At 44.2% G+C, this 72,089-nt stretch overlaps 1 protein-coding gene and 2 pseudogenes across 1 annotated transcript; 2 read left to right on the top strand and 1 right to left on the bottom strand.

The window, feature by feature from the left end:
* The first annotated feature begins 36,187 nt into the window (after positions 1–36,187).
* Positions 36,188–49,995, top strand: LOC147087597 (putative G protein-coupled receptor 139). Its single transcript, XM_085977806.1, has 2 exons — positions 36,188–36,441; positions 48,753–49,995. The coding sequence occupies exons 1-2, from the start codon at positions 36,231–36,233 to the stop codon at positions 49,652–49,654; spliced, it is 1,113 nt and encodes a 370-aa protein (XP_085833932.1). The 5' UTR covers positions 36,188–36,230; the 3' UTR covers positions 49,655–49,995.
* On the top strand, positions 42,162–43,231 carry LOC147087598 (uncharacterized; annotated as a pseudogene).
* Positions 49,996–69,909: 19,914 nt separating the features above from the next.
* LOC147087596 (uncharacterized) lies at positions 69,910–70,947 on the bottom strand (annotated as a pseudogene).
* Between the last annotated feature and the right edge of the window lie 1,142 nt (positions 70,948–72,089).

The following is a 72,089-nucleotide window of genomic DNA, read 5'->3' as shown; positions in this document are numbered from 1 at the left end:
GGTACCGATTTTGCAACAAATGAGACGCTGTGTGGGTCTAATCGACTGTCGTGGCCGCGCAGTTAAGGTGATGGACTTGAAAATTATTGGGGTTTTCCAGCGTAGGTTCGAATCCTGCCAGCTACATAAATGAAGACGTCGTCCCAAGTGATCCGTTTTTACTTCATTTTACCTGCTGCCTTTCGGTTCCTGTGGCGAGACATATTCAAAGCTACAATCAAACAACGATTCAAGCAGAAAGTTAAACCAGCACTTCACCCCATTATTACATCACGTCTTTACGAGAGGCGTCGGCCACAGGAGAAATAATACATTGTTTAATGCTCTTGAAACCGTGAAAGCAATTTTAACCGTCGAAAATATTTATTTTGCAACCCAATGAAGAATATGCACGTCGTCCGCGCAGCCATCTTCCAGTTTATGCTACTTCCTACTGCTATGCTCATTTAATGAACTAAGCCAGACCAGCCACAGTTCTCTACTCCACCGGCCAAGATCGGTACTTGAGAAAATGAGACATAGGAGCAGGATTTGGCCATGCCCCCCTCGATCCTGCTCCGCCATTCAATAATGGCATGACTGATCCTCTACCTCAACTGAAAATTACCGACCTAGCCCCATATACCTTGATTTCCGTAATGTACAAATGCATCTCGGTCAGGAATGTATTCAACGACTGATCAACCACAGCCCTCTGAGGCGGAGAATTACAAAGATACCCAAGCATGAGAATGAAGCAATTTCTCCTCATCTCAATCTTAAATGGCCGGCCCCTTATTTTGAATCTTTGACCACTAGTTCGGGGCTCCACAGCCAGGGTAAACAGCCTCTCAGCATCCGGCCAGTAAAGTCCCAAAAAATTTATATGTTCTTCCTTCGTACAGTCTGCTGATTTCATTTCACCACAGAAAACACCGGATGGACAAGCAGCAGGTAATACAATGCAGACGCTAATTCATTCTCCAACCACATTCTCTGAAACACGCGCCGTATAAAAGGACAAAAGCAGCACAGGAGAGTAAAGTCGATTTGAATCCCGTTGGTAGTGTCAAATTGCCTCAACGTGAGCAAACGCCATATGAACCAACAATTTGAATCAGACATTGCACTTCATTTCAGTCTCAAAACGTTAAGCGCCAAACACTGAAAACCGCACGCAAAAAGAAAAGCACAAGGCCCGTGCGAGTCACTAAACCGCATTTAAAAACAGCAATCAAATCAGCTTGCGTCAAAGAAATTCTGATTAGAAATTCATAACTCTAGCATTTGGCTGAAAACAAGAGATTGCAGGGGCTGGTCGCTTCTCGGCCACCGCGCCAGCGACAGGAACAAGTCAGCCGCTCACAGCCGAGTCCTCCAAAGTATTGGAGCTGATTGTGATGGAGCATTTCAATCTTCAGGCCCTAATTGGACACATTCAATGGGGGCGTTCTCGCGCTGTTCTATTTGATTGGTTGGTTGTTGTCACGTGACTAGGGTGCAGGGCGATGCATGGAAGCTGAAGTTGTCTGGCAATTGTAATTGTTTCAAGCATTCCGTTCTAATCCATGCAAGTGTAAAACTGAGGAAAGTGTGGAAAAGGGTTTTCAGAATGGATTATCTGCTGTGGCCGATTTCCCTGCTGGATTTTCGTGGCAACAACGCTGCACTTGGAATATTGGTATAAGGGAAATAGATAATCCAGGCTGCCTGGCAGAAGACTGATCGATGAAGCGACTGTTCCCATTGGAAGCAGGAAGGCAGCAGCAGTATGCTCACCACTGTTCATTTCACGGAATCAAATACTCCATTTTATACAATAGATAAATTTGCAAAAATTAAAAGGTACGCACCACTTTCGGTGGGCTCGAACCATCAACTTTTCAATTAACAAGCGAACGCGCTGGCCCATTGTGCCACAGAGACAGATGCCAAAAACTTTGCAATTGGAATTATTCCACAGGAACCCAAGTGATTATGTACCAGAGCGTTCACAGCAGAGGCACCGATTTCGCAGCAAATGATAGTTGCGTGGGTCCAACCCACGGTCGGGGTAGTCGTGGCCGGGTGGTTAAGGCGATGGAATAGTAATCTATTGGGGTTTGCCTGCGCAAGTTCGAATTATGTCAACGAAGACATCGTCCCAAATTAGCCGCTTTTACTTAATTTTAACTGCTGCCTTTCGGTTCCTGTGCCGAGATTCAAAGCTACAATCAAACAACGATTCAAGCAGACAGTATAACAAGGAGGTCACCCCATTATTACATCACGTCATTACGAGAGGCCTAGGCGACAGGAGAAATACTACATTGTTTAATGCTCTTGAAAACGTGAATGCAATTTTAACCGTCGAAAATATTTATTTTGATACCCATTGAAGAAAATGCACGTCGTCCGCGCAGCCATCTTCCAGCTGATACTGCTTCTTACTGTGATGCTTATTTAATGAACTAAGCCAGACGAGCCACAGTTCTCAATCCCTCCGGCCAAGATCGGTACATGAGAACATAAGAAATAGGAGCAGGATTTGGCCATGCGGCCCTCGATCCTGCTCCGCCATTCAGTAAGATCATTGCTGATCCTTTACCTCAACTGAAAATTACCGACCTAGCCCCATATAGAATGATTTCTGTAATGTACAATCCATCTCGGTTAGGGATGTACTCAACGACTGAACAGCCACAGCCTTCTGCCGCGGAGAATTACAAAGATACCCAACCATGAGAATGAAGCAATTTCTCCTCATCCCAATCCTAAATGGCCGGCCCCTTATTCTGAATCTTTGACCCCTAGATCGGGGCTCCACAGCCAGGGTAAACAGCCTCTCAGCATCCGCCCAGTCAAGCCCTGAAAGAATGTATATATTCTTCCTTCGTAAAGTCTGCTGATTTCATTTCACCACAGAAAACAATGTTTAACTGGATGGACAAGCAGTAGGTAATAAAATGCAGCCGCAGATTTATTCGCCAACCACATTCTCTGACACACACACGCCTTATAAAAGGACAAAAGCAGCACAGGAGAGTAAAGTCGATTTGAATCCCGTTGGTAGTGTCGAATTGCCTCAACGTGACCAAACGCCATATGAACCAACAATTTGAATCAGACATTGCACTTCATTTCAGTCTCAAAACGTTAAGCGATCAAACACTGCAAACCGCACGCAAAAAGAAAAGCACAAGGCCCGTGCGAGTCACTAAACCGCATTCAAAAACAGCAATCAAATCAGCTTGCGTCAAAGAATTTCTGATTAGAAATTCATACCTCTAGCATTTGGCTGAAAACAAGAGATTTCAGGGGCTGGTCGCTTCTCGGCCACCGCGCCAGCGACAGGAACAAGTCAGCCGCTCACAGCCGAGTCCTCCAAAGTATTGCAGCTGATTGTGATGGAGCAGTTCAATCCTCAGGCCCTAATTGGACACATTCAATGGGGGCGTTCTCGCGCCGTTCTATTTGATTGGTTGGTTGTTGTCACGTGAATAGGGTGCAGGGCGATGCATGGAAGCTGAAGTTGTCTGGCAATTGTAATTGTTTCAAGCATTCCGTTCTAATCCATGCAAGTGTAAAACTGAGGAAAGTGTGGAAAAGTGTTTTCAGAATGGATTATCTGCTGTGGCCGATTTCCCTGCTGGATTTTCGTGGCAACAACGCTGCACTTGGAATATTGGTATAAGGGAAGTAGAATATCCAGGCTGCCTGGCAGAAGACTGATCGATGATGCGATTGTTCCCATTGGAAGCAGGAAGGCAGCAGCAGTATGCTCACCACTGTTCATTTCACGGAATCAAAGACTCCATTTTATACAATAGATAAATTTGCAAAAATTAAGAGCTGCTTTTCTCTTTCGGTGGGCTCGAACCACCAACCTTTCAATTAACAGGCGAATGCGCTGGCCCATTGTGCCACAGAGACAGATAAGAAAAGCTTTGCAACTGGAGTTATTCCACAGGAACCCAAGTGTTTATGTACCAGAGCGTTCACAGCAGAGGGACCGATTTCGCAGCAAATGATAGTTGCGTGGGTCCAACCCACGGTCGGGGTAGTCGTGGCCGGGTGGTTAAAGCAATGGAATAGTAATCTATTTGGGGTTTGCCTGCGCAGGTTCGAATTATGTTAACGAAGACGTCGTCCCAAATGATCCGTTTTCACTTAATTTTAACTGCTGCCTTTCGGTTCCTGTGCCGAGATTCAAAGCCACAATCAGACAACGATTCAAGCAGACAGTATAACAAGCAGGTCACCCCATTATGACATCACGTCATTAAGAGGGGCCTAGGCGACAGGAGAAATACTACATTGTTTAATGCTCTTGAAAACGTGAAAGCAATTTTAACCGTCGAAAATATTTATTTTGCAACCCATTGAAGAAAATGCACGTCGTCCGCGCAGCCATCTTCCAGCTGAAACTGCTTCCTACTGTGATGCTTATTTAATGAACTAAGCCAGACGAGGCACAGTTTTCAATCCCGCCGGCCAAGATCGGTACATGAGAACATAAGAAATAGGAGCAGGATTTGGCCATGCGGCCCTCGATCATGCTCCGCCATTGAGTAAGATCATTGCTGATCCTCTACCTCAACTGAAAATTGCCGACCTAGCACCATATAGAATGATTTCTGTAATGTACCATCCATCTCGGTTAGGAATGTACTCAACGACTGAACAGCCACAGCCTTCTGCGGCGGAGAATTACAATGATACCCAACCATGAGAATGAAGCAATTTCTCCTCATCTCAATCCTAAATGGCCGGCCCCTTATTCTGAATCTTTGACCCCTAGTTCGGGGCTCCACAGCCAGGGTAAACAGCCTCTCAGCATCCGCCCAGTCAAGCCCTGAAAGAATGTATATATTCTTCCTTCGTAAAGTCTGCTGATTTCATTTCACCACAGAAAACAATGTTTAACTGGATGGACAAGCAGTAGGTAATAAAATGCAGCCGCAGATTTATCCGCCAACCACATTCTCTGACACACACACGCCTTATAAAAGGAATAAAGCAGCACACGAGAGAAAAGGCGATTTGAATCCCGATCGTAGTGTCGAATTGCCTCAATATGACCGAACGCCATATGAAGCAACAATTTGAATCAGACATTGCACTTCATTTCGGTCTCAATACGTTAAGCGTTCACACACTGCAAACCGCACGCAACAAGAAAAGATCAAGGCCCGTGCGAGGCACTAAACCGCATTCAAAAACAGCAGCCAAATCAGCTCGCGTCAAAGAATTTCTGATTAGAAATTCATACCTCTATCATTTGGCTGAAAACAAGAGATTGCAGGGGCTGCTCGCTTCTCGGCCGCGGCGGCAGCGACAGGAAGAAGCTATCCGCTCACAGCCGAGTCCTCTAACCTACTGGAGCTGCTTGTGACGGATCAGATAAATCCTCAGGCCCTGGTTGGGCATATTCAATGGTGGAGTTCTCGCGCCGCTCTATGTGATTGGTTGGTTCTTGTCACGCGTTCCGGGTGCGGGGGCGATGCAAGGAAGCTGAAGTTGTCTGGCAATTGTAATTGTTTCAAGCTTTCCGTTCTAATCCATTTAAGTGTAAAACTGAGGAAAGAGTAGAAAATGGTTTTCAGAATGGAATAACTACTGTGGCCGATTTCCCTGCTGGATTTTCATGCAAGAACGATGCACTTGGAATATTGGAATAAGGGAAATAGAATATCCAGGCAGAAGACTGATCGATGAACCGATTGCTCCCATTGGAAGCAGGAAGGCAGCAGCATTATGCACACCACTGTTCCTTTCATGGAATCTAAGACTCCATTTTTATACAATAGATATGCTTGCAAAAATTATAAGCTACTCACGTCCCTGGGTGGTCTCGATTTCGCAGCAAATGAGAAGCTGCGTGGGCCCAGTGCACCGTCGGGGAACTCGTGGCATAATGTTTAAGACGATGGAATAGTAATCCATTGGGTATTTCCCGCGAAGGTTCCAATCCTGCCGACTACGGCAACGAGGACGTCGTCCTAGATGATCTGTTATTATTAATTTGAACTGCTGCCTTTCGGTTCCTGTGCGGAGACGCATTCAAGCAGAAAGTAAAACAAGCATTTTATCCCATTATTACGTCACGGCATCACGAGAGGCCTGGGCGACAGGACAAATAATACATTGTTTAAAGCTCTTGAAACCGTAAAAGCAATTTTAACCGTCGAAAATGTTTATTTAGCAACCCATTGAAAAAAATGCACAACGTCCGCGCAGCCATCTTCCAGTTGATGCTGCTTCCTACTGCGATGCTTATTTAACGAACTAAGCCAGACCGGCCACAGTTCGCAACCCTGCTGGCCAAGATCGGTACATGAGTACATCTGAAATAGCAGCAGGATTTGGCCATGCGGCCCTCGAGCCTGCTCCGCCATTCAATATGATCACGACTGATCCGCTACCTGAACTGAAAATTACCGACCCAGCCCCATATACATTGATTTCAGTAATGTCCAAATCCTTCTCGGTTAGGAATGCACTCAACGACTGAACAGCCACAACCCTCTGCGGTAGAGAATTATAAAGTTTCAGAACCCTTAGAATGAAGCAATTTCTCGTCATCTCAGTCCTAAATGTCCGGCCCCTTATTCCGAAACTTTGACCCCCAGTTCTGGACTCCAAAGCCAGGGTAAACAGCCTCACAGCGCCCGCCAAGTCAAGCCCTGAACTAATTTATATGTTCTTCCTTTGTACAATCTGCTGATTTCATTTCACCACGGAAAATAACGTTTAACTGGGTGGACACTGTTGGATTGCAAAATTACGCCTGTGAGCCGAAGCTTGAATCCTCCAGTCTCTAACACATAAACCATTAGGCTGTAATATTAGAAATCATATTTAAAGGATGATTAGCTTTACATTATTGAGAGATATAGGTAGTAAAAGCGTACATGTAGCATTTAGATAGCTGCAATGCATGATGGGATGCTTGACCGTTATATATTAACGCTTTTTATCTAGTACTGTAGAATAGCTGACCAAAGCAGCTTCGCCAGACTGCTTGATGCCACCCCACGTATCTCCAAACATTCTGGAACGTTGTTACCAGCTTTACAGAAGCAGTGTTCAACATAGCTTTCCCTTCAAAGAGGTAAGGAGAACTAGCCACAGAGTATATGGCTTTTTGATTTGTTTGCTCCATGGTTAGGGGAGACACATGTCACTTTTGGAGCTACAATCCTTCAGGCCCTAGCTCCTACTGTAGAATTGGGTTTTACAACATTTATAAGAGAAGTCCCTAAAATCCCACAACAAGTTGTGGCCACCAAGTTAACACAAAATGGAATCAGCCTTTTCTGAGTCAATCCTTGCTTCAAACATCTTATCTCGCTTTGGAATGTTTGCTCGAAGCTCGAGCTGACATTGATTATCACAACAAGCTTTTCTCGAGAGATTAAAGAAGTAACTGCACATCTCCAGGATTAGCACAATTACACCAGGGGTGATAAGCATGGTTGCGGCCTTGCTGAAAGCTACTTTGTGGAGTCTCAATGTCTGGAAACTATGCTCTTACTGCTAAAAAGTAACTACAACTAGTGTGAGATGTTTAGTGTCACACGACACCTCAAGGCGGGCCCTGACAGTTGAGTGACAACCGCATCATCCAATAAGAGAGTAACTGTAGTGACACTGATTGTATGTGTACGCCCACATTTTGTAACCGGTGGGTGTTGCCCATTTAAAGGTATAAATATGCTTGTATTGCAGCTTTTCTTTTTCGAGTGAGCTGCGAGCTTGAGGAAGCTCGTCTCCCTCCCTTTGTGCACATGGCCTCCCGGTCGTTTTCTAGTAAACTTTAATTTTATCAGCAGTTCCGTCTCCCCGTCTGGTTTTGCTCCAAAAATTAGTGTCTAACAGTTGGTTTCAGAAGTGGGATACTGTGCTTCGGGTAGGACGCTCAAACGGGTCCTGTATTGAAGGGTGGAGTTTGATGTAGTGCGTTCGGCCCTGTGCTCGGGACAGGGAGGTTTTCTGTATAAAGCCCTTGTGGGCAACGTCTGTAGCCTATGGAATTGAGATGCGTGTCTCGGCAGAAAGGGGATAGGCTCGCCATTAGAGACAAGGTTTGGCGGAAGCACCTGCCACAGTATTAAAATTATTCACATAGTTAAATTATTCCTCACGGAGACCACGGGTTGACGGAATAGACTAGACCTGAATGTGTATTCCTGATTTAGAGTCTAAGGTAATACGTTTGTGCCGATTAAAGTATAAGATTAGTGTGAAGTAAGCAAGTTAAAGTATAAGATAGAGCATAAGGATATACGTAACGATTGACATGGGTGATGAGGGGGAAACCTTTTCACCGGACGTTCCAGCTATGGCCACCAGTGTCACTGTTGTTAAACGGGTCCAAGAGGCTAATTTAAAATACCAAAGTGAAATGATCAGGAATGGCTGGAAAGAATCGAGTCCGGTAGCTGATCACATAACCGACTCAGAATTTCCCACTATAGTTCGAAACATCCAAATAAGTGGGGCTAGTGGAGAAAGCGCGATCCTCCAACAGATTTTTCCGATTCCTCTGCAATTATCCCCAGGAAGCCGTAGCTGGTGGGTCAGTCTTTGGGTAGGTCCCAACAGCGAGTGCCTGACTTTAGGTATAGATGTCCTGCACCAGATAGAGGCAAAGTTGCTGCTAAGTGTCCACCTATTGGATGTGCGGGGGCCGGGTGGGGGATGTCCCTTCCAGGAATATAAAGCCCGAAAATGCAGAGTACAAGCCCCCCGCCCGGTTAAATGCGCGTGATCTGAGGAAGGACCATGGGGGAGGGTTTGTGAGACTTACCCTCTCACATGGGCGGAGGAAGGACCATGGGAGAGAGTTTGTAAGACTTACCCTCTCACATGGGCGGAAGAAGGACCATGGGGGAGAGTTTGTGAGACTTGCCCTCTCACATGGGTGGAGGAAGGACCATGGGGGAGAGTTTGTAATACTTACCCTCTCACATGGGCGGAGGAAGGACCATGGGGGAGAGTTTGTAAGGCTTACCCTCTCACATGGGCGGAGGAAGGACCATGGGGGAGAGTTTGTGAGACTTACCGTCTCACATGGGTGGAAGAAGGACCATGGGGGAGAGTTTGTGAGACTTACCCTCTCACATGGGCGGAGGAAGGACCATGGGGGAGAGTTTGTAAGACTTACCCTCTCACATGGGCGGAGGAAGGACCATGGGTGAGAGTTAGTGAGATATACCCTCTCACATTGGCGGAGGCAGGACCATGGGAGAGAGTTTGTGAGACTTACCCTCTCACATGGGCGAAGGAAGGGCCATGGGGGATAGGTGTGAGACTTACCCTCTCACATGGGCGGAGGAAGGAACATGGGGGAGAGTTTGTGAGACTTACCCTCTCACATGGGCGAAGGAAGGACCATCGGGGAGAGTTTGTGAGACTTACCCTCTCACTTGGGCGGAGGAAGGAACACGGGGGAGAATTTGTGATACATACCCTTTCACATGGGCGGAGGAAGGACCATGGGGGTGAGTTTCTGAGACTTACCCTCTCACATGGGCAGAGGAAGGACCATGGGGGAGAGTTTGTGAGACTTACCCTCTCACATGGGCAGAGGAAGGACCACGGGGGAGAGTTTGTGAGACTTACCCTCTCACATGGGCGGAGGAAGGACCATGGGTGAGAGATTCTGAGACTTAACCTCTCACATGAGCGGTGGAAGGACCACGTGGGAGTGTTTTTGAGACTTACCCTCTCACATGGGCGGAGGAAGGACCATGGGGGAGAGTTTTTGAGACTTAGCTTCTCACATGGGCGAAGGAAGGACCATGGGGGAGAGTTTGAGATGCTTACCCTCTCACATGGGCGGTGGAAGGACTATGGGGGAGATTTTGTGAGACGTACTCTCACACATTGGCCACCCACAAATTAAACTGTGGCAGAGCGGAGATGGACCCAGTTAGCGTCCACAGTCCCTACCTCGAGTCCCACCGACAATACCCCCTCCGATCAGAAGCTCAATAGGCTGTTGAGTCTATAGTAGTAGACTTATTAGAAACCGGTGTAGTGACTTAAGACCTGCTCCCAGACTAAGTCCCTGCTATGGCCAGTGCAGAAACCGGATGGATCCTGGAGAATGACCGTTGATTAAAAGGCACTGAATCGGGAACCTCCTAAGCTCCATGCCTTAGTGGCAAAACCCACCACTATTTTAAACGGCCTCCTACCCAACCCTGTCCATATTCACGGCACTGGACATCCAAAAAGGATTTAGGACATGTCCTTTGGATCCCGAATCCCAAGAGCGCTTTTCTTTCACTGTCTGATCCACCCAGTATATTTGGACACGGTTGCCTCAGGGATTTCACAATGCCTCTGCTATTTTTCACGAGAGACCGGAGAAGGCTCTACAGCCAGCATAAACAGATAGCCGAATGCAAGCTTCCGCCTGTCTTCAATATGTTGATGACATTCTCATAGGTAGTCCCTCGGCCTCAGCTCATCTGGACGCCCTGACGTGTGTCCTGGAGACTTTAGTTCCTGGGGTGTTCAAACTGAATCAGATCAAAGCTCAGATTGGGCTTCCTAGGATTACCTACCTTGGTCAGATCATCTCCCCAGAGGGTAGGACTCTGACCCCCAAAAGGATTCAAGCACTCATTGGGCAGTCTGTCCTGATGGGCAGTAGTAGGCCCATCAGGACAGAACCTCGCCCAACGGGCTTGGGGATGGGTGGCGCCCAGCTGGCGGAAATCACCACCCTCACTGGAGCCCTTCAGTTGGCAGGAGGAACAACTACAAATATCAAACAGACAGCCAATATGCCTGCTCTGCCGTCCACGATTACTCCCGCCAGTGACAGCAGCGGGGATATTTGACTACTTTAAGCAACACTATTAAACATGCTTCGCGATCATGGAACTCCTTCGGGCAGCAGATGGCCCCACGCAGGGGGTGATAGTAAAGAGTCAGGCCCCCCAGGCAGGGGAGTCGCCGGAAATCCAGGGTAATCGAGCAGCCGATTTGACCGCCCGACTGGCCGGGTTGGCTCTCCCTGTGATGGCCCTTAGTCCTAAGGAAGTAGTATGAACTGAAGAGACTTCTCTGGCCGGCGATTTACCGAACGATATGCTCCTAACCACGTAACTTTCCGAGTCCCCTGAGAATATACAGTTCTGCTTGCGTGAGGGAGCGTACAAAGACCCTAGTGGGTTTTGGCGTCACGAGACCCAGTACGTCGTTCCTACATTGATTCGACATGCCCTGATACAATCTTAGCACGAGCCCGCGTATTTGTGGGTGTATAAGTTATATTACATTATAGCTGACACCTGGTGGTGGCCCAGCATGGCCAGAGAGATCCACGAGTATGGGCGCCTAAGTCTATCTTGCCTCCAAACGGGAATCAAGGGTCACATATGTTTACGTATGGGGCACGCCCGGCGGCCCAGCGGACCTTGGACGCACTTACAAATGGATTTCGCAGGACCGCGACCACCCAGCGGCGGGTATAACCATGTATTTTTAGTCATCGACCTTTTTACCCGTTGTGTCGAGGCCTTCCACACTAGGAGGAATACAGCCGAAGCAGCTGCGAAAATCCTAGTGATGGAAGTCCTTCCCTGATGCGGGGTGCCTTACCAGAGAGTGTGCGATCAGGGAACCTATTTGAGCGGCAAGGCCATGAAACATGCTTTAGCCCTCCTGGGGGTTCGACAACGGTTGCACATCCCTTACCATCCGCCATCCACAGGAATGGTGGAACGGATGAACCGTACTTTAAAACAGTCTGTGACTAAGGCCATGTTACAGACCGGAAAAGGGCGGCACGCAATCCTCCACGCCATTCTTTGCGGCACACGAGCCACGCCTGCCAAAGGCACTGGCTTAACCCCGTTAGATCTAATGACTGGACGAGCTATGGTGTTACCCCAAGACGCACTCCCTCAGGGTACGGGGGACACTTCCTAATTCGAGACAACTTTCCTGACATATCAACGCCTGATCAGTGAGGCCAATGAGGCCAACCACTTTTGGGTTCAACACTTACAGGAGGCACATGATGCCAAAAGACAAAGGGGAATTTGGGAAGCGCCCCCTCGGGTAGGACAGTGGGTGATGTTAAAGCAATCGGTTCGAGGTACCTTGGAGCTACGGTGGGATGGGACCTTCCATATCCTCCTAAGTACAGGAACCTCCGTTTGCCTACAGGAAAAATTGGATGTAAGATGGAGACACTGGGGCCAGATCAAGCCGTTGATGGAGCCCGGGAGAATATTTCCCCATCTCTTGGGGACCCTATGATTCAAAGGAAATAATAACGTGTATAACCTGTCTTTTCTCTCCTATATTTGATCAGGACCGCATTTTGAAGGAGTAATTCAATTCTTCGGGTTGCTATTTTACCTGACTCTTTCTTACAGATGTGTAGACCCGCCCTCATTACTGCCACCACTTCCGGGGCTGTCGACCTTTCTACAGTCCAGTTATTTGACTTAACCAGAGATCCTGCGATCTCTCACTACTATACGACTCTAACCTTCCTCGGAACTCATCCCTTGACTCTAGAGTTCCGATTATCTCCCTTTTCTGGTAAGACTACCGGACCCCTCGTTCTACATCCCAACAGAACTCTGAATCTTTTATTTACCCTACCCCGTGCAGAGGAGATAGACCGGTTGCGAGACACAGCTGCTCTTTGGGAACTGCTGGTGTCGGGACTGGAGGACTTTCCCGAGGGGATACCCGCCCCATTTTATAGGCCCTCCTGCCTCTGAAGGAGGACAGTGCAAACTGTCTTCACACATTCCCGTCCGACAGCTGCTAACCCTCACCGAATTTCGATAAGTCAGGTAAGTTACATTGAGCCACTGTCACAAGGCCACCTCCTCCGCCTCAACGGCACGTATGAAATAGCCTTAACCCCGCTCCGAGCCTTGTGCCCACGGCTAATAACAGGACAGACCGAAAGGGGGCTGGAGACAGACAGAGGGTCAGAGGGAGAGAGAGATAGAGGCTGCTATTTACAACAAGCTAGTGCCGAGATAGCTAAACGGACTGGACTCCTTATTCCTGGCGGTGGTATAGGATAACGATGGGATGGCTTATCTTGGGAATGATAGGGTTACTGATAAGCGAACAAACGACACCTACCACGGCGCTGTGGTTCTGCGTTGTCTGGCTGGGAGCCCCCTTTTTCTGTGAGATGGCCACTGGTCCACAGAAAACACACAAGGTGGTCTGTACCAGTAAAGTCACAGGAAGGAAGGACAGGATATGCTGCCAGAATTATATGGGGCGTTCGGACCCCTTATGTATGCCTACCCTAGAGAGATGTCAAACTTTCGGGATTACAGAACAATATGAGGAGCCCGGGCTACCACTTGTGATTGACTGCTACTGGAGTGTCCCCACCCACACCCCCACCCCCAGTGGGTTCCATGACACCATTCTCCATGGAGCGCGAGCCACTGACCTGCCCCCACATGAAGGAGGGACCTGCTAGTGGGCTGGTGTCCACCCGTACTGGGGATATATTGTAAGATAACGTGCATCATGAATTAGTGTCAGTCGTGCTGAACCTGGCCAGCACCACACTGCCTGCTTTGTGTTCACCAGAAACTCAACTTATACCAGTGCCTTCTAACACAGGTATTGAAACAAGGCTTGGATCGTACTAGAGGCAGACTCAGACAGAAAAGCCGGCGGGTATGGCGACGTAAGTGATCTTTAGTTAATGATGCAGCGACGGTCTTTAACACCGGCACATCGGTTGTTAACACCATTGATCCGGCTACCTTAGATCAGAACGTCCAGGATCAGGGTCCCCGCATTAAAGCCATCTTACAAAAGCAGAATATGAATGAGGACCAAGAGTTAAAGGAGGACCAGATATTAATCGTACACCTCCAGGATATAGCTAATGTATTAGAAAAACACGCGCAGACTATACATAAGTTAATTAAAGAGGAATACAATGCCTCACAGCAGGCAGCAGCAAACGGCGCTTGCAGCACATATGGGAATTGGAAGGTGGAGCAAAGCCGAGATAACTTGAAACAGATACAGGCGGGGGAGGCACCCCTGTGGATTACCAACAAACAGTTAAAAGGGACCCTGACTCATGGACGTGGGCCAGTACGGCCAAACGTCTCTTAAGTAGCCTCAATATGACAGTTTGTCAATTCCAAGCCATGGTACGGGTATACCCCACGCAGGTCGAAAGCAAACCAGACAGGGGGTGGCGGGTTCCTGGGTTTAGTTTTGGTCTTCCCGGTGATGACGCCGGAGACACAAGGGCGGGAGGCATATCAGGTGCATAATATTGGTGTACTAAAAGATGGCATACATATATCTTTCCACAATATGTCACCTTACGCAGTGATGGTTAAGGGAAACCGGGTGGGTACCAAGCTGGAAGGATGTGTCACCAGACATGCCATCATCATGTGCCCGCATGCAATCAGCCAAAGCCCACTGTGGTTTCAATAACACAGGCATGGAGATTAACTGCACCATGGAGGCATTGGACGCAGGCTCAAAGCCCACCCAGGTGGTAAATGCCGGTAAAGGCGAATACTGTGTAACGAACAGCTTGGAGACGTTTGAATATGTCAATCTAACTTCCGACATCCCCAGTCCAGAGTTCTGCATCACACCAGCAGTTCCGGTACGGAATGGACACGAGTAGTTGCTGGACATACACCAGTTTAATATTACCTCTCTTCAAGTGTCTGAAGACATCAAGTATGGATTATGGAACTACATCAACACATTTGAGTATCCTATACCTCTAAGGTCCGAACACCATTGGCAGTTACGAAAGGAGATACGGCTCTCCCAAAAGTTCGACTACACTCTGCAACAACGGAACACGGATTTGAAGAAAGACATTGACGCGATCAAGGTGTCCACATGAGTGGATGACATTTGGAACTAAATATACAGATCCAGCCATGGATCCGACTGATTTCACATGAATTGTCGTGGTGTAGTTAGTAATTGTCCTGGCCTTGTTAGGTATGACATGCAGGAAATGTAAACGGCCTCGGGCGAAACAAATTGCAAAACAAATGGTTAAAAATGTTAATGCTTGTACTGCTCCTACTCCAAGCGTTTCAGATGATGACTTTAACAAGTTGTTGGAAAAATCATGTGTATGAATAATGAAGCAATCGTATAATGAATCAGGGAATGCATAAGTATTAACTTTACTGATCTGATGCATATCTTGTTCCTCGACGGGTGGACACCCCGACAGATTCACACCAGACCATATGCAACAAATGTGCGGCCTACCTGGAATTGCCAAAGTCCTTGGGGGTAGGGGGGAGTAAAGAACAAATTGGGGGGGTTACAGGAAAACCGTCATCATTCGTGCTATTTGAACTGGGAAAACGTATATGCGTTTCTGACATACTATAAACCCACCAGCTTATCACACTATCGTAGCGTAGAGAGCACAACCTCCAATCCCGCTTTAAGGGTCCTTTACTGGGGTTGGAAGGGGGGACTGAAAGGTCCAGCTTCGTCCTAATGAATTCTGGGATACTTGACTATGTTAATCCCCTATTTACCCATAGTGTAGGTTTAGCTGACTGAAGCACATTGGCAGACTGCAAGACACCATTTACTTATCAAAGTTCGGAATGTTTTTGTTCACAGCCTCAGTAGAGCCATTGTCTAAACACGGCCTGTCCTCCCAGGAGAGAAGGGTACAATTACCAACGAACATTGTTCCAATCACAGGGTACATGAATCACTGCGGCCTGTTAGCCATTCTGCTTGTTCGACAGTTCAGGATAAAATATATTTTCTCAAATTATACTCCATGCCGACAACGGGATGTGTGGAGTAGGATGAAACAACTAACATCTGTGACTGGCATGGTCAGAGGGTACCCGAGTTCAAGGGGTGGGCCCGACTGTTGAGTGACTAACCACACAAACCAATAAAGAGTAACTGCTGTGAAACTGTTTGTACGTGTACGCACCCATTCTGTAGTAGGTGGGCATTGCTTATAGAATTGTATAACATGAATGAACTGCTACTTGTCCCTCGAGAGTGCACCCGTACCTTGAGGAAGCTGGATGGCTCTCCCTTTTGAACTTGCCCTCAATTCTGTCTTAGTCTGGGGTTTCGCCAAATTCGAATCTAACACCACTGCAGTGTGCTATTGCACTACAACTGTCGATAATATTGCACTGAATTTCCATTGCAATGCTCTATTGCATTGCAAATTCCTATTATATTGCAAGTGAAATTACATTGCAATGTTTTCTTCATTGCAAATGACGATCGTATTGCAAGGCGATATTCCATTTCAATGTTCTATTATATTGCAAATGTTATTGTATTGTAAAGTCATGTTCCATTTCAATGTCCGATTGAATTGCAAATGACATTCATATTGCAATCTGATATTCCATTGCAATGTTCCATTTCACAGCAACGACTATTCTGTTACAAAGAAATATTCTATTGCAATGTTCTATTGCATTGCAAATGACGATTGTTTTGCAGTGAAATTCCATTGCAATATTCTGTTGCAGTGCGAATGACTACTATGATGCCAACTGCAATTCCATTGCAAGGTGCTATTGCATTGCAAATGAATATAATATTGCAAGTTAATATTCCATTGCAATATCTATTGCATTGCATATAAATATTATATTGGAAAGTGATATTTCATTGCCATGTTCTATTGCATTGCAAATGACGACCATATTACAAAGTGATATTACATTGCAATGTTCTGTTGCATTGCAAATGACTATTATATTGCAAAGCGATATTCCATTGCAATGTCCTACTGCATTGCAACTGACGATCATATTGCAGAGCGATATTCCATTGCAATGCGCAATTGCATTGCAAATGACTATTTATTGCAAAGTGATATTCCACTGCATCATTCCATTGCATTGCAAATGACTATTATATTGCAGTGATATTCCATTGTAATCTGCAATTGCATTGCAAATGAGATCTATATTGCAAAGTGAAGTGCCATTGCAATATTCTATGGCATTGCTAATGACTATTATATTGCAAACTGATATTCCATTGCAATGTTCCATTGCATTGCAATACCTATTATATTGCAAATTGATATGCCATTGCATTGTTCTATTGCACTGCAACTTATGAAAGTATTGTAATGAAATGCCATTGCAATGTTTATTGCATTGTAAATTTCTATTATATTGCAAAGTGATATTCCACTGCAAAGTCCTATTGCATTGCAAATGATGATCATATTACAAAGCGACATTCCATTACAATGTTCTATATGCATTGCAAATGACGATCTTATTGGCAGTCGATTATCCATTTCAACGTGCTATTGCATTTCAAATGTGTATCCTATTTCGAGGTAATATTCCACTGCAATGTTCTATTACATTGCAAATGACTATTGTATTGCAAACTGATATTCGATTGCAATGCACTAGTACATTGCACATGACTGTTATATTGTAAACTGATATTCCATTGCAATACTCCATTGCATTGCAATGACTATTATATTGCAAAGTCATATTCCATGGCAATTTTTGTTTGCATTGCAAATTACGATTATATTTCAAAGTGATATTCCATTGCAATGTTCTATTGCATTGCAAATGACGATTATATTGCAGTGTTAATCCATTACAATGTTCTGTTGCATTGCAAATGACTTCTATGTTGCAAAATGCTATTCCATTGCTAAGTCCTATTGCATTGCAAATGGATATAATATTTCAAGTTAAAATTCCATTACAATGTTCTATTGCAATTCAAATGACAATTATAGTGTAAAGTTATTCTCCATTGCAATGTGCTATTGCATTTCAAATTACTCTTATTTTGCAACGCGCTAATCCATCTCAATGTTCTACTGCATTGCCATGGACGATCATATTGAAATGCGATATTATATTGCAATGTGATATTGTTCTGCAAATAACTATTATATTGTAAGTTAATAGTCCATTGCAATGTCATATTGCATTGCAAATGACTATTATATTGCAAAGTGATATTCCATTGCAATGTGCTATTGCATTGCAAATGACAATTATATTGCAAAGTGATATTCCATTGCAATGTTCTACTGCATAGCAAATGATGATCTTATTCCACAATCGATATTCCACTGCAAAGTTCTATTGCATTGCAAATTACGATCTTATTACAAAGCGATATTCCATTGCAATGTTATATTGCATTGCAAATGACTATTATAACTCAAACTGAAATTGCAGTGCAATGTTCCATTGCATTGCAATGACTATTTTATTACATAGTAATATTCCATTGCAATGTTACATTGCATTGCCATGAGTATTATATCGCAAAGTGATATTCTATTGCAATGTGCTATTGCATTGCAAACGACAATTATTTTGCAAAGTGATATTCCATTGCAATGTTCTACTGCATTGCAAATGACGATCATATTGCAAAATCGATATTACACTGCAATGTTATATTGCATTGCAAATGACGATCTTATTACAAAGCGATATTCCATTGCAATGTTATATTGCATTGCAAATGACTATTATAACGCCAACTGAAATTGCAGCACAATGTTCCATTGCATTGCGATGACTATTATATTATAAAAGTAACATTCCATTGCAATGTTCCATTGCATTGCCAAGAGCATTATATTACAAAGTCATATTCCATGGCAATAATTTATTGCATTGCAAATGTCAATTATATTGCAAAGTGATATTACATTGCAATGTAGTATGGCATTGCAAATGGCGATGATATTGCAGTGATATTGCACTGCAATGTGCAATTGCATTGCAAATGGCTGCTACAATGCAAAGTGTGGTTCAGCTGTAAAGTCCTATTGCATTGCAAATGATGATCAGAAGGCAAAGCGATATTCCATTGTAATTTTCTATTACATTGCAAATTACCATTATATTGCAAAGTGAAGTTCCATTGCAATGTTCCATTGCATTGCAACGACTATTATATTGCAAAATTATATTCCATTGCATTGTTTGATGGCATTGCAAATGTATGTTAATTGCAAAGTGATATTCCATTGATATGTTCTTTTGCATTGCAAATGACGATTATATTGCAGTGATAAACCATTACAAATGTATGTTAATTGCAAAGTGATATTCCATTGAAATAGCTTCATCAACTCTTGGACACCAACGCCCCTCCGGTACCTTCTTACCCTTCACTTTCCTCTGACCCCCCTTCTCCCAATCTCACCCCTGCCACTTTTTCACTATCCACTCTGACTTTCCACACTCTGACCCCGTACGATCAGTCCTGAGCAAAGGCCTGAGCTTCATTCCCTTATGCCCCCACCTCAAAGAATTTCGAGCTCGGCACGATGTTGAGATCTTTTTATGCCGCCTTCGTCTCCATGCCCACTTCTCTGGCCAGGAGTCTTCCCCCGCATGACTGACCCTTTCTCCCACTTGCAGAATTCCCATTCTCCCTGGACCCCTCCCCCTGGCCTCTTACCCTCTCTAGATCTTTTCATCGCTAACTGCTGCCGTGACATCGGCCATCTCCATTTCTCTGCTCCCCTCACTCACTCCAACCTACCTCCCTCTGAACTTGCAGCACTTCATTCTCTTAGATCCAACCCTGGCATTGTCATTAAACCCACTGACAAGGGTGGTGCTGTTGCTTTTTGGTGAACTGACCTCTACCTACCGGAAGCTGAACGCCAACTCTCCGAAACCTCTTCCAACCTTCACCTGGACCATGACCTCACTACCGAACACCAAACTACCGTTTCCAAGACTGTCACTGACCTCATCTCCTCTGGAAATCTTCCCCCCGCGGCCACCAACCTCATAGTTTCCCAACACCGCACAGCCCACTTCTACCTCCTTCCCAAGATCCACAAACAGGACTGCCCTGGTAGACCCATCATTTCAGCCTGTTCTTGCCCCACGGAACATATCCCTTCCTATCTCGAATGTATCTTTTCTCCCCTTGTCCAGTCTCTTCCCACTTACATCCGCAACTCTTTGGACACCCTCCACCACTTTAACAGTTTCCAGTTTCCTGGCCCCAACCGCTTCCTTTTCACCATGGACATACTGTCCCTCTACACCTCCATCCCCCACCAGAATGGCCTGAGGGCACTCAGCTTCTTCCTTGAACAGAGTCCCGACCAGTCCCCATCCACCACCACCCTCCTCCGCCTGGCTGAAATTGTACTCACATTCAACAACTTCTCCTTTAACTCCACTCATTTCCTCCAAATCAAAGGTTTTGCTATGGGTACCTGCTTGTGGCCTAGCTATGCCTGCCTTTTCATGGGATATGTGGAACACACTTTCTTCCAGTTCTACTCAGGTCCCCTCCCTCACCTCTTTTTCTGATACATTGATGACTGTATCAGCGTCGCTTCCTGCTCTCGCCCCGAACGAGACAATTTCATTCACTTTGCCTCCAATTTCCACACTTCCCTCACCTTCACATGGTCCATCTCTGACTCTTCCCTTCCCTTCCTTGACTTCCCCGTCTCCATTTCTTGGGATAGGTTATCGACCAATATTCACTACAAGCCCACTGACTCCCACAACTACCTGGACTACATATCCTCCCACCTGCCTCCTGTCAGGACTCTATTCCATTCTCCCAGTTTCTCCATCTCCGTCGTATCTGCGCCGACGATGCCACCTTCAACACCAGTGCTTCTGACATGTCTTCCTTTTTCCTCAACCGAGGATTCCCCCCTACCTGGTTGACACGGCCATCGACCGTGTCTGTTCTATCTCCCGCACTTCGGCCCTCACCCCTGCCCCTCCCTCCTGGAACCACGATAGTGTTCCCCTTGTCCTCACCTGTCACCCCACCTGCCTCCACATTTAGCGGATCATCCTCCGCCATTTCCGTTACCTCCAAAGTGATCACACCACCAAATGCAACTTTCCCTGCCCTCCCCTTTCAGCATTCCGTAGGGACCACTCCCTCTGAGACAACCTAGTCCACTCCTCTATCACCCCCAACAGCCCTTCCCCTTCGCCTGGCACCTTCCCGTGCAAGCACAGGAGAAGTAACACCTGCCCCTATACCTCCCCCCTTCCCACTGTCCAGGGCCCCAAACACCCCTTCCAGGTGAAACAGAGATTTACTTGTACTTCTTGCAAACTAGTATACTGTATTCGCTGCTAACGATGCAGTCTCCTCTACATAGAAGATAGGAGCAGGAGTAGGCCATTCAGCCCTTTGATCCTGGGGAGACCAAACGCAGATTGGGTGACCGCTATGCGGAACACCTCCATTTAGACCATAAGGGTGCCCCCGAGCTTCCGGTCACCTGTTATTTTAAATCACCACTCCATTCCCACTCAGACCTCACCGTCCTTGGCCTCTTGCATTGTTCCATGGAAGCTCAATGTAAACTCAAAGAACAGCACCTCATCTTCCGATTGGGCACTTTGCAGCTTTCCGGACTCAATATCGAGTTCAACAATTTCAGATCATAACCTCTGCCTCAATTACATTTTTACTTATATTTTTATTCCACCCCTTTGTTTTGGGTTTTCCGTCCCCCCACTTTCGTTTTTTTTCTCTATTTCATTGCAAATTACTATTATATTGCAAACTTATATTCCATATCAATGTTCTATTGCATTGCAAATGAGAAATATATTGCAGTGATAATCCATTACAACGTTCTATTGCACTGCAAATGATGATCTTATTAAAGAGTGATGTTACATTCCAATGTTCTATTGCATTGCAAATGACGATTATATTGCAAATTGATACTCCATTGCAATGTTCTATTGCATTGCAAATGTCAATTATATTGCAACGTGGTATTCCATTGCAATGTGCTATTCCATTGCAAATGACTATCATATTGCAAAGTGATATTCCATTGAAATGTGCTATTTCATTGCAAATTACTATTATATTGGGGAGGAGGGGACCTGTACCAAGGGGACGGTCTACACCTGAACTGTGAGGGAGCCGATGTCCTCGGGGTAATATTTTCTAGGGCGGTTCGGGAGGATTTAAACTAATTTGGCAGGGGGATGGGAACCTAGGTAGTGGAAAAGAAGGAAGTCATATGAAGTCAGAAATAGATGGTAGAAAGGTGAGAAGCAATAACCAAAGGAGAGAAACACAAAGGGCCAAACTAACTCATAATGAGAGTGTGAAAAAAGCAAGCCTGAAGGCTTTGTATCTTAATGCTAGAAGCATTAGGAACAAGGTGGATGAATTAGTTGTGGAAATAGAGGTAAACAAGTATGATTTGATTGGGATTACAGAAACGTGGCTGCAGGGTGGGCAAGGCTGGGAACTTAACATCCAGGGATATACAATATTTAGGAAGGATCGGCAAAAAGGTAGGGGAGGTGGGGTAGCTTTGCTGGTAAAGGAGGGGATTAATGCAATGGAAAGGAAGGATATTAACTCGGATGAAACGGAATCTGTATGGGTAGAAATGAGAAATAGCAAGGGGAGGAAAACGTTAGTGGGTGTGATATATAGGCCTCCAAATAGTAATATGGAGGTGAGGGAAGGCATAAAAAGGGAAATTAGAGAAGCGTGCGATAAGAGCACAGCTGTCATCATGGGTGACTTTAATTTACATATTGATTGGGCTACCCAAATTAGTAAAAATTCTGAGGAGGAGGAATTCCTGGAATGTTTTCGGGACGGTTATCTGGACCAATATGTCGAGGAGCCGACTCGAGATCAGGCCATTTTAGACTGGGTATTGTGCAATGAGAAGGGACTTATCAGCAATCTTCTTGTACGAGGCCCCTTGGGTCAGAGCGATCATAATATGATCGAGCTCTCAGTCGAGATGGAGAGTGAGGAAATTGAATCAGAGACTAAGGTCCAGAACTTAAATAAAGGGAATTACGAGGGTCTGAGACGGGAATTGGGTAAGATTGATTGGGTGGTGTTTCTGGGGGGATTGACAGTAGAGAGACAATGGCAAGCATTCAAAGATAGAATGGAAGAATTCCAGAACATGTTTATACCGGTTTGGCATAAAAAATAAACCTAAAAAGGTGACTCAACCGTGGATAACGAGGGAAATTAGGGACAGCATAAAATCAAAAAAAAGGGCATATCAACTGGCAAAAAAAAGCACCAGACCGGAAGATTGGGGGCAGTACAGGATACAGCAAAAGAGGACAAAGGGATTAATCAGGATGGGGAAAATAGAATACGAAAGTAAACTTGCAGCAAACATAAAGACAGACTGCAAAAGCTTTTATCGGTATATCAGGAGGAAAAGACTGGTAAAATCCCAAGTCGGTCCCTTGCAGTCCGATTCGGGAGAATATATAATGGAGAATAAGGAAATGGCAGACCAATTAAACTCATACTTTGGTTCTGTATTCACAAAGGAGGACACAAATAACCTCCCAGGAATATCAGCAAACATGGGGACTAATGAGAGGGAGGAGCTGACAGAAATTAGTATCTCTAGGGATATGGTGTTGGGTAAGTTGAGGGGACTGAAGGCCGACAAATCCCCGGGGCCTGATAAACTACATCCTAGGGTACTTAAGGAGGTGGCCCTGGAGATAGCAGATGCTCTAAGGATCATCTTCCGGAACTCCATTGACTCGGGAACAGTACCCGTGGATTGGAGGGTAGCTAATGTTACCCCAATATTTAAAAAGGGGGGTAGAGAGAAAGCAGGGAATTATAGACCAGTAAGCCTTACATCGGTTGTGGGCAAAATGCTAGAGTCCATTATTAAGTATAAAATAGCGGAGCACTTGACAAATGGGGAAAGGATCGGACAGAGTCAACATGGATTTACAAAGGGTAAATCGTGTTTGACTAATCTGCTGGAATTTTTTGAAGAAGTAACTGGTAAAATAGATGGGGGAGAGCCAGTGGATGTGGTGTACCTTGACTTCCAGAAAGCCTTCGATAAGGTTCCACACAAAAGATTATCATGCAAAATTAAGGCTCATGGAATTGGGGGCAAAGTATTAACGTGGATAGAGAACTGGCTGGCGGATAGAAAACAGAGAGTTGGAATAAACGGCTCGTTTTCGGAGTGGCAGGCAGTGACCAGCGGGGTGCCGCAAGGATCTGTCCTGGGACCCCAGCTGTTCACAATATATATAAATGATCTGGATCAGGGAATTGGATGCAATATTTCCAAATTCGCTGACGACACTAAACTAGGAGGAGGGGTGGGCTCTGATGAGGATGTCAGGAGGCTACAGTGCGATTTGGACAGGTTGGGGGAATGGGCGGATACGTGGCAGATGCACTATAATGTGGATAAATGCGAGGTTATCCACTTTGGGGGTAAAAACAGGAGGGTAGATTATTATCTAAATGGCAATAGATTGGGAGATGGGGAAGTGCAGAGGGACCTGGGTGTTCTTGTGCACCAGTCACTGAAGGAGAGCATGCAGGTGCAACAGGCGATTAAGAAGGCAAATGGTATGTTGGCCTTCATATCAAGGGGGTTCGAGTATAGGAATAGGGATACCTTACTACAGCTGTACAAGGTGCTGGTGAGACCGCATCTGGAGTACTGTGTACAGTTTTGGTCGCCCCATCTGCGGAAGGATGTTCTTGCCATGGAAAGAGTGCAACGGCGATTCACCAGGCTGATACCTGGAATGGCGGGAATGACCTACGAAGAGAGATTAAATAGTTTGGGCTTGTACTCACTGGAGTTTAGAAGATTGAGAGGGGATCTCATCGAAACATATAAAATTATGGCAGGCCTGGACAGGCTGAATTCAGAGAGAATGTTTCCAATGGCCGGGGAGCACAGAACCAGGGGCCACAGTCTAAAAATAGCGGGCAAATCATTTAAAACAGAGATGAGGAAGAATTTCTTCACTCAAAGAGTGGTGAGCCTGTGGAATTCCCTGCCACAGAGGGCTGTGAAGGCTAATTCAATAAATATTTTCAAGAGAGAATTGGATATATTTCTGAAGGCTAAGGGGATTAAGGGTTACGGAGAAAAGGCGGGGACGGGGTACTGAACTGGTAAGATCAGCCATGATCTCATTGAATGGCGGAGCAGGCTCGAAGGGCCGAATGGCCTACTCCTGTTCCTATCTCTATGTATCTATGTATCTATGTATTCCACTGCAATGTTCTATTGCATTGCAAATGAGGATTATGTTGCAGTGATATTCCACTGCAATGAGCAATTGCAATGCAAATGACTGCTACAATGTAAAGTTAGGAGTAATTGCAATATCTTATTGCATTGCAAATGATGATCAGAAGGCAAATCGATGTTCCATAACAATGTGCCATTGCATTGCAAATGATGACCATATTGCAAAGCGATATTCCACTGCAATGTTCTATTGCATTGCTAATGAATATTATATTGCAAAATAATATTCTAGTGCAAAGATCCATTGCATTGCAATGACTATTATATTGCAAATTTTTATTTCATTGCAAAGCTCTATTGCATTGTAAATGACGATTATATTGCAACCTGCTATTCCATTGCAATGTTCCATTGCATTGCAATGACTATTATATTGCAAAGTGATACTCCATTACAATGTTCTAGTGCATTGCAATTGTCAATTATATAGCAATGTTTTATTCTATTGCAATGTGCTATTGCATTGCAGAAAAATTATATTGAAAAGTGATATTCCATTGCAATGTTATATTGCATTGCAAATTATTTTTGTATTGCAAAGTGATATTCCACTGTACTGTTCAATTGCATTGCAGATGACGATTATATTGTAGTGATGTTCCAAGCAATGTTCAAATAAATTGCAAATGACAGCAACAATGCAAAGTGAGGTCCAATTGTAAAGTCCTAATGCATTGCAAATGACGATGAGATGGCAAAGCGATATTCCATTGCAATTTTCTATTGTTTCCAAATGACTGGTACATTGCAAAGTTTTATTCCATTGCAATGTTAGATTGTATTGCAAATGCCAATTATATGGCAAACTGATATTCTGCTGCAATGTTGCATTGCATTGCAGTGACTATTATATTTCCAAATTTATATTGCATTGCAATATTCTATTGCTTTGCAAATTACTATTTTGTTGCAACGTTATATTTCATTGCAAAGTTCTATTTCCATGCAAATGATGATCATATTGCAAGGCGATATTCCATTTCAATATGTCATTGCATTGCAAATTATTATTATATTGCAAACTGGTATTCCTTTGCAATGTTCTATTGCATTGCAAATGAATATTATATTGCAAAGTGATATTCCATTGCAATGTGCTATTGCATTGCAAATGAATATTATATTGCAAGGTAATAAACCATTGAAATGCCAGATTGCATTGCAAATGATTATAATATTGCGAAGTGGTATTCAATTGCAATGTGCTATTGCTTTGCAAACGATTTATATTTAAAAGAGATATTCCACTGCATTGGCGTGGTGTATGTGCCTTTAAGAGCAATTATGGTGTATGTGCCTTTAAGAGCCCCAGGTGTGCGTAATGCCGGTAATTGCCACTTGGGCTATATAAGCCTGTGTATTGTGTATATCCTTTAGAAACCACCCCCAGACTTGCTTAGTAAATACCTATGAACCAACTCCTGTCTTCAGTGTCTTTATCTACACACGGACACTACAGTGGCAACGAAGTGGAAACGGACTTACCTGCAATTCGGCAGCACCTCAAGGACATCGATTCCTCTAGCGTCCAGAAGACTCAAGGAAGTAAGAGAAACTGTGGCTTCACTAGCTGGCCAACCTGCTGACAGGTACTGCGCTAATCCTTCCTGGGCATCAGGCTGGAGCTCCAGCGGCGGGCTCAACAGCTGAGACAGGCAGCAAAATCGGAGGCAAGCAATAAAGGACTGGAAGGGTGCACACGAGAGACAGCCGGCGCGGCAAGCAGGTCAGCGTTTAGACCTCCGTCGGGAACGACTCTCCAACAGTGAATAAACAGAAACCACAGTAAAACAGCGTTGTTATCGGTAGCAGTGGCGGGAAAGCGCGGGAAGCGCCATATCGTTGCTACAGAGAGAAAAAAAAAAGCGCGGGAAGCGCCATATCTTTTCTGAAATGCCTAAATCTGGTAATATTGAGGCTTTTGATGGTGAAATAGAAGATTGGACCACATACGTGGAAAGAGTAGAGGTTTATTGCACTGCAAATGGAATAACAGATGAAAAAAAGGCTTCAGTACTTCTGAACATAATGGGCGCGAAGACATATGGGCTGTTACGAAATTTAATCACTCCAGCCAAACCAAAGGACAAGACTTTTAAAGAAATTGTTGATACCCTGCAGGAGCATTTAAACCCAACACCGCTGCTGATAGCGGAAGAATTCAAGTTCTTCAAGAGAAATCAACACAAGAATGAAAGTAACGCTGATTACCGAACCGAATTAAGAAAGCTATCAAAGTACTGCCAATTCGGAGCAAAACTATCGGATTATCTTCGAGACAAATTTGTTTGCGGTCTCTTAAGTGAACGAACACAAAAAAGACTGCTTTCTGAAAAATATTTAACATTGGACAAAGCTTTCAGTATGGCTGTATCATACGAAGCAGCAGCAAAAGGAGCTGCAGAGATATAACAAGAGACACAGGACTTCGTCACCCTTAAAATGACAAGGAGTTCGGAAGATGTTATCGCTGCGGCAGATCCACCCATAACCAAAGGGACTGCTGGTTAAAGGGCAAAGCATGCAGGCAATGTCGTAAGATTGGACACATTGCACGGGTATGCCAATCTGGACAAAATAAATCCACTGACAGAAAACAAAAAATCAATAAAGAAAAGTACAGGAAGGTACAAATGATGACGGACAATAGCTCCGAAGACCAGAATAGCGATAGCGACTCCGGAAAAAGGAGACTAAGCTGTCTCAAATTATATAATGTACTTGCCAAAGAGGATTACCAAACCATTTGGGTTACCCTCACAATAGCAGGGTCCCCAGTTAAAATGGAGCTAGATACAGGATCAGCTCTAACCGTAATAAATCGACGAGATTACGAGAGGCTATTTTTGCATATACCTCTAAAAGACACATCCATTATCTTAAAAACATGTACGGGGCAGAAAGTCTACCCCAAAGGAAAAATAAGGGTGCCTGTGGTATACAACGGCAAAGAAATACAAAAGTTGTATTTATACATTCTACAAGATGGTGGTCCACCGTTGTTGGGACGTGAATGGATAAGGAAGATACGTTTAGACTGGCACACCATTCAGGCACTGACGGTGACCAGTAAGGAAAAAAACAATGATGACATCATACCTGAACCATTAAAAGACATCTTGGCCAACGCCAAAGAAGTGTTTCAATAGAAACTAGGAACCTTGAAAGGCATCACCGCCTCAATAAAAGTGGAAGATACAGCAATTCCAAATTTAAGCAATACGTCCGGCAGTCGAGGCAGAGCTGAAGAATTTGGAAAAGGCAGGCATTTTATCCAAAATAGATTGGAGTGAATGGGCAACACCCATCGTTCCAGTCATGAAAAAAACATTGAAAAATAACTCTGAGGAACAGAAAAACATTTGCACCTGTGGGGACTTTAAGGTGCCTGTAAACCCGGTCCTTCACACGGTACAGTATCCTCTTCCGAGGATAGAAGCTATTTTCGCCTCACTATCCGGAGGGAAACGTTTCACAAAAATTGACTTGGCACAGGCATATCTAAAGATGGAGGTTGAGGAGACCTCTAAAAATTATCTCACAATAAACACACACAAAGGCCTGTACCAGTACAATCGACTGGTTTTTGGAATAGCATCAGCTCCAGCTATCTGACAAAGAGTTATGGAGCAAGTCCTGCAAGGGATTCCGGGGACTCAATGCTACCTAGACGATATCCTTATAACAGGAGAAAACGACAACGAGCACCTTGCCAATTTGGAGCAGGTGCTCACTAGGCTGAAAGAACGGGGCCTACGAGCAAATTGCCCCAAGTGCGAATTTTTCCAAAATCAGATATCATATTGTGGCCACATAATTAATAAGGAAGGGTTGCATAACTCACCTGAAAAAAATTGAAGCAGATATAAAAGCCCCAGCACCTGAAAATGTTTCACAATTAAGGTCATTCCTGGGATTAATAAATTACTATCATAAATTTTTACCGAACTTATCAACTATTCTACACCCTCTTAATGATCTTCTACAGACAGGAGTGATTTGGAAATGGAACGAAGACTGTAAACGTGCCTTCCATAAATGTAAAGACTTAATCACATCCGAGAAAATTTTGGCTCATTACAGCGCATCAGTACCAATCAGACTGGCTTGCGATGCATCCCCTTATGGCATAGGAGCGGTATTGTCCCAAAGATTCCCTGATGGCTCGGAACGTCCGATAGCTTTTGCGTCACGCTCATTGAACTCAGCTGAGCGTAACTATGCCCAGATAGACAGGGAAGCACTCAGCCTGGTATGGGGAGTGAAGAAATTCAACCATTACCTACATGGACAAAAATTTACCTTGCTGACTAACCATCAACCCCTCATCTTCATATTCAACCCTAAAAAAGGTGTCCCCATTATGACAGCACAAAGACTACAGAGGTGGTCCCTTCTTCTAGGGGCACACCAATACAACATTGAATACAAAGGGTCAAAACAGCATGGGAATGCTGATGGTTTATCACGCCTACCTTTGCCAACAATAGAAGAGGCACCTACAGTAGACCCAGTAGAGATATTCCACTCTACCATAGTGGAATGTCTACCGGTGACAAATTCTGCCATTGAAAGGGAGACAAGAAATGACCCTACTCTCTCACGGGTCTATGATTTAACAGGGAAGGGATGGTCAGCACATGGCGAACCATTGTTGCCAGCATTCTCGCAAAGAAGAGAACAGCTGTCAGTGTGCCGAGGAACCTTGATGAGTGGATCCACAGTGGTGATTCCACCCAAACTCCAGGATAAAGTGCTAAAGGAGCTTCACGAGGGGCATCTGGGTGGAGTGAAAATGAAGAACCTAGCTAGGGCGTTTGTATGGTGGCCAGGTAACGATGGAGACATCGAAGACATGAACAAGAGCTGCCTAGGATGCCAGAAGGTCCAAAATGCTCCACCACAGGCCCCTCTACATCCATGGGAGTGGCCCTCATCTCCCTGGCAAAGGGTGCACATCGACTTTGCTGGTCCATTTATGGACTCAAAGTTCTTAATCGCAGTTGATGCACACTCCAAGTGGCCGGAGGTAATAAAGATGTCCTCCACCACCACGGAAAAAAACATCACAGTATTACGGACCATATTTGCCAGGAATGGGCTGCCGGAGCAGATTTGTTCTGATAATGGACCGCAATTTGTGTCAGAAGAATTCAGAAAGTTCTTAAAGAACAATGGGGTAAAGCACTACACGTCCGCCCCATACCATCCCGCCACCAATGGATTGGCTCAAAGGTTTGTCCAGACCTTCAAGAAGGCCATCAAGGCCATGGGTAATGAAGACATAAAACTTCAGCACAAGGTGGATAACTTCTTTTTTGCATATAGGAATACAACGCATATGGTTACTAACCAAACTCCCGCCATGATGTTCTACAATAGAAACCTAAGGTGCCGGCTGGATTTGGTGAAGCCCAACATCCGAAGGGACGTGGAGAACCAGCAGTTTCAGGGCATGAATGAAAGGCCAACTAGGGCCTTCCAGATAGGCCAACCGGTTTTGGCCCGGGACTACCGTACCAAGAAATGGCAGCCTGGAACTATCTGCACACGATTAGGACCACTGATGTATACCGTGGACATCGGAGACAGCATAATAAGGCGCCACGCTGACCAAATCATCAAGTCATCCGAAAAGGGACCACCTACACCACCACTCTATACATCTAACGATGAAGTAGAGATACCCATATCTACCTCCGATCCAGTGATACTGGAGCCCGATGAACCCGACACTGGCCTTCAAGCTGAATCAGCCTTGCCAGAAGAACCTACTACACCACCAGAAACTACTACACCCCCGAGGCGTTATCCGGACCGAGTCAGGAAGCCTCCTGAGAGACTAACTTATAATTAATTAATACAGCAATGTATATTATTTTGCATATAACATGTAATTAATAATTACTTAATATATGATGTACTAGTTAGCTAGAAGGGGAGGAATTGTGGTGTATGTGCCTTTAAGAGCAATTATGGTGTATATGCCTTTAAGAGCCCCAGGTGTGCGTAATGCCGGTAATTGCCACTTGGGCTATATAAGCCTGTGTATTGTGTATATCCTTTAGAAACCCCCCCAGAATTGCTTAGTAAATACCTGTGAACCAACTCCTGTCTTCAGTGTCTTTATCTACACACGGACACTACAATTGTGCTGTTGCACTTCAAATGACTATTATATTGCAAGGTAATGCCATATTGCATTGCAAATGACTATTACATTGCAAAGTGATATCCCATTGCTATGTTCTATTGCAATGCAAAATATTAATATATTGCAAAGTGATAATCATTTGCAATGTTCCATTGCACTGCAATTGACGATCGTATTGAAAAACAATATTCCATTGGAATGCATACTACTATTACATTGCAACGTGATATTCTATTGCAATGTTCTATTGCATTGCAAATGACGAGCATATTGCAAAGTGATATTTCATTGCAATGTTCCATTGCATTGCAAATGGTGATCATATTGAAAAACAATATTCCATTGCAATGTTCTATTGCATTGCAAATTGATATTCCATTGCAATCTTCTACTGCATTGCAAATGGCGATCATCTTGCAAAGTGATAGTCCATTGCAATGTTCAATTGCATTGCAAATGACTTTTATATTGCAAACTGATATTCCATTGCAATGTTCCAATGCATTGCAAATGACTGTCATATTAAAAAGTGGTATTCCATTGCAATTTGGTATTGCATTGTAAATGAATTATGTAGGAATGTGATATTCCATTGCAATGTGTTCTGCATTGCAAATGAGTATTATATTGCAAATTGATATTCCTCTGCAATTTTCGTTTGCATTGCAAATGACGATTATAATGCAGTGATATACACAATGAAGTAGTGCATTGTAATGGAATAATACTGCAATGCAATCGTGGTTTGCAATGCAATAGAACATTGCAATGGAATATCACTTTGTAGTATGATCGTCATTTGCAATGCGATATAATATTGACTTGGAATATCACTTTGCAATATAATAGTCATTTGCAATGCAAAAGCACCTCGCATTGGAATATCAGTTTGCAATATGATCGTCATTTGCAATGCAATAGCACATTGAAATGGAATATCACCTTGCAATATGATCGTCATTTGCAGTAAAATATATCATTGCATTGTAATATCATTTTGCAATACAATAGTCATTTGCAATATAATTAAACATTGCAGTGGAATATTACCTCGAAATATAATACTCATGCGCAATGCAATAGCACATTGAAATGGATAATTGACCTGCAATAAGATCGTCATTTGCAATGCACTTTAAAATTGCATTGGAATATAACTTTCTTATATACTAGTCATTTCCAATGCAATAGAACATTGCAATGGAATATTGCCTTGCATCGTGATCGTAATTTGAAATGCAATAGAACATTGCAAAGGAATATCACGTTGCAATATAGTTGTCATTTGCAATGCAATTGCAATGAACTATTAGTTTGCAAAGAAATAGTCATTTGCAATGCAACAGGACATTGTAATGGACTATTAGCTTGCAATGTAATGGTCATTTGAAATACAATAGCAATTGCAATGGAATATCGCACAGCAATATGATCGCCATTTGCAATGCAATAGGCCATTGCAATGGAATATCACTTTGCAACATAGTAGTCATTTGTAATGCAGCAGAAGTGGGGAATGGAAGATCACTGCATTATAATCGTCATTTGAAATGCAATACAACATTGCAAAGGAATATCGCTTGGCAATATAATGGTCATTTGCAATGCAATAGCACATTGCAATGTAATTTCAGTTTGCAATATAATAATCATTTGCAATGCAATAGAACATTGCAATGGAATATCACTGCAATATAATCGTCATTTGCAATGCAATGCAACATTGCATTGGAATATCAGTTTGCAAGACAATCGTCATTTGCAATGCAATAAAATATTGCAGTGGAATATCACTTTGTAATCTAATAGTTATTGGCAATACAATAGCACATTGCCATGGAATATATAACTGCATTATGATCACCATTGCAATGGAATATGACATTGCAACATAGTAGTTATTTGAAATGCAATAGAACCTTGCAATGGAATAAAGCTTGGCAATATAAAAGTCATTTGCAATGGAACAGCACATTGCAATGGGATATCGATTTGCAATATGATCATCATTTGCTCTGCATTACAACATTGCAATGGATTTTTGCTTTGCTGTATAATAATCATTTGCAATGCAATTGCACATTGCAAAGGAATATCACTGCTATATAATCGTCAATTGCAATGCAATAAGACTTTGCAATGGAACATCACTTTGCAATACAATAGTCATTTGCAATATAATAGAACACTGCAGTGGAATATTACCTCGCACTATAATAGTCATTTGCAATGCATTAGCACATTGAAATGGGTATGATCGTCATTTGCAATGAACAAAGCATTGTAATGCAATATCACTTTGGAAATAATAGGAATTTGCAATGCAACAGAACATTGCAATGGAATTTGAGTGCAATGTTAATGTCAATTGCAGTGCGATAGAATATTGCAATGGAATATCAATTTGCGATGTAATAGTCATTTGCAATGCAATAGGACATTATAGTGAACTATTACCTTGCAAATTAGTGGTCATTTACAATACAATAGCACATTGCAATGGAATATCACCTTGCAATATAGTAGTCAGATGCAATGCCACAGCACATTGCAATGGAATTTTGCCTTGCAGTATGATAGCCACTTGCAATGCATTAGAACATTGCAATGGAATATCACTTTGCAATATAATAGTCATTTGCAATATAATAGCGCTTTGCAATGGAATATTGCCTTCAATATGATCATCATTTGCAAAGCAATAGAACATTGCAAATGAAATCGCTTTGAAATATATTAATGATTTGCAATGCTGTAGGATATTGCAATGGTATATCACTTTGCAATATAATAGTCACTTACAATGCAATAGGACATTGCAATGGAATATCGCTTTGCAATATAATATTCATTTGCAATGCAATAGGACATTGTAATGGAATATCACTTTGTAATATGATCATGATTTGCAATGCAGTCGAACTTTGCAGTGGAATATCACTTTGCACTATAATAGTAATTTGCAATGCAATAGAACATTGCAGTGGAATATCACCTTGCAATATCATAGTCAGTTGAAATGCAACAGCACATTGCAATAGGCCCATTCTACACAACCTCTCATCATTGGACAGCCCTCTCATCTCAGGAATCAACCTAGTGAACCTTCGCTGCACCGCTTCCACGGCAAATATATCCATCCTTAGATAAGGAGATCAGAACTGTGCACAGTACTAAAGGTGTGGTCTCACCAAGGCCCTGTACAATTGTATCAAGACTTCCTTACTCTTATATTCCAACCCACTTACAATAAAGGCCAACATACAATTTGCCTTCCTTATTGCTTGCTGTACCTGCATGCTAGCTATCTGTATTTCTTGCGTGAAGACACTAAAATCTCTCTGAACACAAACAATTAAAATTTCTCACCATTTAAAAGATATTCTGTCTTTCTATTCTTCCTTCCAAAGTGAATAACCTCACATTTCCCTGCAATATACTCCATCTGCCACCTTACTGCCCACTCACTTAGACTAGCTATATCCCTTTGCAGACTCGTTGTGTTCCCCTCACAGCTTTCTGTCCCACCCAGCTTTGTATCATTTGCAAACTTCGATACATTACACTTGGTCGAGTCATCTAGGTCATTAATATAGATTGTAAATAGCTGAGGCCCCAACACTGATCCATTTGGCACTACAGTACCTGCCAACCTGAAAAAGATCCATTTATCCCTACTCTCTGTTTTCTGTCCATTCACCAATCTTCCCTCCATGATAATATATTACCCCCAACCCTATGAGCCCTAATCTTGTGTCGTAAGTTTTTTTCTGGCTCCTTATCGAATGTCTTTTGGAAATCCAAACATACTACATATACGTATTCCTCTTTAATTACCCTACTAATTACATCCTCAAAAAACTCTAATAAAATTGTCAAGCACGATTTCCCTTTCACAAAAAAGGCTGACTCTGCCTAATCACCTTATGATTTTCTAAGTGACCTGAAACCACTTCCTTGTCAATGGATTCCAATAATCTGCCGACGACTGATGCCAGACGAACTGGCCTGTAGTTCCCTGATTTTTCACTCCTTCCTTTTTTGAATAGCGGTGTTATATTTGTGACCTTCCAATCCGCTGGGACCATTCTGGAATTTAGGGAAATTTGGAAGATCAAAAATAATGCATCCACGATCTCTTCAGGCACCTCTTTTAGATCCCTAGGATTTAGGCCTTCAGGTCCAGGGGATTTGTCAGCTTTTAGTCCCATTAGTTTCTCTGTTATTTTTTCTCCACTTATATTAATTATATTAAGTTCCTCACCCTCAATAGCATCTTGGTCCCCCACCATTTTTGGTATGCTGAGAATCATTTTGGAATTCTCTATCAAGTCAATTACGTGGCACTTCATTAAACGCCTTTTGAAAGTCCAGATGCACAACTACCATCAATCCTCTCCGTTACCTCATCAAAGCACTCAATCAGGATTGGCAGACACATTGAGACATTAAAACAAGCTGTGCTGGTTGTCATTTATTAATCCATATTTTTCCAAGTGACAGATAATTTTATCCCGTAATATGGCCTCTTGTAGTTTCTGCACCACCGACATTAGGCTGAACGGCCTGCAGTTACAGGGTTTATCCCTCACTTTTTATTAAACATGGTGTGACATTTGCAATGCTCCAGTCCTCTGGCAACACTCACATATCCAAGGAGGTTTGAAAGATTGTGGCCAGAGCTGGCAATATTCTACCATTCCTTCCCTCACAAACCCTCATATGGTCTGGGTAAATGTTCTAATTTTCTGTGGTACAAAAAGTGCAGATATGAAATGGGTTAACTGAAGCTGTTTGTTCGGTGACAGTAATTAATGTCAGTCTCCACGGGTTAACTGAAGCTGTTTGTTCACTGACTGTAATTAGTGTCAGTCTCTGGGTACTCTAATTGTATCAGTGCAGTGTTTCCCTCTTCTATTAAAAGGGACACCATTCAATGTGTTATCCCATAGTGTCAATGCGAGCATCAACTCCGGCACTGACAGGGATCAGCGCACTGCTCCACAGAGAGGGAGTCAGAATATGAGAAGAGTAGATTGGAATGTTAAAACAATGGGTCAGAATCTAACAACAGTAGATTGGAATGTTACAACAATGGGTAGGGCTTTCATCGGGGAGATGGAATATATTGATGCAAATTATGATACACTACAGTTACAAAGCCGGATCTATGAAGCACTTGTGATTATTCAACACTTTTACTACCCTCTCCTTGCTGCGTTTGGTGTTCCTGGTAAGTTTCTCAAACCAACTATTCAATTAACCATGTTTTACTGTATTGCTGTGTTGTTATTTATTATCCTATCCTTGCTGCTGTGGGCGTTCCTGGTAAGTCTCTCTATCCGTCTGTTCTATTAAGCATGTTTTACTGTATTACTGTTCTTCTGATTTACTCTCACCTCCTTGCTGCGGATGTTGTTCCTGGTAAGTCTCTGTATCCAGCAGTTAGATCTGGTAACCGTTTACCACTGCATTATTGTGCTTGTCCTTTAAATCTTGGGAAAACCAAAACCATTTCTTATGTCGTCGTCACAAAATCCATTCCCTATCTAGCCACTCAGACCCACTCTCTGGCCAACGTCAGAGGCTGAACCAGATTTTCGCAACCTCGGCGTTCTCGTTGACCCTGAGCTCAGTTCCGACCTCGTATCCTCTGTACCACCAGGCCTGCCTACTAGCACCTCCATTATATCGACTACCTCAGCCCTTCTGCTGCATAAACCCTCATCCGTGCCTTCGTTAAATCCAGGCTCGACTATTCCTATGCTCTCCTGGTGGGCCTCCCCGTTACAAGCCTCCATAAACTGGAGTCCAAATGCTACCCATATCCGAACAGGCACCAAGTCACATTCAGCCATCGCCACTATGATCACTGACATTGGCTCCCGATCCGGCAACACCTCCATTATAATATTCTCATCCTTTTGATCAAATCCATCATGGGCTCACCACTCCAATTATTCCCATAGTCCTGCATATTGCTCCCCTTCAAGTATTTATTCAATTCCCCTTTTAAAGCTAATTTATGTCCCTCTGTACCTCTCCCAGTCTGTCAATCTCTATTTTACTTTCACTCCTTACCTCTTTTCTCTCTCTCTCTGTCTCTTGCTCATAGAATCATGGAATGGTACAGCACAGAATGAGACCATTCGATCCATCGTGTCCGTGCTGTCTCTTTGAAAGAGCTATTTAATTAGTCCTAATATTTTGCCAGTGCCCTGTAAATATTTCCCATTCAACTAATTATCCAATTGTATTTCGAAAGTTGCTTTTGAATCTTTTTCCACCACGTTCTCTGACAGAGCATTCCAGATCACAACAACTCACTGCATAAAGAAAATCCTCCATCTCTCCTCTCTTTCTTTTGCCAATTACCTTAAATTTGTGTCCTCTGGTTACTGACGATTCTGCCACTAGAAATAGACTTACTTACTCTATCAAACAGATCATGATTTGGAAGATTGATATTAATTCTCCCCTTATGGAAAAGGACAAAGATAGACCAGGTGTAAAAGTTCTCAATTGGGAAAAGGCCAATTTTACTGAGCTGAGGAGTGATTTAGCAAAAGTGGACTGGAAGCAGCTGCTTGATGGGAAATGAGTGTCTTTGCAGTGGGAGGCATTCAAGGAGGATATAGCGAGGGTTCAGAGCAAATATGTTCCCAGAAAGAAAAGGGTGGGATTTTCAAATCTAGAGCCCCCTGGATGTCAAGATGCATACAGGATATGAGAAGGAACAAAAGGGAACCCTTTGTCAGACACAGAGAGCTCAATACTACAGAAAGCTTAGAGGACTTTCGAAAGTGCCTGATTGAAATTAAAAAGGCAATTAGGAAGGCAAAGAAAGGTCATAAAAAAATGGCATGCAATATCAAGGAAAACCCAAAGATGTTTTATAAATACATTAAGAGCAAGAGGATAACTAAAGCAAGAGTATGGCATATTAGGGACCATAAAGCTAACATGTGTGTGAAGGCAGAAGACGTGGGTATAGATCTTAATAAACAATTTACATCTGTCTTCACAGCACTGGGGTAAGGCACACATTGTTGTTAAGGAGGTAGAGTGTAAAATATTAGATGAGATACATAGTGAGAGAGGAACTATTAAGGAGTTTAGTATAATAGCAAAATACTGCGGATGCTGGAAATCTGAAATAACAACAGAAAATGCTGGAAATAGTCAGCAGGCCAGGCAGCATCCGTGGGGAGAGAGACAGAGTTAAGGTTTCATGTCTGGGACCATTCATCAGAACTGGAAAAAGCTGGAGATGTAACAGATATTAAGCAGGTGCAGAGACGCGGGGGGGCAGTTAGGAGGGGAGGAAGGAATTGTAAGAGGCAGGAAAGATAACATTATGCAAATGGGAATGGCAAAAATCATACTGCATGAAAAATGGGGGCAGGGAGAATTAGCTGAAATTGTTGAACTCAATGTTGAGTCCGGCAGGATGCAAAGTGCCCAATCGAAAGATGAGGTGCTGTTCCTCGAGCTTACATTGAGGTTATTTGAAACAATGCAATAGGCCGAGGACAGAGAGATCAAAGTGGGAGTGAAGCGGTGAATTAATGTGACAGGCGACCGGAAGCTCAGGGTCAACCTTACGGACTGAACGGAGGTCTTCCACAAAGCGGTCGCCCAATCTGCGTTTGGTCTCCCCAATGTAGAGGAGACCGCATCGGGAGCAGTGAATACAGTATACTACATTGCAGGAAGTACAAGTAAATCGCTGTTTCACCTGGAGGGGGTGTTTGAGGCCCTGGACATTGGGAAGGGAGGAGGTAAAAGGGCATGTGTTGCATCTCCTGCGCTTGCACGGGAAGGTGCCAGGTGTAGGAGATGTGCTGTTGGGGTTGATTGATGTGTGGACCAGTGTGTTGCGGAGGGAGCGGTCCCTTCGGAATGCTGAAAGGGGAGGTGAGGGGAAGATGTGTTTGGTGGTGGGTTCACGTTGGAGGTGGCAGAAATGGCGGAGGATGATCGGTTGAATGTAGAGGCTGGTGGGGTGAAAGTTGAGGACAAAGGGAACCCTATCGTGGTTCTGGGAGGGAGGTGAAGGGGTGAGAGCAGAAGTGCGGGAAGTTGAACGGGCACGGTCAAGGGCGGTGTCAACCACGGTAGAGGGGAATCCTCGGTTGAGGAAAAAGGAAGATATGTCAGAAGCACTAGTATGGAAGGTGGCATCGGCAGAACAGATGCGGTGGAGACAGAGAAACTGGAAGAATGGAATAGAGTCCTTACAGGAGGCAGGGTGGGAGGAAGTGTAGTCCAGGTAGCTGTGGGAGTCGGTGGGCTTGTAGTGGATGTTTGTTGAAAGCTGATCGCCAGAAATGGAGACAGAGAAGTCAAGGAAGTGAAGGGAAGAGTCAGAGATGGACCATGTGAAGGTGACAGAAGGGTGGAAATAGGAAGTAAAGTGAATGGTCTTATCTAGTTCAGGGCGAGAGCAGGAAACGGCACCAATACAGTCACCGAAGTACCAGAAAAAGTGGTGAGGGTGGGGACCTGAGTAGGACTGGAGCAAAGAATGTTCCACATATCCCATGAACAGGCAGACATAGCTAGGGCCCAGCGGGTTCCCATAGCAACACCTTTAATTTGGAGGAAGTGAGTGAAGTCAAAGGAGAATTTCTTCAATGTGAGAACAAGTACAGCCAGGTGGAGGAAGGTGGAAGCTGATGGGGACTGGTTGGGCCTCTGTTCAAGGAAGAAACGGAGCGCCAGAAGGCCGTCCTGGTGGGGGATGGAGGTGCAGAGGGATTGGACGTCCATCGTGAAAAAGAGATAGTTGGGGCCAGGAAACTGGAAACTGCTAAAGTGACAGAGGGTGTCGGAAGAGTCCCAAATGTAGGTTGGAAGAGACTGGACAAGGGGAGAAAAAATAGAGTTGAGATAGGAAGAGATAAGTTCCATGGGGCAAGAACAGGCTGAAACGATGGGTCTACAAGCGCAGTCCGGTTTACGGATCATGGGAAGGAGGTAGAAGCGGCCTGTGTGTGGTTGGGAGTCTATGAGATTAGCGGCCATGGAGGGAAGATCTCCACAGGAGATGAAGTCAGTGACACACTTGGAAACAATGGTTTGATGTTTGCTAGTGGGGTCATGGTCCAGGCGAAGGTAGGAGTAGGTATTGGAGAGTTGCCGTTCAGCTTCCACATGGTAGAGCTCGGTTCGCTAAACAGCATTAGCATCATCCTTTTCAGCAGGTTTAATGATAATGTTAGGGTTGGATCGGAGAGAATGGAGTGAAGCAAGTTCAGAGGGAGTTAGGTAGGAGTGAGTGAGGGGAGCAGAGAAATGGAGACAGCCGATGTAACATCGGCAGTTAGCAATGAAAAAATCGAGAGAGGGTAAGTGGCCAAAGGGAGGGGTCCAAGTAGAACGAGAATTTAGAAAGCGGGAGAAAGGATCAGCCGTGTGGGGGGAAGACTCCTGGCCAGAGAAGTGGGCATGGAGAGGAAGGCGATGGAAGAAGAGCTCAGCATCGTGCCGAGCTCGAAATTCATTCTGAAGGGGGCGTAAGGGAATGAAGGTCAGGCATTTGCTGAGGACTGATCGTTCGTGGTCGGAGAGGGGAAGGTTAGAGGGGATAGTGAAAACACGCCAGGGGGTGAGTTTGGAAGAGATGGGATCAGAGGAAAGTAACGGGGAAGAAAGTTCGGCGCGGGGGCTATGGTGTCCATGAGTTGATGAAGCTTGCGATCCTTGACATCAGAAAGGAAAAAAAATGTTTTTTGTTGAAGCGTCAGATGAGTCGAAGGATGAAATGGAACTGTGGACCAGACAGCATTGAAATAGAATGCATTGGTGCTGCTGAAGAGAGAATGATTTTTGCCATTAACATTTGCAACATTTTATCTGTCCTGCCTCTTACAAAAGTACAGGGTGTTCTTTCAATTCCTTCCTCCCCTCCTAAACCACCCCCCCTAATGTCTCTGCACCTGCTTAATATCTATTACATTTCCAGCTTTTTCCAGTTCTGATGAAGTGTCCCAGACCTGAAACGTTAACTCTGTTTCTCTCTCCACGGATGCTGCCTGGCCTGCTGAGTATCTCTAGCATTTTCTGTTGTTACTTAAGGAGTTTAGTGTCATGCAATGCAGATAAAACTCAAGACCCGGATGAAGTTTTTTAAAAAGGGAGAAAGGGATTGACCAATTACAGGCCAGTCAGCCTTAGCTCGGTGGTGGAAACATTATTGGACGAATTCTGATGGCCAGTATAAATCGGCAGTTCGAAAGGCATGGATTAATCAAGGACAATCAGCATGGATTTGTTAATGGAAGGTCGTGTCTGACTGCATTTTTTGCAGAGGTAACGAGGAGTTTCATTATGGGTAATGCATTTAATGCAGTCCACATAGATATTAACAACGCCGTTGAAAATGTCCCACATGGCATGTGACTCAAAAAAGTAAAAGCCCATGGGATCCAAGGGCAAGTGGCAAGTTGGCGGTGGCAGTGGACTTGAGGGGAGCGAGGCAACGGCGGGGATATATAGAGTGGGAGAGGTGCAGGTAGGCCCCACAGCGGCGGCGGCGGCGGTCCTGAGTGGAGCGAGGCAGCGGCGGCGATTTAAAGAGTGGGAGTGGCGCAGGTATGCCCCACAGCGGTGGGGGCAGCGTACCTGAGTGGAGCGAGGCGGCGGCGGTGATATAAAGAGGCATGGAGCAGGTAGGCTTACCAATCTCCGAGCTCAGAGGGACGGAGAGAGAGAAGTAAAAATTAATCGAAGTGTGACGTCACCAGAAAGCAGGTAAGTGATTGGTTGGTGAGTATTTCTCTCTTCCTCATTTTTTCCAAAATTAAATCTTGTGGTTTCTAGTCTTTAGGATGTCTGTAGTGTAGCAGGGACTGCTGGTAAACCAAGGCCCTTATGTATATCATTTAATTGTATTGTAATTGGTGGAATTGATTTGATTTAATTTAATTTGAATTCATTAAAGGGTACTTCATGGCAGGAGTGCTCGGCCACATGATATGCTCCTCCTGCACTATGTGGGAAATCAGGGACAGTTCCTGTGTCCCTGACGGCCATGTGTGCAGGAAGTGTTTCCAGCTGCAGCTAATAACAGACCACATTGCAGTGCTGGAGCTGCGAGTGGATACATACTGGACCATTCACGATGATGAGGAGATCTTGGATAACATGTTTAGGTATTTGGTCACACCGCATGTAAAGGCAGCACCAGCAGTAAGGGAATGGGTGATCACCAGGCAGAGTTGTAGGTGCAGGCACATAGTGCAGGGGTCCCCTGTGGCTATCACCCTCTCAAACAGATATACCGCTTCGGATATTGGTGAGGGAGATCACTTATCAGAGGAAGGCAGCAGCAGCCAACTTCCTGGCACCGTGGGTTGTTTCTGCTGCACAGGACGGGAGGAAAAAGAGTGGCAGAGCTATAGTAAAAGGGAATTATATTGTAAGGGGAATAGATAGGCGTTTCTGCAGCCGCAAACGAGACTCCAGGATGGGTTGCTTCTGCTGCACAGGACGGGAGGAAAAAGAGTGGCAGAGCTATAGTAATAGGGGATTATATTGTAAGGGGAATAGATAGGCGTTTTTGCAGCCGCAAACGGGACTCCAGGATGGTATGTTGCCTCCCTGGTGCAAGGGGCAAGGAGATCTCAGAACGGTTGTAGAACATTTTGGAAGGGGAGGGTGAACAGCCAGTTGTCCTGATGCATATAGGTAACAAAGATACAGGTAAAAAACCGTATGAGGTCCTAAAAGCTGAATATAGGGAGCTAGGAGGTAAATTAAAAAATATCACCTCAAAGCTAGTGATCTCAGGATTGCTCCCAGTGCCCCGTGCTAGTACGAGTAGAAATAGAAGGCCACTTCAGATGAATACGTGGCTAGAGGAATGGTGCAAGGAGTAGGGATTCAAATTCCTGGGACATTGGAACCGGTTCTGCGGGAGGTGGGACGATTACAGACCGGACGGTTTGCACCTGGGCAGAACCAGGACCGATGCCCTAGGGGGAGTATTTACTGCTGCTCTGGGGGAGGATGTAAACTAAAATGGCAGGGGGTAGGGACCCTGAGCAGGGAGACAGAGGAAAGGGAAACGAGGATAGAAGCAAAAGAAAAGAAGAGGAAAAATAAAGGTGGCAGCCAGAGAAATCAAGGGTATAAATCAAACATGGACACAGTAAATAATAATTCTTAAATGTGTAAGATTGTTAAAAAAACAAGCCTGAAGGCCTTGTGTCTTAATGTGAGGAGCATTCGTAATAAGGTGGTTGAATTAGCTGCACAAATAGAGGTAAACGGATATCATATGATTGGGATTACGGAAACAGGGTGATGAAGGCTGGGAACTCAACATCGAGGTGTATTCAATATTCAGGAAAGATAGGCAATAAGGAAAAGTAGGTGGGGTAGCATTGCTGGTTAAAGAGGGGATTAACACAATTGAAAGGAAGGATATTAGCTCTAATGATGTGGAATCTGTATGGGTAGAACTGAGAAATACCAAGGGGCGGAAAACGTTAGTGGGAGTTTTATACAGACCTCCAAACAGTATGCGGATGTTGGGGATGGCATTAAACGGGAAAGTAGTGACGTGTGCAATAAGGGCATAGCAGTTATCATGGGTGACTTTAATCTACATATAGATTGGGCTAACCAAATTAGTAATAATACTGTGGAGTAGGAATTCCTGGAGTGAATACGAGATGGTTTCCTGGACCAATAGGTCGAGGAACCAACTAGAGATCAGACCATCTTAGACTGGGCATTATATAATGAGAAAGGATTAATTAGCAATCTAGTTGTGCGAGGCCCCTTTGGTCGGAGCGATCATAATATGATATCATTCTTCATTAAGATGGAGAGTGAAGTAGGGTCCTGAATTTAAAAAAAGGAAACTACGATGGTTTGAGGTGCGAGTTGGGTAAGATTGATTGGGCAATGTTACTCAAAGGCTTGACGGTGGATAGGCAATGGCAAACATTCAAAGATCGCATGGATGAACTACAGAATTCGTTCAGCCCTGTTTGGCATAAAAAAAATCAACCGTGGCTAACAAGGGAAATTAGGGATAGCATAATATCCAGGAGAGGACATAAAAATTGATCAGAAAAAGCAACATACCTGAGGAGTGGGTGCAGTTTAGGGTTCAGCAAAGGTGGACAAAGGGATTAATTAAGAGGGGGAAAATAGGGTATGAGTGTAAGCTTGCAAGCAACATAAAAACTGACTGTAAAAGCTTCTATAGATATGTGAAGAGAAAAAGATTGGTGGAGTCAAGCGTAGGTCCCTTGCAGTCAGAATCAGGGGAATTTATAATGGTGAACAAAGAAATGGCAGGTCAATTAAATACATACTTTGGTTCTGCCTTCAAAAGGAGGACACAATTAACCTCCCAGAGAGGTCGGGGAACATAGCATTTAATGAGAGGGAGGAACTGAATTAAATCAGTATTTGTAGAGAAAAGGTGTTAGGGAAATTGATGGGATTGCAGGCCGAAAAATCCTACGGGCCTGATAATATACATCCTAGGGTACTTAAGGAAGTGGCACTAGAAATAGTAGATGCATTGTTGGCCATCTTCCAAAATCTATAATACTCTGGAACAGTTCCCATGAATTGGAGGATAGCTATTTTAACCCCACTATTTAGCAAAGATGTTAGAGAGAAAATGGAGAATTATAGCCTGATAAGCCTGACATCGGTAGTGTGGAAAATGCTAGAGTCCATTATGAAACATTTAATCGCAGAGCAATTGGAAAACAGTGACAGGATTGGACACAGTCAACATGGATTTACAAAAGGTAAATCCTGCTTGACTAATCTACTGGAATATTTTGAGGATGTAACTGGTAAAATGGATAAGGGAGAACCAGTGGATGTGGTGCATTTGGACTTTCAGAAGGCTTTCGATAATGTCCCACATAAGAGATTAGCGTGTAAATTTAAAGCACATGGGATTGGGGTTAAAGTACTGTCTTTGATAGAGAACTGGTGGGCAGATACCAAGCAAAGAGTTGGAATAAACAGATCTTTTTCCGAGTGGCAGACAGTGACTAGTGGGGTTCTGCAGGGTTCGGTGCTAGGACCCCAGCTATTCACAATATATATAAATGATCTAGACAAGGGAACTAGATGTTACATCTCCAAGCTTGCAGACGACACAAAGCTGGGTGGGCGTGTGTGCTGTGAGGAGGATGCAGAGAAACTCAAGTACGAATTGAACTGGTTGGGTGATTGGGCAGATCCATGGCAAATTCTATAAAATGTGGATAATTGCGAGGTTATCCGCTTCAGTGGCAAAAACAGGAAGACAGATTAGCAATATATTGGGAAAAGGGGAAGTGTAACGAAACCTCTGTGTCCTTGTGCACCAGTCGCTGAAGGTAAGCATCTAGGTGCAGCAGGCGGTTAAGAAGCCAAATGGTATGCTGGCCTTCGTAGCGAGTGGATTTTAGTACAAGTTCAAGGAATTCTTGCTGCAGTTGCGCAGGGCCTTGGTGAGACCACACCTTGAGCATTGTGTGCAATTTTGGTCGCCTTATCTGAGGAAGGATGTTCTTGCCATGGAGAGAGTGCAGCGAAGATTCACCAGACTGATACCTGGAATGGCAGGAATGACGTATGAGGGGAGATTGGCTCGATTAGGGTTATATTCGCCAGAGTTTAGAAGAATGAGACGGGAGCTCATTGAAACTTATAAAATTCTAACAGGACTAGACAGACTAGATGTAGATAGGATGTTCCCGATGGCGGGGGAGCCCAGAACCAGGGGTCACAGTCTAAGGATAAGGGGTAAGCCATTTAGGACTGAGATGAGGAGGAATTTCTTCACCCAGAGAGTGGTGAACCTGTGGAATTCTCTTCCACACAAGGCAGTTGCGGCCAATTCATTAAATTTATTCAAGAGGAGTTGGATATATTTCTTGAGGCTAAAGTGATCAAGGGATATGGGGAAAAGGCAGGGACAGGGTACTGAATTTGGATCATCAGCCATGATCTCATTAAATGGCAGAGCAGGCTCGAGGGGCCGAATGGCCTAATCCTGCTCCTGCCTTCTATGTTTCTTTGTTTCCATGTAACTGCGTTGCAAGAAGCCCAGCTGGGAGTATTCTAGAATCAATGAATCCTAGAAAGTTACAACATGGAAGGAGGCCATTTCGGCCCATTATGTCTGCGCTGGCCAACAACGAGCTCTCCAGTCTAATCCCACTTCCCAGCTCTTGCTCCGTAGCCGTGCAGGTTAGAGCACCCCAAGTGCACATCCAGGTACATTTTAAATGTGCAAGGGTTCATACCTCTGCCACACTTTCATTTAGTGACTTCCAGATCCCCACAAACCTCTGTGTTAAGAGATTTCCCCTCAAATCCCCTCTAAACCGTCCCCCAATTACTTTAAATCTGTGCCCTCTGGTTTTCGACCTCTCTGCTAATGGAACTAGGTCCTTTCTATCTACTTTATCTATGCCCCTCATAATTTTATAGACCATAATAAAGTCTTCCCTCATCCTCCTCTGCTCCAAAAAGATAGACCCAGTCTATCCAGTCTTTCCTCATAGCTAAGATTTTCTACTCCCGGCAACTTCCTTGTAAATCTCGTCTGTACCGTCTCTTCTGCAATCACATCTTTCCTGTAATGTGTTGACCAGAACTGCACGCAGTAGTCTAGCTGAGGCCTAACAATTATTTTATACAGTTGAAGCCTAACCCCCCTGCTCTTGTATTCTTTGCCAAGGCTAATAAAGGCACGCTTTCCGTATGCCTTCTTAAACACCTTATCGACTTGGCCTGCAACCTTCATGGATCTGTGGACATGTAATCTAAGGTCCCTTTGTTCATCTACACTACTCAGTGTCCTACCATTCGCTATTAATCTAGTAATGGGGAATCAACCAGAGCAGATAAGTGAAGGAAAATTAGGGAAACATCTGGGCAATAGCGACCATAATGTAATACGCTTTTAGATGATAATTGAGAAGGACATACGTATGACGAAAACCAGGTTCATTGATTGCAGAATAGCAGAACTTGACGAGCAGAGAATAGAACTTGGGAAAATGAAATGGGCAACAATATTGGCAATTAACGAAGTAGACAGACAATGGGAAACATTTAAAACAGTGTTTAACGGGGAGTAGGAACTATATATTCTGTGAAACGGAAAGAACAAGCCAAACACTAATGAGACACCCTGGATGAAACAAGCCATAAGGGAACTATTGAGAATAAGGAAAGAAGCATTCATTAAGTTCATAGACAGCAGGGGAGTGCATGATAAGGGTGAATATGAAGAGATTAGGAGAGAATTTACAAAAAAATAGAAAAGCAAAGAGGAACTATGAACTTAAATTATCAAGAAGCATTCATTAAATTCATAGACAGCAGGGGAGTGCACGATAAGGGTGAATATGAAGAGATTAGGAGAGAATTTACAAAAAATCGAAAAGCAAAGAGAAACTATGAACTTAAATTATCAAGAATATAAACCAAAATAGTAAAATATTTTGCAGGCACATCAATAAAAAAGGAAGGCTCGGATGGGAATAGGGCTATAAAGCGATAGACAGGATGATACCACAGGTAATGATAGAGAGATGGCAGAAACACTAAATAGTTATTTTGCTTCAGTATTTACCAAGGAGATAGAACATTACATTTGATGATGAGATTAGTAATGAGATAAGTGCATTTAAAATAAAAGAGGGGATATATAATAAATAAACTAATCAAATTCAAAGAGGATAAAATCCCTGATCTGGATGGATTATTGTTTAAAATAGTTATTTCATGTAATTTAGTTTATTTAAAAATGTGACTTTTTAAAAATGTATTTTAAGCTTTAGTGCTGTTTTGGGGCCGTAGTAATCATAACTTTTGACAGGTCTTCCTGTCAATCTTATGAATGGAGCAGTCCCTGCTCCGATTGGATCCCCGAGGCCCACGTGATCCCAGGGGATGCTTCAAACTAACTGCGCCCCTGGGATATGCAAGCACTGCGCGCCGGCAGCTGGAGTAGGTCCAGGATCAGAATTCCACGGGGGCCCAGATCTCAACGGCCGACGCGCTAGGTAAGTGCAGGTCGGGGGCTTACACCCGCGGGAAACCCCCGACCCGAATTTCTGGGCCAGTGGATATTCTAACCAGGAGCATGAATCCGAATGGGATTTCCCCCTCCCTAACACAGGGGCACAGAAGCGAATTGCACCGCTCCAAATGCTGACTGCTCCCGGGACACGACGGCTACCTGAGAGGTTCTGGTCCTTTGTGTCCCTGGTACCTCTGGCAATGCATTTGCCTGCTGGGCGAAAGGTAAATCTATCGGTTAATCTCTCCTTGATCAAACATCTGATACTTTGCTGTTGTATATATCCCCATTTGATTTCTTGATTCCACAATACATTCCCGCTTATTCTTACAATGAACCCTGTATTCAGCTCCACTGGTAATAGATTTAGATTATGTTATTGAATGGAGCTAGTGAGTTGCAGATTTCACCCCGAATTCCATCAAACTGCTGCTTTTGCTCCGAGAATGATGAATAATTTCCCTGTATATTTCCCTTCCTCACAGTGAACTTAATGAATATTGTGATCCTGTCTCGGGGAAAGTGCGGTCTCTCCAAATGTGTCACTCGCTACCTGGTGGCCATGGCAACGGCGGATCTACTGGTCGTTATCCTCGATCTGATATTGCGGCACATTCCGATTGTTTATTGGGTACAATTTAGTTTCTTGCGGTCCATCCCCGTGTGTAATATTCACGCCGTCATGCTTTATGCAGCGACAGACTCTTCTGTCTGGTTCACCGTCACTTTCACCTTTGATCGATTTGTGGCCATTTGTTGCCAGAAGCTGAAAACTAAATATTGCAGCGAGAAAACAGCGGTTGTGGTTCTGGGAACAGTGACTGTGCTGAGCTGTTTAAAGAACATCACCTGGTATTTTATGTTCACCGCTTATTATTGGCTTATGAACGTCCCCTGGTTCTGTGATGTAAAATTTGATGTTCAGGTGTCACTATTCTGGACATCAATCGAGCTCCTTCATTATATTCTCACCCCGTTTGTCCCATTTGTTGTGATTCTGCTGCTCAATGCTGTCACCGTCAGACACATTTTAGTGGCCAGCAGAGCCCGCAGGAGACTCCGGGGTCCCAGCAGTGGAAAGAGTCCCAGAGACCCAGAGATGGAGAGCCGCAGGAAATCCATCATTTTACTGCTTGTTATCTCGGGCAATTTCATCCTGTTATGGGCAGTGTTTCTGGTGTATTCTATATGGAACCGGATGCTGTATTTCGGGGATGTGTATGCAATTCCACCTTCTTATTTACGGGAAATGGGATTCATGCTGCAGCTGCTGAGTTGTTGCACAAACACGGGGATTTATGGCGTGACCCAGACTAAGTTCAGAGAGCAGATGAAGAAAATGGTGAAATATCCCTTTACACTGATTGTAAAATTCATTAAAGAATGAGATGAATCATAGAATCATAACTGCACAGAGGGAGGCCATTTGGCTCATCGATTCCATGCCGGCTCTCTGTGGAGCAATCCAGTCAGTCCCATTCCCCCGCTCTATTCCCGTAACCATGCAAGTTTATTTCCCTCAAGTGACTATGCAGTCTCCCCTTGAAAACATTGGGTGTCTCCGCTTCCAACACATACGTCGGCAGCGAGTTCTAGCTCCTCACCACTCGCTGTGCAATAACACTTTCCCTCACGTCACCCCGTATCTCTTGTCCAATACCTTAAATCTGTGTTCCCTAGTCCTTGTACCATCAACTGGTGGGAACAGCCTTTCCCCACCCAGCCTATCCAAACCCGTCATATTCTTGTGCACCTCTATCAAATCACCCTCAGCATCCTTTGCTGTAGTGAAAACAAATCCAGCTTCTCCAACCTGACCTTATAGCTAAGATCCCCGATCCCAGGAACCATTCTGGTAAATTTCCTATGCACCTACTCATGGGCCTTCACATCCTTCCCAAAGTGAAGTGACCAGAATTGGACGCAATACTCCTGTTGTGGCCTAACCAGCGCTTTATAAAGGTGCAGCATAACTTCTCTACTTTTTTCTCAATACCTCTATTTATGAAGCACAAGCTCCCAAATGCTTTGCTAACCATTCACTCAATATGTCCAAACACCTTCAGGGAGCTGTGCACATTAACTCTCAGGTCCATCTCTCCCTGCACACACTTCAATACTGTGCCATTAAGTGTTTATTGCCTCTCCTTGTTCCTTCTGCTAAAATGCATCACCTCACACTTCTCTGTATTAAATTCCATCTGTCTCTTGTCTGCCCATTCTGCTTGACTTTCTATGCCATTTTGCAGTTGATTGCTATCATCCTCGCTTTGATGTCATCAGCAAATTTAGGAATTCTACTCTGTATTCCAATATCTAGGTCATTTATGTATATCAAAAAGCAGTGGCCTCAGCAATGACCCTTGGGGAAAACCACTGTCTACCATCCTCAGTCTCAAAAAAAGCCATTTACCACAATTCGCTGATTTCTGTCCTTAAGATAAATCCTTACAAAGCTGTCACTGACCCATTCAACCATGAACCTCAATTTTGTTAACCAGCATTCACATCCAAGCCGCCCACGGGGCATGAGATCGGCGAAATCACACGCGCACTCACACACTGTTTACGCTGGGCTCACTTGGCCTGACATTGTGGTGAACCGCTCTCCCTGGGCCACCCGTGGGGTCGGTGATCGGGGACATTCACACGCTCATACTCACACTGTCTAAACTGGGCTCCCTGGGCCTGATATTGTGGTGAGCCGCTCTCCCCAGGCCACGGGACCAGTGATTGGGACATAAACACATTCACCCACACACTGTCTACACTGGGATCCCTGGGCCTGATATTGTGGTGAGCCGCTCTCCCATGGGCCGCCCGCAGGGCCGGTGATCGGGGACATTAACACACTGACTCACACACTGTCTACACTGGCCTCCCTGGATCTGACACTGGGGTGTGCCACTCTCCCTCAGGCCGTGGGGCCGGTGATCGGGGACATTTACACACCCAATTACACACTCTCTACACTGGGCGACCTGAGCCTTATATTGTGGTGAGCCTCTCTGCCCCAGGCCGCCCGCCGGGCCGGTGTTCGGGGACATTCACGTGCTCGCTCACAAACTGTCTACACTGGGATCCCTTTGAGGGACGCGGCCATCTGTCAGGCCCTTCTGGAAAGGAACCAGTGTCCTAAACAAAAATGGCCGCCCCTAACGAGCCACCGGAAGCAGCACAACTCCCGTGCGCATTAAGTTGGTGGCCGCCCTGCCTAGACAAAAATGGTGGCGCTGCTCACTGAACAAAGCAGCGGGACCCGCCATCCACCCCGCTGCAAGATGGTGGCACCGGCGCACCGCTGCAAGATGACGGCACCGGCACACCGCAGAATGATGACTGCTCTGGGACCCCGCAGAAAGATGGCTGCCCCTGGACCCCGCATGAAATGGTGGCTCTATGGCCCTGCACAAGAATGTCGAATTTCACTCCGGGCCTTTTTCTGGCGGCGACAGCCGAGCAGCAGTAGGGCAGCATCAAATGGAGGCCGGATACGGTGATGGTACTGCGAGGGGTTGCAGCCCGGCCTGGCCCGAGCGACAGGAGCCCGAGCAGCCTGGAGGATGCCTGGCATCATTTCAAAAGTTTACAAATCTTTATAACCCTTTATAAATCATGATGACGATTAATAAATCATTAGGAGGCATTTTTAAACAATTATGAAAATTAATAAGTATTTTTAAGAATTCATTCTTGGGATGTGAGTGAGGCTGACAAGGCCAGTATTTATTGCCCAGCATAATTGCCCTTGAGATGGTGGTGGTGAGCCACCTGAGACTAACGAGTGTCTTGCTGGGCCTTTTCAGAGGGCAGTGAAGAAGCAACCACATTGTCGAGAGTTATATTTCGGCCAGACCGGGTAAGGACGGCAGATTTCATTCTCTAAAGCACATCAGTGAACCAGATGGGCTTTTACGACATTCCGGTACTTTCATGGTCACGATTACTGATATTAGCTCTTTGTTCGAGGTTTGTTGAATTAATTGAATTTAAATTCTCCAGCTGGTGGGATTTATGAACTTTGGATCATTCATCCGTTGTACTAGTCCAGCAATATAACCACTGTGCTACATAACCATTCAAATATATCACTTTTCCTTCATCGACACTGTCTCAAACGCCTGAAATTCCTTCTGAAAGTGTATTGTGGGAGCATCTTCACAACACGGACCATAGCAGCTCAAGATGAAGGCCCACCATTGTCTCATGGGTAAATAGGGATGTGCAGGTAATACCGGCCTTGACAGCCTCACCCATATCCTGAGAACAAATAGATAGAAATAATAAAATAGGAATAACATCAATGATTCTGTAATTCATGGATTTAATCCAGGATCAGAGTGGGGCATCAAACTCCGTAAACAAATTGTCAACACAACTTGGTCCACTAATTCTATGGTTCTATGATTGATACCACTCACACTTTCCCAATTTGCCTATCCTTACAAAATATGGTTGATAATCTATCACATATTACCAAAATTGAAGCCAATGGGATAACAGTGGCAATGACAACAGTGACTGATGTGGGGAGTAACAGACCAGAGTGAGGCATATATCTGAGTGTAACAGTGAGGGTTGTGGAGTATATTAAAGTGTTACAGTGAGGGCTGTGGGGTATATCAGAGTGTTACACTGAGGGGTGTGCGGTATAGCAAAGTGTTACAGTGAGGATTGTGGTTTATATCAGAGTCTTACAGTGAGGGGTGTGGAGTATATTAGTGTGTTACCGTGAAGGTTGTGGGTTATATCAGAGTGTTACAGTGAGGGGTGTGGAGTATATCAGAGTATTACAGTGAGGGTTGTGGGGTATACCAGAGTGTTACAGTTAGGGGTGTGGATCATATCAGAGTGTTACAGTTGAGGGGTGTGAGGTATAGCAGACTGTAACAGTGAGGGTTGTGGGGTATATCTGAGTGTTACATTGAGGGCTGTGGGGTATATCAGAATGTTAAGTGATGTGTGTGGTGTATATCGTTGTGTTGCAGTGAGAGGTTTGGTATATGCAAGGGAGCATTATAGTGAGGGGTATAGCAGAGTGTTACAGCGAGGCATGTGGAATATATCAAAGTGTTGCCGTGAAGGGTGTGGGGTATATCGGTGTGTTACAGTGAGGGAAGTGTGGTGTATAGCAGAGTGCTATAGAGAGGGGAGTGGGTTTACATCAGAGTGTTAAATGCAGGGGTGTGTGGTATATCATACTGTTATTGTGACGAGTGTGGGTTAGATAAGAGTGCTATAGAGAGGGGTGTGAGCTATATCAGGGTGTTACAGTTATGGACGTCGGGTATATCAGAGTGTTACAGTGAGGGTTGTGGGCTATAGCAATGAGTTACATTGAGGGGTGTGGGGTATATCAGAGTGTTGCAGTGAGGGGTGTGGGCAATACCAGAGTGTTACACTGAGGGATCTGAGTTTTATCAGAGTGTTAGTGTGAGGGGTGTGGGGTATATCAGAGTGATACAGTGAGAGATGTGCTGCATATCAGCGTGTTACAGTGAGGTGTGTGGGCAGTAAGAGAGTGTTACAAGGGTGTGGGTTATATCAGTGCGTTGCAGTGAGATATGTGGGTTTTATCACAGTGCTACAGAGAGTGGCGTGGGGTATATCATTGTGTTAAGGGGGTATGGGATAACTCAGAATGTTACAGTGAGGGATGTGGGCTGCAAGAGTGTGTTGCAAGGTTATGGGGTATATCAGCGTGCTACAGTGCAGTGTGTGGATTATATCAGAGTGTTAAACTGAGGAGTGTGGGGTTATCAGAGTGTTAGCGTGAGAGATGTGGTGTATATCAGTGTTACATTGAACGCTGTGGGTTTATCAGAGAGTTACAGTGAGGGTTGTCGTTATATCAGTGATACAGTGATGAGTGCAGGGTATATTAGCGTGTTACAGTCAGATGTGTGTGGTATATCAGTGTGTTACGAGGTTGTGGTCTATCAGAGTGTTACAGTGTGGGGTGTGTTGTATATCAGAGAGTTACGTGTGTGTGGCGTATAGCAGAGTCTTACAGTAAAAATGTTGTGTATATCATCGTGTATCAGAGTGTTACACAGAGTTGTGATCTTTTAAATCGGTGTGTTAGAGTGAGGGGCTTGGGCTATATCAAAATGTTGCAGAGAGGGCTGTGGGGAACCTATGATTTTCACAGGGGTGTGTGGTACGTCAGAGTGCTACAATGAGGGTATTGGCGTATCGCAGATTGTTACATTGATGGGTTTGGGTTATATCAGATAGCGTTACAATGAGGCGTGTGGGGTACATCAGAGTACTACAGTGAGATATATTGTTTATATCATGGTATATCAGAGTGTTGCACTGAGCTGTGATGTCTAAAATCAGAGTGTTACAGCGAGGGGTTCGGGCTATATCAGTGTGCTAAAGTAAGGGTTGTGGGGTATATTAGAGTGTTTCATTGAGGGGTGTGGGATATATTAGAGTCTTACAGTGAGGGGAGTGAGGTTCATCAGTGCGTTACGGGGGTGTGGTATATCAGAGTGTTCCGGGGGTGTATGGCATATTAGAGTGCTGCAGTGAGGCTTTTGGCATAGTTCATATTGCTACTTTGATTGCTGTGGGTTATATCAGAGTTTTACAGTGAGGGATGTGGTGTATATCAGCGTGTTACAGTGAGGGCCGTGGGGTATATCAGAGTGTTACAGTGAGGTGATTGGTGTATATCGTTGTATTGCAGTGAGAGGTTTGGGATATTCAAGGGAGGATTATAGTGAGGGGTATATCAGAGTGTTACAACGAGGGGTGTGGAATATATGAGAGTGTTACCGTGCGATTTGTGGTGTATATCAGTGTGTTACAGAGAGGGATGTGTAGGGTATACCTGAGTGCTATAGAGAGGGGAGTGGGTTTACACTGGAGTGTTAAAGTGAGTGGTGTAGGATATATAGTACTGTTACATTGACAGGTGTAGATTATATCAGAGGGCTACAGATAGAGGTGTGCGCTATATCAGAGTGTTCCATTTATGGATGTGGGGCATATCAGAGTTTTACAGTTATGGATGTGGGGTATATCAGAGTGTTTCGGTGAAGGGTTTGGATTATATCAGTTTGTAGAGTGAGTGGTGTTAGGGATACTAGAGTGTTTGTCTGAGGGGTGTGTGGTATATCAGAGTATTACAATGAGGGGTATAGGGTATGCCAGAGCGTTACACTGAGGGGTGTGAGCGATATCAGAGTGTTAGTGTGAGGGGTGTGGGGTATATCAGAGCATTGCAGTGAGATATGTGGGTTATGTATCAGTGTTAGAGTGAGTGGTGTGGTGTATATCAGAATCTTACAGTGAGATGTGTGCGGCATATCAGAGTGTTACGAGGGTATGTGGTATATGAGAGTGTTACAGTGAGGGGTGTGGGGTATATGAGAGTGTTACAGTGAGCGCTGTGGGCAGAAAGAGTGTGTTACAAGGGTGTGGGATATATCAGCGTGCTACAGTGAGGTGTGTCGGTTATATCAGACTGTTACACTGAGGGGTGTGGATTTATCAGAGTGCTAGTGTGAGGAGTGTAGGGTTATCAGAGTGATACAGTGAGAGATGTGGGTTATATCAGAGTGTTACAGTGATGGCAAGGGTTATATCAGAGAGTTACAGTGAGGGGTGTGGGCTATATCAGAGTGTTACAGTGAGGAGGTGAGGAGTGTGGGGTATATCAGAGAGTTACAGTGAGGAGTGTGGGGTATATCAGAGCTTTACAGTGAGGTGTGTGGGGTATATCAGTGTTACAGTAAAGGCTGTGGGTTATATCAGAGTGTTACAGTGAGGGGTTTGGGCTATATCAGGGTGCTCCAGTGAGGAGTGTGGGTATATCAGAGTGTTACAGTGAGGAGTGTGGGGTATATCAGAGTTTTACAGTGAGGAGTGTGGGGTATATCAGTGTTACAGTGAAGGCTGTGGGTTATATCAGAGTGTTACAGTGAGGGGTTTGGGCTATTTCAGAGTGTTATAATCAGAGGTGTGCTGTATATCAATGTGTTACGGGGTTGTGGGCTATTTCAGTATGTTACAGTGTGGGGTGTGGTGTAAATTGGAGAGTTACGTGCATGCGGCGTATATTAGAGTATTACAGTGAGATATGTTGGTTATATCATTATGTATCAGAGTGTTACAATGAGGTGTGATGTTTTAAATCAGAGTTTTAAAGTGAGGCGTTTGGGCTATATTAAAGTGTTACACTGGGAGCTGTGGGGGATATTGAAATGTTTCATTGAGAGGGCGAGATTTATTAGAGTGTTCCAATCAGGTGAGTGGGGTGTATCAGAGTTTTATGGCGGTTTGTATATATCAGTGTGTTACGTGTACGTGGTATATCAGAGTGTTACTGGTGTGTGTGATGTATCAGAATGTTACGGGTGGTGTGATATATCAGAGTGCTACAGTGAGGGTATTGGCATATCTCAGATTGCTAATTTGATGGGGATGGGCTATATCAGATAGCTTTACATTGAGTGCTGTGGGGTATATCAGAGGGTTACAGTGAGGGCTGTGGTGTATATCAGATTATTACAGTGAGGGGTGTGGAATATATCAGAGAGTTACAGTGAGTGGTGTGGGTTATATCAGATATTGTTACAATGAGGAATGTGGAGTATAGCAGAGTGTTACAGTGAGGGCTGTGGGGTATTTCAGAGTGTTATTGTGAGGCGCGTGGGGTATAACAGAGTGCTTCAGTGAGGGGTGTGGGTTATACCAGAGTGTTACTGTGAGGGCTGTGGCGTATATCAGAGTGTTATAATGAGGGGTGTGGGCTATATCAGAGTGTTATAGTGACGGGTGTGGGCTACATCAGAGTGTTACTCTGAGGGGTGTGGGTTATATCAGAGTGTTACACAGAGGTGTGATGTTTTAAATCAGAGTGTTGGAGTGAGGGGTGTGGACTCTATCAGACTGTTACAGTGATGGCTGTGGGGTATATCTTTACAGTGAGGGGTGTGGGCTATATCAGAGTGTTACAGTGAGGGGTGTGGGTTATACCAGTGTGCTACACTGAGGTGTGATATTTTAAATCAGTGTTTTAGTGTGAGGGCTGTGGGGTATATCAGCGTGTTACATTGAGAGATGTGGGCTATATCTGAGTTACAGTGAGGGGTGTGCGGTATATTGAGGTGTTACAGTGAGGCGTGTGGGTATTTCAGGGTGTTACAGTGAGGGGTGTGTGGTATATCAGAGTGTTACAGAGAGGGGTTTGAGCTATATCAGGGTGTTACAGTGAGGAGCGTGGGGTATATCAGAGTGTTACAGTGAGGAGTGTGGGGTATAGTAGAGTTTTACAGTGAGGAGTGTGGGGTGTATCAGTGTTACAGTGAAGGCTGTGGGTTATATCAGAGTGTTTCAGTGAGGGGTTTGGGCAATATCAGAGTGTTTTCGTCAGAGGTGTGCGGTATATCAATGTGTTACGGGGTTGTGGGCTATTTCAGTATGTTACAGTGTGGGGTGTGGTGTATATCGGAGAGTTACATGTATGCGGTGTATATTAGAGTATTACAGTGAGATATGTTGGATATATCATTATGTATCAGAGTGTTACAATGAGGTGTGATGTTTTAAGTCAGAGTTTTTAAGTGAGGCGTTTGGGCTATATTAAAGTGTTACACTGAGAGCTGTGGGGGATATTGAAATGTTTCATTGAGAGGGTGAGATATATTAGAGTGTTACAATGAGGTGAGTGGGGTGTATCAGAGTTTATGGTGGTTTGTGTATATCAGTGTGTTACGTGTACGTGGTATATCGGAGTGTTACTGGTGTGTGTGATGTATCAGAATGTTACGGGTGGTGTGATATATCAGAGTGCTACAGTGAGGGTATTGGCATATCTCAGATTGCTAATTTGATGGGGATGGGCTATATCAGATAGCTTTACAGTGAGTGCTGTGGGGTATATCAGAGGGTTACAGTGAGGGCTGTGGTATATATCAGATTATCACAGTGAGGGGTGTGGAATATATCAGAGAGTTACAGTGAGTGGTGTGGGTTATATCAGATATTGTTACAGTGAGGAATGTGGAGTATAGCAGAGCGTTACAGTGAGGGCTGTGGGGTATTTCAGAGTGTTACAGTGAGGCGCGTGGGGCATAACAGAGTGCTACAGTGAGGGGTGTGGGTTATACCAGAGTGTTACTGTGAGGGCTGTGGCGTATATCAGAGTGTTATAATGAGGGGTGTGGGCTATATCAGAGTGTTATAGCGACGGGAGTGGGCTACATCAGAGTGTTACTCTGAGGGGTGTGGGTTATATCAGAGTGTTACACAGATGTGTGATGTTTTAAATCAGAGTGTTGGAGTGAGGGGTGTGGACTCTATCAGAGTGTTACAGTGATGGCTGTGGGGTATATCTTTACAGTGAGGGGTGTGGGCTATATCAGAGTGTTACAGTGAGGGGTGTGGGTTATACCAGTGTGTTACACTGAGGTGTGATATTTTAAATCAGTGTTTTAGTATGAGGGCTGTGGGGTGTTTCAGCGTGTTACATTGAGAGATGTGGGCTATATGTGAGTCACAGTGAGGGGTGTGGGGTATATTGTGGTGTTACAGTGAGGCGTGTGGGTATTTCAGGGTGTTACAGTGATGGGTGAGGGGTATATCAGAGTGTTACAGTGAGGTGTGTGGGATATATCAGAGTTACAGTGAGGGTGGTGTGTGTTTCAGAGTGTGACAATGTACGAATAGCTGCTATTTAAAGATATTTAGTAGATGAGAATCATATATGTATAACTTTAAGTGTAGCCATTGACAAAATAATATTACCCTTAGTAACACCTGGGTCACTAGAAAGCTGTAGCTGCAGACAGTTCAGAAGCAGTTTTGATTATGTTTTGATATCAAACAGCCACAGGCTGCAAGTGAAGGTCAGATAATTAAATTGCTAAGAAAACATATCATAATACCGTTAGAACTTAGAACTCACTTAACAAAAATAATTGCAACAATATTTAAAGAATAATTCGTTTAAATTCCAATAAATGAGAGGTCATGGAAGATAATGTAATTATCTGGCAGATAAAAGTCAGATAGTCTTGATACATCAAGATTAGTGGAACACCACTGAAATGATCTGGGCCCTTGGTGTCGAGAAAGGCCTTGTACTGCTTGAGGCATGAAATGAAAGAGATATGGTAAATTCTAATTGGTGAAAAGATATAAACAAGATTACACGACAGCAGAACAGGGTTAATGGAAATGTACTGGAGAAGGAGTGGCCAGGTTACTAGCCTTAACCTGAGTGACAATGGTATTTTAACCATTAGAACCAATTAAAGAAGGTGATTTTGTTATAAACCATATAGGGACACTGACCAACCGAACTGTTGATAAGGAGTGGTTAAAAACCTCGATATTCAAAGAACAGTTTCACACAGAGTTTTGCTGCAAAGATAAGGAACAGACCGGGACGATGTTGCCTATGTCCGAAGGGCTCCAGAAACCAAGGGCTGCGAACAATTCGTTACTATCGCCGAATGTTAAGTATTGATTACGCTGTAAGCTTAATAAATCTGATCTATTGCTCAAACATACTGGCTGCTGTCTATTTCTGTCTTGTCCAAGAACTCTGAGAGTTCATACTGAAGACTCATAGGTGGAACCCCAGATGGGACGAGACAAAGCGGCTAGTATTGTTTAATAGACCAGATCTCGAGAGTAGCCTCCTGATCAGCTGCTTCTCTTTGCGAGTGATAACCCTTCGTGGGGAGTGCCCGTGAATTGTGCGCCGATAGTTATAGATGTTAGAGATCTGTTAAGAAAACAACAAGATGACTAATAAAAGTTTTGTTAACATGTACAAGAATAAGTTAGAAAGAGGTGCCTGTGAGGAGCAAGTACAGGTAATATTGGCGGAGTGGTCATGCAAAGAAGACCGAGTTAACTTTGACGAAGTCATAAACTTTATTCAGGAACGTGTGGATCTAAAAAAGATTAAAAGTGATAAGGCGACTAGGATACTCGCCTATGCAGTATTTTACTGTGCTCATAGAGATGATGAGTACTCAAAGAAACAAAGTAAAGAGGTAGAAGAGCTAAGAGCACAAAACAATGAGTCAAAAGAAAATCATAGGCAGGAGATAGTGGACTTAAGGAAGCAGCAAGAGCTGGAGCTGGAAGACCAATAGAGAAATCAGGTTCAGGAAGTGGGAGATTTGAAAAAGCGAATTACTGACTTAGAGAGCCAGACCTCTCAAGCTGCAATCGTTCTGCAACAGAAGAGCGTGTGTGCAGTCCAGGCAGTCAGCTCCATGCGTGAACTCGAAGAAACCAGACAGGCGTTACAATCTTGTGAGATAGAGAGGGAGAATCTTACACATGATCTACAAGATGCCAGAGGCACCTTGAGGGAAGCTCACCAGCGCCCTTATAGAGAGATGGATCACACTCAGTGTAGGTTAAAAATATACGAACTAGAGGTAAAGCTGGGAAAACGGGAGGCTGTTGTGGCTGCTGTTACTGCCAGGTCGTATGCTTCAGCTGTGGGAGCAACAGGAGGAGGAGAAATGATAGACCGGGATGCACTCGAATGCAAGACATATCAGCACGGCCGACACGATGGTTGGGGAGACCCCGGGTTTTACTCCATCCATGAGGAGAGGCAGTCGGTCCCTGGGAGTGTCATAGTTAGAACCCAGGCCTATAATGACAAGGGGGTGGAAACTGACTCCGAGAAGCGCTCCGTTCCCCTCAATGCTGTCGAAGTAAAATCTTGTGTTCATCAGTTAGGCCCCATAACACGATCCGAGTGCCCCATCGACGTTAAAGTTCGATGGACTGCTTGGAGGCGGGGACACAGCGAATTAGAGGACGCCGATTTGAAACGCGTCCTCCTCGCTTCCACCAACCACAAGATACGGCAAAATCTTCCGTTCCTGGTTTTTAATATTGGCACTACCTCGACAGTAGTCATGGATCCATTCAGGAACAGTTAGGCATTAACAGCAAGGCTATGACTAAGCAATTTTATCAAACAACACAGAGATCAGTAGAATCACCCACTGTATAGAGTGATTGGCTCTACACGGTTTATGGGGAACCCAAAAGGTTGCTCCTGACTCCGATGAAGAAGGGAAGTACCAGGTAACCTTCAAGAAAGAATTCTTGAATGGCTTACAATGCTCATTGAGGCACGCGCTAGCACACACGCTCTAACCTGTGACTGAGTGGCCTGAACTACTCCAGAGCCCCAATCGGGCATAGACTTTTGCAAGGGAGGAGTGTAAAAAAAAACCTGTTAGTGTAGTATAAAAAACTCAATGTGGAAGATAAACCTGTTAGTGTGGTAGAAGAGCCAGTTATGCCCACTGCACCCCCCCCTACACACGTTGAAGAAGGAAATTGTTACAATTGTGGGAGACCTGGGCAGTATTCTAAATTTTTTAAGAAACCCCGAAATCAGGGCCAACGGTACCCTCTCTTTCAAGGAACTCTACCCCCACCACCACCAATAACATCCGCTGATCCCCTGGAGACCAAGGTAGATCAATTGCCCGGAGAAATGAATAAAGCAACAGCCATTCTGAACACCCAACTAGTTACAAGAGCTAATCGGGTGGCGGCCATCTCGGATCCGGTTGGAGAACAGCCACAGTGATCCCAGGCATTCGCCCAATGAAGGGCACCGCCCCCCTCTTTGTCTGAAGTGGGGTTCCGATGTGATGCTTAACTGGAGACCAGAAATGTTGGTTGTTCTACGGGGGGCCGACAACAAATGATGCTTATTGACACCGATTCATCCGTTACCATCATGCATTCCCCACACCCTGAACGCCATGCTGCGGCGGGCAAGGGCTGCTTGACGTTACAAGGCTTTGATGGGAGGTCAACCTCTGCTTTTAAGGGAGAAATGATAACTATTTGTAAAAAACGAGGTTGATTTGAATGTTGATGATTCTGTCTTGATGACACCTCCTGATGGAAGGGGCATATTGGGAAGTGATGTTTTGGAAACTTAGGGGACAATTATTGATTGCAACCAGAGGTGTATTTGGATCGGGACAGGAGGTAGTGAATTGGTCGAAATATCGGATGCCCACTCCGTATTTGCGATTAAGTGGACTTGCTTGCACGAGGCACTAGGTCACACAGATGAGCGAGTCAAAATATTAATTCAAAAGCACTCACCCACATTCTCCACTAGTAAGCATGACTGCGGTCGAATGGAGTGTGAGGAGATGATTAATGGCCCGCCCCACTCCTTTGTTAAACAATAACCAATTCCCAAAGAAAGTCATCCCTATATTATAGACATCATTGACTCCCTCTTATCACAGGGCATTCTGAGAACAGTCACTTTCACGACTAATCCAGCAGCTTGGCCAGTTCGGAACCCAGATGATAGATGGCGGCTCACTATTGATTACCAAAGTCTTAACAAGGTTAAGCCCAAGAGCACCCCTATCGTTAAGGATGCGCCGACCTTATTATCAGAACTCCCAAAAGACTCTAAATATTACTCCACCCTAGACATTGCGAATGGCTTTTGGAGTATTCCTGTCAGAACAGAGGATCAATATAAATGTGCTTTCATCTTGGAGGACCAGAGTTACACGTGGACGTGCCTACACCTAGGCTTGCACAACGCCCCGACCATTTTCCATACCAGAATGGTACGGATCCTGAAAGCTTTCTCTAAGCCGCAGTGTCTGCTTCAGTATGTCGACGACTTGCTACTGGTTACTAGTACAATCGAGGAATACCTTGAACTGTTAGATGAATTTTAACACCGTTAAGCAGTGCAGGCTTGAAAATTAACGCTCGAAAAGCTCAGCTTGTTCAGGAACAGGTCACCTATTTATGAGTGACAATCTCACCACAGGGTCTAAGTACTGACGAGCACAAGATAGAGGTCACTCAACGACTCCCGCTTCCTGTATCCAGGACAGCGCTCCAATCGATTTTGGGACTAGTGGGATACCAGCATAGTTTTATTCCTGGATTTGTAGAACTTGCAAAGCCCCTCTATGAACTGCTAAAAGGAAAATAGGATCAAATTTCCACCTTGTGGGTGTCAGATCACACCTCTGCAGTTAAGAAAGTAAAACAAGGTGTTATGCAGGCTACCTGGTTGATATCAGCCGACCCGAAATAGCCTTTCCATCTCGAGTTCGCATCCTTCGACCATATTCTGACTGCGGTGATAAGTCAAGAATGACTGGACAGGTTACAACCGCTCTATATGCCTCACGGCTTTTTCACAGGGCGAACGGACTTAGCCAGCGTGTGAGCGCCACCTACTGGCGACGCTCTCGTCCAGTCAACACTGTACCTACAATATGGGCTTACAGAGGACCATCTTGCATTCCCCTCACACCCCACTGAACCTCCTTATCAAACCAGGCAATTCTTTGACCTCATCCCAACGCATCAGCAAATGGACTTCAGAACTATTACAAGGCGATATTGATATAACATCCAAATTGACTACTCTTTTACCACTAATGCTTGCGTACGAGGGACAGCCTCACAAGTGTCCACTGCCTTTAATAGACCTTGAGTACGATCCTGTTTTGCAATCACCAATAGAAGGAGCCTCTGAAGTATACGTGGATGGCTCCTCCTACCACATAGAGCTCACCTCATACCGGATGTGCTGTGGTCCTACCTGAGAAGACTCTCAAGTTTAAAAGTAACAAACACTGAAGCCAATATGAAGAGATTTTGGTCCTTCTCATCGCCGATCAAGAAAGTTCTGGCTACCCGACAAACAGTGGTCTGACATTGCCTATGCCATCAATGCAATGCTGTCCCTTCCCCTCTACCAAAAGAATTCCTACTTCTCGTCAGATGGTAAACCCCTAACCCATGGGCCATGATTAACTCTCATATTGCAGGCCCTAAAGTCACGACAAATGCCTTGTCACATTGGTAAGCTTAATGCCCACAAGAGAGTCGAGTCCACTCGCACCCTGGGAAGTAATGCAGCAGATGTAGCTGCTAATGAAGCAGCCCTGACCGGTGATCCCCTCCCTCTAAACTTGAGGAGGTCATCGCAGTTGCTGCATTTAGCAAAGCTCTCGATTTGGCTTCCCTTCAAACAGAGTATAGCCCCTATCAGATGGTCATCAATTGGCATGGCCAAGGTAAACCCTTACTGGCACCCACCGCATCGGCCCCCAAGATCCTTCTTATGACAAAGGGTTCGCAACCATTATTATGTATCAAAATGCCCCAGATAACTACACGGTTGTCTGCATTCCCCCACACCTGGCAGAGGAACTCTTGTTCCTAATCCACTCCCACCCTGTAGGAGGTCATTACTCGGCAGAAGTCACTTTCACAATGATTGCCACCACAGCCTGGTGGCCTAATATGAAGGAAACTATAACGATATATTTTACCCGATGCATACCTTGTTTGCAGCAGAACCGCTCCCATTGTTCCAACTGTACCCTCCTTCGAAGTCAACCAGGCCCTGATGGGCCCTGGACTCATGTTAAAATTGATTTTGTTGGTCCCCTCCCACCATCGCAGGGCAATTTTGAATATGCCCTCGTTGTTATCGATCAGTTCACTAAATGGATTGAGACCTTCCCCTCCTATTCCAACACTGCGCTTACCAAGGACAGATTGTTATTGAGAGAGGAAATTCTGTAGGTGGGGACTGCCACTTCAAGTTGACAGTGATCAGGACACGCACTTCACTGGTAAAGTCTTTTCCAAATTACAGGAAATTATGGGAATTTAACATAAGCTACATATAGCTCACCATCCCCAATCATCCGGGATAGTGGAAAGAGGGAATGGCACACTGAAATCCATGTTGGGAAAATTGTGTACAGAACACCCCACTCAATGGGTCAATATGTTGCCCATGTATTGAATGGCAATTCTGTCCAAGCCACATAGGACCACGGGGATATCACCTTACCAGGCATTGGCTGGGAGGTTGATGATGACTCCACGTCATTCAACTTTGACGGGCACTACCCCACACATGCAACAACCATGTAACCACTCGTAGTTGGAGCGCAGAGTAGACCATGGGCCAGAAATTCGGGCCCCACGGGTGAGTACGTGCTGGGTCTCTCCGGCAAGGCCAACGGAAGTGCTGGTGTTATGCATGCACTGCGTATGTGCTGGAAACCGGAACTTCCGTTCCCTTGAAGGAAGGGGTTCGGAGGTCAATTGCGTGCGCCGGATTGGCAGCGTGTAGACCTGCAACTTCAGATTTTTTTACAGCTTTCTCCACGCGGGTATGTCCCTAGCAGCTGTGCATGGAAAAAGCAGGCACCCACGGGAAGCCTCCGACCCGAATTGCTGGCCCCATATTAATGAAGTTAACTTACGCATGGCAAAAAGAATTTAAGGAAATCTAAAAACCGAATCAAAATCTATTTGACCAGAAGATTTGACCTTTTGAATGTCAGATATGTGATAAAGACATGGTATTAAATTATGGGAAAAAGGAAAATGCGTTTGACGCCAAATGGAAGGCATCCTTCTCAATAGTGGATACATTGAATCTAGCCATGTATCTGAATGAGTAACGTAAAGGGAGAGTGGAAAAGAGAAAAGTAATTAAATGGTATCATATCAATCAGTTAAAGACTGTGAACGAATAAATACTGCACTGTTATGTCCTCCAGGTGGCCAAAATGGCAGGACTCAGACACATAGTGGGACTTCTGATGCTCGTTGGTATCTACCAGACTTTGAATTTTATCATCATCCGGAAAGGAGTCAAGATGCCAACCGACGATACGTCATCACTGGAATGAGGAGCGGCTTCAGGAGATGAATTCGATATGAATGTGTACTGTGAATATTGTGAACCCGATAATACGACCAATGGGATCACCTGTTTATGGGCCAGGGAGGGCGAAGGGTTTAAATTAGCGTGTCTATGTATTAAAGAAAATAATCAAGTAACCCCAAAGTTTCAATTAGGAAAAGGATAGTTTGTAAATCTAGGGTGCAGATTCGACGAAGCGGTTGAGATTACACCAGATAGTGTGTGGATCCCATACCTGGGACAGAGTTTGAATACACTGAATTGGACCAAAATAGATAAAACACATAGAGGAATGATAGAATGTTTTAATGTGGAGCACAAAGAGAGACCCAGGCAAGGAGAAGTACTGCAGATGGAAATCAGGGGAAGAACAGAGGAGATAAGGTTACAAAGGAAATGCGACAAGCATAAAAATAGCAAATAACAAATGGACCATCAAACGGATTGAATGTCACCCGTACCTACAAACAATAGTATAGTGATGTTCGGTACGAAGTTATCCCGGTAATCTTCAATTTTACAGGTATTCCCTTTCTCGGAAATGTATGCCCTACAGGACACCACAGATAAAATGACCACTTGTTGAGGAAAATGGTTAAGGATATTTTAGATAAGAAGAATGCCCCAGACAGATGGGGTTCGTGGGATGTCGAACGGGCTTACGTAATGGTCAACATTTCAGGTCATAATATTAGCCACTTGAGAACAAAGAGAGGCCTGGGAGAATGGCTAGGGATAGGACCCACCGCAGGAACCGTTGCCTTGAACAGGGTAGATATAGACAATATGTGGGAACATGACGAGGTAATGAGGAGACAGTTGAAAGGCCTTCTATCTAACATGAATACTGGAATTGGAGAATATGCTGATAACCACACAAGACAAAACAGAAATATACAGGCAAATGCAGGTTCATTTTAACAATGCGACAAGAGGGATTCGTAAAGCAGAACAAGACATCTCAAGGACTAGGATATGTTAAATTTATGGGAGTTACATGATGGACCAAGTGATGGCAGTGTTAAGTGAAATAGAACATAACCGAGTTCCCTCATTTGTCAATGATTCCGTGATTGGAAAGTGGCTCCATTATATAAGGACTACAATGTACAGGAGGCAAGAACACAGGGATTAATATATTTAGTGAGAGGAAATGGGGATTATGACAGTCAGCCAATCGTTCCTGTCTTACTGTAGCTGCAGCAGGTACATAATATGAGACCTTGGGAAGTAGTTAAGGTAGAATCGATAGGGATGCTAGAAGGAAGGTTCCATAAGTCTTTTGTATCACCCACCCCCCCCCCCCCATCACTCTGATTAAATGAAATAACACCGGGGACAGTCCTCATATGGGGTGTTGCACCGATATAGTGGGGTTAACATGTGCAGTTGCGATGTCAGGACACCAAGTCTGTGGTTTCACACTAGACTCAGACTCACCCCTCTGGAGTATGAATGTGCAGAGGTGGGGATTAGACCGAAAGAATTACGTTTATCTACAAATGGGTACCTATTGCCTCACCAATCGTGCTAGGTATTACCAGCATGGGCAGGATGACAGTCCAATAGATTATCCTACCTATTGCTTTAAACCCACACAAACGGTCCGAATAGGCATTCAAACCCTCGTACCTGTAATCATTCATAATATTACCTATCTAAGAGTGAATTTCTCAATGCAATCAGAAGCCCTGAGAGCAGTGGTTAACTTCGGATATCCAATTCCAACCCTATCCTTAAATCTTAAAGCCGTTATAGAGAGAACTTCGATTTCACAAATACACTTAGTTCAGATGCAACAAAGCAATGACAGAACCCAGAAAGAGATTATGACCCGTGGGAGTTGCAGTTGGTGGGAAACCACGTATAACGTGGCACAACGCCCACCGTACAGAATTATTTCAATGGCAATCATAGAAATATAGAAGATAGGAGCAGGAATAGACCATTCGCCCCTCGAGCCTGCTCCACCAATTAATGAGATGATGTCTAATCATTCAAATTCAGTACCCTGTCCCTGCTTTCTCCACATATCCCTTGATCCCTTTACCCTCAAGAAATATATCCAACTCCTTCTTGAATATATTTAATGAATTGGCCTCAACTGCCTTCTGTGGTGTAGAATTCCACAGGTTCACCATTCTCTGGTTGAAGTAATTCATCGTCATCTCTGTCCTAAATTGCTTACCCCTTATCCTTAGACTGTGACACTTGGCTCTGGACTCCCCACCATCGGGAAAATCCTTCCTGCACCTAGTCTGTCTAGTCCTGTTAGAATTTTATAAGTTGCAATGAGATCCCCTCTCATTCTTCTAAACTCTAGCGAAAATAAACCTAATCGACCAAATCTCTCCTCATATGTCATTCCTGCCATCCCAGGTATCAGTCTGGTGAATCTTCGCTGCACTCTCTCCATGTCAAGAACATTCTTCCTCAGATAAGGCGACCTAAACTGCACACAATATTCAAGGTGTGGTCTCACCAAGGCCCTGTACAACTGCAGCAAGACATCCTTGTTCCTGTACTCAAATCCTCTCGCTATGAATGCCCACATACCGTTTGCCTTCTTAACCGCCTGTTGCACCTGCATGCTTAACTTCAGCGACTGGTGCACAAGGACACCCAGGTCTCATTGCACTTCCACTCCTCCCAATCTATTGCCGTTCAGATAATAATCTGTCTTCCTGTTTTTGCCACCGAAGTAGATAGCCTCACATTTATCCACAATAAACCGCTGTTGCCATGCATCTGCCCAATCACCTAACCTGTCCATATCGCACTGGAGTTTCTCTGCATCCTCCTCATAACACACACGCCCACCCACCTTTGTGTCTTCTGCAAATTTGGAGATATTACATCTAGTTCCCTTGTCTAGATCATTTATATATATTGTGAAAGCCAGCACCGATCCTTTTGCTACCCCACTAGTCACAGCCTGCCACTCAGAAAAAGACCCGTTAATGCAACTCTTTGCTTCGTGTCTGCCACCCAGGTCTCTACACAGGACAGTACCATACCCCCAATCCCATGTGCCTTAAATTAACAGGCTAATCTCTTATGTGGGACCTTATCAAAAGCCTTCTGAAAGTCAAAATACACCACATCCACTGGTTCTCCCTTATGTTTCTACAAGTTATATTCTCAAAACATGCCAGTGGATTAGTCAAGCATGATTTAGCTTTTGTAAATCCATGTTGACTTAGTCCGATCCGGTCACTGTTTTCCAAGTGCTCTGCTATTACATCTTTTATAATGGACCCTAGCTTTTTCCCCACTGCCGATGTCAGGCTGACTGGTCTGTAATTCACCGCTTATTCTCTACCACACTTTTTAAATAGTGGGTTTACATTAGCTATCATTCAATCCATTGGAACTGTTCCAGAGTCTATAGAATTTTTGAAGATGACTCGTAATGCATCTACTATTTCTGGGGCCACTTCCTTAAGTACCCTAGGATATAGATTATCTGGCCCTGAGGACTTAACGACATTCAATCCCATCAATATCCCTAAGACCATTTCCCTATGAATACTGATTTCATTCGATTCCTCACTCTCATTAGACCCTATGTTCCCCGACATCTCTGGGAGGTTATTTGTGTCCTCCTTTGTGAAGACAGAACTAAAAGATGTATTTAATTGATCAGCCATTTATTTGTTCCCCATTACAAATTCCTCTGATTATGACTGCAAGAGACCCACGCTTGACTTCAACAAACATGTTCTCTTCACATATCTTTAGACAATTTTACAGTCAGTTTTTATGTTCCCTGCAGGCTTACTCTCATAATGTATATCCCCCTCTTAATTAATCCCTTTGTCCTACTTTGCTCAATCCTAAATTGCTCCCAATCCTCAGGTCTGCTGCTTTTTCTGGCCAAATGATATGTCCTCACCTCGGATCTTATGCTATGCCTAATTTCCCTTGTTAGCCGTGGTTGAGTCCCCTTTTTTGTTTTATTTTTATTCCAAACAGGGATGAACAAATTCTGTATTTCATCCATGCGATCGTTAAATGTTTGCCATTGCCTATCCACCGTCAACCCTTTAAGTAATGTTCCTCAATCCATGCTAGACAACTCGTGCCTCATACCATCGTAGTTTCCTCTATTGAAATTGAGGACACTAGTCTCTGAGTCAACTACTTCACTATCAGTTTTAATGAAGAATTCCATGATATTATGATCGCTCCTCCCCAAGCGGCCTCACACAACAAGATTGCTAATTAATCCTTTCTCAATACATAATACCCAGTCTAAGATGGCCTGATCTCTTGTTGGTTCCTCGACATATTGGTCCAGGAAACCATCCCGTATACTCTCTACGAATTCCTCCTCCACAGTATTATTACAAATTTGGTTAGCCCAATCTATATGTAATTTAATGTCACCCATTATAACTGCTGTGCCCTTATTGCACGTGTCTCTAATTTCCCATTTAATGCTCTCCCCAACCTCAGCATTACTGTTTACGGCTCTGTATACAATTCCCACGAACGATTTCTGCCCCTTGGTATTTCTCAGCTCTGCCCATACAGATTCCACATCATCAGAGTTAATATCCTTCCTTGCTATTGTGTTAATCTCCTCTTTAACCAGCAATACCACCCCACCTCCATTTCCTTTTTTCCTGTCCTTCCTGAACATTGCATACCCCTGGATTTTGAATTCCCATTCTTGGTCACACTGGAACCATGTCTCTGCAATCCAAATTATATCATATCCGTTTAAATCGATTTGTGCAGCTAATTCATCCACCTTATTACGAATGTTCCTCGCATTAAGACAGAAATCCTTCAGGCTTCATTTTTGAAAACTTGTTGTCCTTTTAGAATTCTTATTTACTATGGCCCTGTTTGATTTACACCCTTGATTTCTCTGCCTTCTACTTTTGCTTTTCTCCTTCCTCTCTTTTGTTTCTAGCCTTGCTTCCCTTTACTCTGTCTCCATGCATAGGTTCCTATCCTACCCAACCAAATGATATTAACGTTTACTGTAATGATTATGATATGTTATCTGCATAGGCTAATCGGTAGGGTTTCTAGGCGTTCTATAACAATGCATAATTTAGAATACAGCAATGCTTGGTAGAAACTAGATTGATTTAGTCGAGGAATCAACGTTTAAAATATCTCATCCTCGAGGTGGGGATTTGTAAGATATTTAGTAGATGAGAATCATATATGTATAACTTTATTGTAGCCATTGACCAAATAATATTACACATAATTACTCCTGGGTAACTAGAACGCTAAGAGTTGTTCAAAATGTAGCTGCAGACAGTTCAAAACCAGTTTTGAGTAACTTTTGATTACAAACTGCCACAATTCAATTCAATTCAATTTTATTTGTCATATATGCAGCAGACGTGTGTACTGCACAATGAAATGTTGATTTTTACGAGTTCTCCCAACATTGGAATAAATATGGCATAACAATGATAAAAATACTAAGAGAAATACTAATAGAAAGACAGTAATAATAAATAAACCAACAGTAATAATTAATAATAAATTAATCGTTCATGAGTCTTATGGCCTGGGGGTAGAAGCTGTTTCGAAACCTATTGGTACGAGACTGTATGCTTCGGTATCTCTTACCAGACGGGAGCAGGGCGAAGAGGTTGTGGCTGGGGTGACTCACGTCTTTAATGATTCTCAGGGCCTTCCCCCGGCACCTCTCGGGGTAGATATCCTGCACAGCAGGTAGTTTAATTCCTATCGTGTTTTGTGCAGCTTTCACTATCTTCTGTAGAGCTTTGCAGTCTGTTGCGGTGCAGTTGCCATACCAGGTAGTGATGCAGCCGGACAGGATACTCTCGATGGTGCATGGGTAGATGTTGGTGAGAATCTGGGGGGCCATTCCAAATTTCTTCAGTCTCCTGAGGAAGAACAGGCGTTGGCATGCCTTCTTGGTTACAACGTCGATGTGATTGGACCACGTTAAGTCCTCCGTAATGAATACACCCAGGAATTTGAAGCTGCTGACCCTCTCCACCTCAGCCCCTTCGATGTAGATTGGGGTGTGTCCCTCCCCCTGCCGCTTCCTGTAATCTGCAAGTGAATGTCAAATAATTAAATTGCTAAGAAATACATA

The sequence above is a fragment of the Somniosus microcephalus genome, unplaced genomic scaffold (assembly GCF_052327205.1).
Source record: "Somniosus microcephalus isolate GS21.2 unplaced genomic scaffold, FLI_Smic_1.0 unresolved_chr5, whole genome shotgun sequence".
In the NCBI taxonomy this organism is placed as follows: domain Eukaryota; kingdom Metazoa; phylum Chordata; class Chondrichthyes; order Squaliformes; family Somniosidae; genus Somniosus; species Somniosus microcephalus.
The sequence above is the reverse complement of the archived record's forward strand: the minus strand, read 5'-3'. Positions and strand labels throughout refer to the sequence as shown.

What these genes read in the sequence shown, in the direction of transcription:
- LOC147087597 (XM_085977806.1), top strand. Translation starts at nt 36,231, where the DNA reads ATGAGAAGAGTAGATTGGAATGTTAAAACAATGGGTCAGAATCTAACA. An exon ending in TGCTGCGTTTGGTGTTCCTG is followed by an intron (nt 36,442 to 48,752) that starts GTAAGTTTCTCA and finishes CCTTCCTCACAG; the next exon opens with TGAACTTAATGAATATTGTG.